General features: G+C 41.8%; 1 protein-coding gene across 1 annotated transcript; it reads left to right on the top strand.

The window, feature by feature from the left end:
- Positions 1-19,443: 19,443 nt before the first annotated feature.
- Positions 19,444-50,653, top strand: LOC126417083 (peritrophin-1-like; the record flags this gene model as incomplete). Its single annotated transcript, XM_050084977.1, has 3 exons — positions 19,444-19,589; positions 32,157-32,342; positions 50,395-50,653. Coding segments are annotated over 3 exons (591 nt in total), but the record flags the coding sequence as incomplete, so codon positions are not given.
- Positions 50,654-72,089: the final 21,436 nt, after the last annotated feature.

The raw sequence follows: 72,089 nt of genomic DNA, 5'->3' as shown, positions 1-72,089 counted from the left end.
TTGGTGGGCCACCAGAGGTGCAGACGCACTGCAGTCCTTGTAGAAATAATGGTATTGGTGGGCTACCAGAGATGCAGACCCACTGTAGTCCTTGTAGAAATAATGGTATTGGTGAGTAATAAAAGGTGTAGACCCACTGTAGTCGTTGTAGAGATGGATAGCAGCCATCCGTTGCGACTGTGCAGGTGCACAATCACCATCGAAGAGTCTTGTGGACAATATAGCAAGTCCATGAACCACCACTTGTGCACTCACAAAAATTTTTTTTGAAATGTCCTTAGAACCAGCAATGCTGTTATCCAGTCCCTTGCTGAATTATTAACACACGTGCAAACACTAACAGTCCCAACGTCTCACATACTGTGCATATATTATGACCAACAGAAACGTGTGCAGTGAAATGGTACTTAATTTGGAGCACTGGTGTCTATACAATTATAAATTTACACTATAAGAATACAATTACAAAAGTACAAAATACATCATTAAATAACATAACAGTACAGATAACATTTGTAGTAACACAGGCTTTACAAAAGAATAGAAATATACATATACATCAGTGTTACAGGAATTATGACATAAGTACATACATAAAAGATCAGAATAATTTTTGAAACATCAACTTCACACATGAGCATTAAAACAGAACAGAATAAATAATGTCTAAACATCTTTACAAAGAAAATAACATATTATCAGAAAAATTCTACAACATAACTCTTATTAGCTACACACATTAAGACAGGAAAAACACAAATATACAAGAGTACACAAACACATAGCAGAATAACACAGGAGGAAAGGAAAGGGTTTGTTTTCAGTGTAAAATTTGATACTGCAGTGCAACCCAAAACTTCATTCCATAGTCTTTCGTCTTATTTCAACATTTGTTTCCACCAAAAAAATCCTATCCAAGCATGCTTTCTGTATTTATATGTTCACATATTTCTTACCTCATTCATTTATTTTCCATTATCTTACCTATTATTTATTTCCAAGAAAATCCTACCTAAACCTGTTGTCCCTAAACCCTACTTTTTTGGTTCATATCCTCTTTCAAAATACTTTTTTGGCCAAACCATTTTCTTATAGCTTCTCAATGCATTTCTTCCAATTCATCACAACTTGTTCTCTTATATGGCCTACCCCATCTTAAGCTAACTTAATCTACTGAGCTCAGATGCTAAACTAAGGAACGAGGCAATGCAGCAGCACAAAACAATTAACACAAACAGCAATGATATAAAATACAAATGGCAAAGCAATTGAAATATTAAAACTAATATAAGGCACTGTGCAGCAAACAAGAAAAATAAATCCGTAGTAAAACTGGCTTAACAGAGTAATACAAAGTCAAATTCAGTAACACTATGCCTGGCAAACAGCAGCAGCAAATGAAATAACTTATACCTAAAAATGACAAAGCTCAAGCTAGTACACTAAAGACAACAATGCATATAAGGGAAACGTCTATTCACATCTTAATGTCTATGTAATTAAAGTAGTGCACCACAAGAAGTTATTCTACCAAAAAAATTACCAAGTACTTGAAAAGAAAATTCCGTATGCAATTCCTGTGAAGGGAAATGTCTTTTTATGCTCCTTCATTTCTTTGAATAGATCATAAAATTATTTACTGGATCTGTAGGCATAAAATATTTATATTAGTCCATCTATTAAATTTTATTTTAACCAATGCTGCAGTGCAGCTAGAAACTAGATATTAAACAAAATGAGTAAATAAATACATAAAGCAAGCCATAAGGCATTTCTCTCAACTAGCAAGACAATAGCCGAGAAATGTTTCTCATCGTTTCATTAGGCATTTTAGTAAATATCATAAATTAAGAGCTCCACAGTATAATCATATGTTTTCAAGTTTGAGCATGTCGTATTTGCGATGCTTTCTACAGAGGAATGTCAATAGCGAGGATAATGGCCTCTTTTTTTTTTTTCTCCACCTGTGCCTCTGAAAGGCCCACACTAATGGCTTTTTTTCAGGCGACTATCGGGCAGCTGGGTGGCCACGACTCATTACATGAAGGTGGTCACTTAACTTTCTTACTGAAATATTTACGACACCAGTTTGCATTACAGTGACAGTCTCATACAAAAAATTTCACAGGTCGAGAATTTGCATTGCAAATGTGTAGAAACAAAATCCTATGAATATAAGTGTTCAAAAAGTTTTCGTCAGCATTGTGATACATTCACGTATATACACACATTTCATAACTCTTAAAATACGATTCTTGGTTTCCGACATCCTTTTTCACAAGTCAGAGTCCCTAACCACTACTCATTATTCCTTACCTTATTACACATATACATATTCGTCGACACTTCTTCAATATTTCATCATAGTAAATACATAGCATAATCAAATTCCTCATATAGCATCAGCTTATTGATCATAAACATACCGTAACAGCATAATACACATAGTCATCATAATAATAATATCATAACACCTCAGTCAAATCTCAAAAATGTCGTAGCTTTCTGAAATAACGTCAAAACCTAAATAAAAAACCTCTGCTCATTTCAACAGTGTCATCTACCTCCAACGTACTTTAAAAATCATGATCCCATACCAAATACATTATTCAGAGCTCTCATAGTATCACAATGGTTCCGAAAAAATATGAACAGTTCACAAAGTACAGACGAAATACAATTTCATAAGTTTGAAGTTATCCATCTGTGTAACTGCGTAAACATGTGTCACTGATGTAGTAAAAAAATGTTTGTTTCTCTGTTAAATAATCGGATAGCTGTGTAATTTATGTGTTAGAGAAATATGGTACCGATGTGTAAAGTTGTATAAGCAAATACCATATTAGCTAGGGCTCCTTGTGCTTGCCAAACACATGGTACACAAAGTAGACGTGTACCCCCTGAGGATTAATGTAATTATACCCTCAGGTGTTACAGATTACAGCAACGGAATGAAATGTACCACGGAAAACCTTTGTATCATTGTACTTCAAATATCTTTAAAAATAAATGATTTAAGTGCAAAATTAATCACTCAAATACGTGTACTGTAGCGCTAAATTTGCGTCTTGCTGTGAGATAATCTCTGTGGAAGTGTCGTAGTTATTGTCCTCCGAAAGCTAAGTTCTGCAGAAGCCAATGTACTCACCTCATGATAAACAAATGTGAAATGCTTTGCGTATAGATATCTTAGTTATTACGCTTATTGCCATGATGAAGAAAGTACTGTGCTGTAACGTGTTGTTGTGCTACGGAAAAGGCTGTCTTATTGTAGCTATACCACAAAAGTTACTACTAAAACATGTTTTACTTTCCAGAATAATTCAGAAAAACTGTGCAGATATAAAACAGAAACACCGCAAAAGCAACATTGTAAATTGTCATTCGTTAGTAGCGTCGTGTAGCTGTCACATAAACTAACCACTGTGTCATCTGGTATCTCACAGAAAGTACATTAAATCCAGAATGTATTTTCAAGTAAACCAAAATGTTGCATTAAAATTCATTAGCAGTACTGGTAAATGTTCTAAGAATGTGAGCCTTATAGTCATTACGTAATCGTGCAACTAACAAGCAAGAATGTACAAATAACAACATTGTGTCATCTGTTCACTATAACAATGCATTCGTAATTTCTGTTGAAATAAGTTCTCTTGGTTGTTGATTGGATATTTAACTTCAAACATTGTTGCATGGTAATAGTTTCTAAGTCTGACAATCCATACTAGAAATGTGAAGTGAAAAGTTTTATGGAAAAGACAAAGTTAAAAAGCAGATTATCTTTCAATAAACGGTTTTACTTGTGAAATGTGGTGTAAACCTTTACTCTTCCTAGTACGCAGAGTTTCAGCTTCAGTGGAATTATCATGTGGTATATGGTACATCGGTAAAGAATGCTAAAATTTTTCTCAAGGTTAGCGTCTATGTAATTTTTCCCTGAGCCTGCCGGCGCACGCGGCTGCTTGTGGTGCGAGTCATTGTCTGTCTCTTTGTTGGCGCGCATCGTTATTAGGATTAGCAGACCTAACTTCTACAAATTCACCTTGTCGAGAGTGCCCTGCTCTGTTTGAATCCCGCCAGTTCTGATGGAATTCAGGTCTGTCGTTTTGTCGGTAGTTTACATAGTTTCTTGTTTGTCGGTTATGTGGTGGAGAATTTCTCCCGGAATCGTAACTGCGCATTGAACTGTCGCGTCTGAAGTTATTCTGTCTCCCTTGATAATAATTGATTTTGTTCCCATATTGTCTGTTTCTATGGTAATCTCTGTCATATTCATTACTACGGAAATGCGATCTTTCTCTGTAACTGTTATTACTCTGCCAACGGTTGTCATACGGGTGGTGTCTGTTTTGGTCACGATTTGTGTTGTGAGAATAGCCTTGTCGTGTCCAGTTATTATTTCTTTCATCGCGGAATTGCGATGGATGTGACCTGTAATTGTTGTGCTCCTGTTTTCGCGTTCTGCGATTGTCAGTGTCAATTTCCAGTTCTTGTAACAGTCCCTGAAAAGCTTCAATGTCCTCTTTGCAACGTCCTACCAAAATAATATGTTGCAAATGTTCAGGTAATTTGATTAAGCAAATGCAGATGTGTTCTGAGGGGCTGTATGGGTTTGACAGGTACCGATTCTTGTGCAACATGTCTTCAAAATATTTCACAAGACTGGAACATTCAGCTTGTTCAAAGTGTTTCATCATCATGCTGCTGTGTTTTACTCGGTCTTGTGTAGCTTGAGACCAATATGCTGAGAGGAAGGCATGATAAAATTCTCCTTCACTGTGACAATCGTGAGTGACCGATCGCATTCTTACAGCTGGTTCATTCTCTAAGTAGCCACACATAAATTCTAACCTGTGCTCCAGTGACCAGTTGGGAGGAAAACAATGAGAGAATTGATGAAGCCATGCTTGTGGATGAATGTTGTTGCCAGAATTCTTAAATGTTTTGAATTTACGTGTAGTAATGAACAGCTTATAGTCCAAATCATAATGTCGGCGAGTCGCATGTCGGTCATTGTTACGTCGTTTCGGCGGTTCCATCTCAAAATTCGGTGTACCTTGCCAATTTCTTTCATAATTTCCGAAGTGCCCTGAGTTATTATTTTGTGGCTGTTCCGTATTTCTATGTCCCTCTTCCCGTATTGGAGCACGAGTGGCCTCTGAAATACGTAATTCTTGTATTACCTGTATCAGCTGATCTTGTACTTCCCGGATTTCTCTTTTGTACTGTGTATTGATTTGATTTTGTTTGAATTTTCTAATTTGTTCATACTCTTCTGTGTCAGTAAAGGCTACAGGTCTTGTGTCATTCAGATCATCATCTACCTTTGTAGTTAAGTTAGTGAACTGATCCGAAAGTTTGGCTACTTTCTCCGATAGTGAACACATTTCCTCAGTGTGTTTTTCTGAACCAAGTTTCAGAGTGTCCATTTGTGTTGAAATCGAATCTACTGTGTCCTTTAAGTTTTCCTGAGTTTTTGCAAGTTGCATAACCGAATCGGTAGATGCAACTGAGTCAATTTTAGCCCACAAGGCCTCATGATTTTCATGAACAATGGTTTGCAGTTCTTTTATGGCTGCTTCGTGATTCTGTAATGCATTTACATGCCGCGAAAAAATAGGTTGAAAATGCTCACAAATTTGTGTTTTTATGTCATTACAGACTTTTTGACATTTCGATTCAATATTATGTAACTCAGTAGTTCAATCTTCACGTGCTCCATTAAGTTTCGGGAATGCAGCCGCATAAATTCTGCTTCTTCTTCTAATATTTCGGCTGTATACCTTTCAGCCATCTTCAGAGAGAGTCGTACGGCTCTCTCTGAAGATGACTGAAAGGTATACAGCCGAAATATTAGAAGAAGAAGCAGAATTTATGCGGCTGCATTCCCGAAACTTAATGGAGCAGTCTTTGCGCCGCGAAAACCTGAAGATTCACAAATCTTCACGTGTTTGTTCAAGTGTGGTGTCTAACTTCCGAAGATTTTGTTCCATTGTGTCTAACTTTTGAAGATTTTGTTCCATTGCGTCTAACTTTTGAAGCTTTTGCTGTATTTGTCTCTGATTTTGTTCCATTGTGTCTAACTTTTGAAGATTTTGCTGTGTTTGTCTCTGATTTTGTTCCATTTGTTGCATTAATTGCAATAATAATGTATTAGTGTCTAGAATCTGTACCTCTATGCTTTTCGGCAGAGAATTTGCACCGGCAACATTCTTATTTTGACAAGCAGAAAATGTGTCTTGACTTATTTGAGAAAACGGTGAGGACGCAAAACCTGAATCTACAGTATTTGCAAGATTGTGTCCTGTCATTTCAGATTCCTGAGGCGAGCTCTTGCCGACCGAACGATCGATAATGCTTCCCTGTTCACTAATTGTTTCACTGCCTACAGCATTATTTGCAGCCCGCTCTATTTCCCTACGCACAATTACCAAATTACTACTTTGAACATTAGTTAATTCATTACTCGGCGGCGCTGATAAGCTACGCTCGTCGCCACTATTATTTCTCAGTTTACTTTGGAGCCTAGTGTTCGTTTTTCACACGCCATTATTGCCACAATATTTCACACGACAACAGAGAAAAGCACAATTTGAAGAGCAAAATAAGAAAACACATTAACATAGCACTGAAAATAATATCTAGTTAATAGCAAGCGCAGCTGCGTAATACTTGGTGCAAATTTACATGCGTGCCACACCTGTTTTACTGTACAACAATGAAAGACTGCAACTACAAAGGAGATTCTCTCTACAATTACGCGCTAGCAATAAACAAAATCTACACTAATTACACAAACTACAAGAAAAAAATCAGAAGATTCCAGTGAGGTATCCTCGGCTAAGGGTCGACATATGAAACTTCCCCTTAGAAAAATTTATACATGACTGTGTTTAAACTGACACACAATATTTTTAGCGCAACGCAATCTGACTTTCAAAAATCCCTACAAAAGAATGGCCCTGACTAACATTAACCTATACCTTTCACAAATCACTTACCTCACAAAAATCTTCGTTACTCGAACTACTGCAATACAGCGAGCGCCACTAATGCCAGCTAAATAAAAGATTCAAACTACGGAAGGCACTAACTACTGATAGACATAGTTAGCAAATGAAAGATTTTAGCCGGCCGAAGTGGCCGTGCGGTTAAAGGCGCTGCAGTCTGGAACCGCAGGACCGCTACGGTCGCAGGTTCGAATCCTGCCTCGGGCATGGATGTTTGTGATGTCCTTAGGTTAGTTAGGTTTAACTAGTTCTAAGTTCTAGGGGACTAATGACCTCAGCAGTTGAGTCCCATAGTGCTCAGAGCCATTTGAACCATTTTTTGAAAGATTTTAGTAGAGAACAAACAATGTATTTACCTTAACAGTGTTGAAAAACCATAATATACATAGCAGTTCATGACATCCAGTCTTACAAATTTCAAAACTCTGCCATTTCTCTCCCCACATCCACCACTGCTGGCGACTCACCTCCAATTGCGCAACGCTACGCGCTGTTCACATCCAGCTGCCCAACACTACAATGGCAGACAACAATGCAAACTAGCCACAGACTGCACACAGCACAGCCAGTCATTTTTCATACAGAGCGCTACGTGGCGTTACCAATAAGAAAACCTAAACAGCCTACTTACACAGTTTTCGTCTGGCATGCTACCAATACACATTCCTCATTCTCTGATGGATGTCTACCAGTGTTTGTCCTTTGGCAGCCAAGAAGAGAATAACAACACGCTGGTCCGGTTTAGTTGCATTGGTAATAATGCCGCCATAGTTCATGTTTCCACATTTACCACAAGCACCTTGGAAAGACATGAATGCCACACTAATCCCTTGCCAACATGTCGGTGCTGGTATACCTTCATTGGACTCACACTATACTGGAGAAACACTGCAGCAATGCCCTCAAATGGAAACTGTTTGACTGCCCCTTATTCGCAAACATATTCACCTAAAATAAGAAAACAGTTAGGAACAAATGCAAAATTAGCTGCTGCTACACATTTCACATATAATGCATAGCTGCATCTCAGCTAGGGAAAATACAAATGGGATAACAAGGTATGCATCCTTAATCTCGAAGTACCACACTCCCAACTATAAATCTATTCTTACATGAGGCAAGGTAGCTAAAGTTGATGTGGATGCGGATGGGAAGTCCAGCCTCACAGGACACAGTGCCTCTGCCACATGAGGTGATAGTTAATGTGATTTGCGACTGTAGCATTCTCTAGTGGCAGCTGTGAGTTGGATCTGGCTCTCAATCTACCCAGGTAGTTTACTAAAATAGATGTGCATAAAATTCTTATCTTAGCTCTACTAAAACACACAATCCCTCCTTTGTCCATATGCAAGTCATTTTCTATTTGTAGTTTATCTAAATAAATACTTCAATATCCATGAACATGTTGCAAGGCAAAAGGGAATATTACATGTCCAGTCAGTAAGAACATTAGTTTATAGAAATTCACGAAACTAGACAAACTCACTCTTGAGAGAGCATACTTATATTTCCATAACATGAAGTATTACAGACAACATTTCTATAAATTTAACATGAAAACGCAAAGGCAAAACAAGAAAAAAAAATTCATACAGCAAGAGGCGAATATGGTACATTTTTTCATAACTTGGTACCTCTGCCAACTGCATTACACTGAACTTCTAAATCAAACACCGTAGTATTTTAGTTGCAATGTTCTGAAAGTTTTAATCGTTGATACGTTATTAATTGACTTTTATTACTGGTATAACAAATTCTATCAAGAATCACAAGTTTTTGGCGAATCTTCAATGTGCCATTGCCTTAAAATAGCAAACTTTCACAATACACGAGTTGTAACACATTAATAAGTAAATATGAATATTATGTAACCACCAATAACATTTATCGCCATTTAGTTTCAACAAACTGTACCAGTAACAACTGGTTTTTGGGAGATGCTAAGTGTGCTGATGCCTAGAAACAGAATACAATCATAGTGTGTAATCAATAATATAAATCCCACACGATATGCCCTTCAACTTAAAGTAACAAACACAACATGACATCTGACAAGTTCTGCTTGTGACTTAGGTAGCGTTTTTGCTTCTTATTGGTTCAATGCTTTGGAGCACATTGCCGAAATATCACAGGCCTTATTTTGTATTTCACAGGAGACTGCGACTCAACATGAAATAACAGGATGTGACGTCACAAAATTCATGCAGCTCTACGTCAAAGTTAGCTAACTTATCCCGTGTGAATACTACAACTTAACGCAGTTCATATAGCTGCAGGCCGTGTTACCACTTGCTACGTACAAGAAACTTGCCAAGAAGATGCTACTATTGCACACCCTATGTCGGCTCAAAGAATGTAATGCTAGGCAGGTGAGGATTGACTATTGTGCAAATCTATGGAGGCACTTCACGCAAGCAGCTGATTGCCAAAACGACGACGGAATGGAATGAGTGTATTAGTCATATTTTACCAACTGCCTCACTTAAAGCTGGCTGGGATTTGTCCGAAAATATCGCTAAAGACACTAATCTTAAACATCCCAACTTGTCAATTTATACAACGAACTGAGACGTGAAATAAAAAAAAAGTTATTCTCAAACAGAATGTGGTGTTGATTCTGCATGTGTCTTCATTGACTTCACGTGAATTGCATCATAGTGCAATAACTGTACTTTTCTTCTTTATTTATTGTCTTCCCATTACTACTCTTTAATTTTGTGGCCGAAGTGGGTTCACAAGATACATACACTCTGATATTCTCTTGAAAATATAACACTGTTGCATGTAGTATTTACACTGCAAGATGGAGAAAGTTGGTTGATTAGTTCCACTGTAGGTTTATAAGAGTAATTATGTTGTAAGTTGAAAATTTTTTATTGTGTGGTTGCTGGCTACAAGTGAAGTTTTAATACTGTTCTTTGTTCAGGGTCACTAAAAATAACCTGTTAATATATGGTCAGTTATGTGGTTCATTTTACATACACACACACACACACACACAGAGAGAGAGAGAGAGAGAGAGAGAGAGAGAGAGAGAGTCGTCCAGAATGACGAAGTAAATATAAAAATGTACGTGTAATTTCTCTTGTGTGAATGCTTGTAAACAAAGAGCTTGTTTCACCAAATGATGAAATAAGACTTTACACTGCATGACAGTTCGAAAATTGACTGGTTGGTACACTCTGGATTGATGCATGACACAATTTATGTGGTTAACAGCTGTGTTATGCATATATGAAGCTCCTCCTACCTGATGATGTATGTAGATGGTGAGAGATTTTATAGTCGCTGGTCTTACTGTCTTTGTTTAATCGAATATCACAACTCCTTCTTGAATGGCACAACAAACGTTAATGAAATGTTATTGACGCTAAATGGGTTATGGGTCGCTGTAATATAACAATTTCTGGAAATCAAATACTATATATGTAGAACAGTTAAAAGTGAGATGTTAAAATGAACACAGACATCATTGTGATTCATATAAGACCAGAAACCTAGGAAATTAGGCGATGATTTAGTGATTATGGCGGGGTTGTTGGCATATGAGCAGAGATGGAACTGAGACAAATGGGGGGGGGGGGGGGTCATTCAAGAGACTATCCGGGCCGCAAACGGTGAAATAGACTTACGTAAGTGATTTTGTCAGAGAGCAGGCTGTTACGACACGACACCCATGAACGAACATTTTCGAAACGGAGAAAATGGTCGGCTATTCACGTGCTACTGTTGTGAGCATCTATGGAAAATGGTTGAAAGGACAATGAAACAACGAATACGCAGTGAGGTGTTGGCAATCTACGCTTCATCACTGAACATTGAGGTCAGGCTGGCTCACTCTTTAATGCAGAATAAGAGGTCATCTATCGTAGATCTGATGACAGAGTACAATGCTGGTACAGCAAAAATGTTTTGCAGCACACCGTTCAACGCTCATTCTTGAAGATGAGGCTCCATAGAAGACGACACCTATGTTTCCCGGTGTTGACCCAATGCCACCATCAATTATGATTCCAGTTGCCACAGGATCATCAAGATTAGTCTGTGGATCAGTGGAAAAATGGGCTCCTGGTCGGATGAATCACGTTTCTTGTACACCAAATTGATGGGTGTGTCCATATACATTATCACCCAAGTGGAAGACTGCTTGAAACTAATACCTCACACAGCCCAGGGGGCGCAATATTATTTTATTGGGGACATGGAGGACATATGGTAGTCATCAAAGGCAGAGTGATAGCTATGGACTAGGTGGTCATCACTGTGAAGCGCATGCAGCACTTCATGTTTCATATATTCATCGACAGCAATGACACCTTAGCAAAATAATTGTCAGTGTTACAGGACCAGAACCAAACTACAGTGGTTTGACGAGCGTGAAAATTAACACAAGTTGATATGTTTGCCATCAGATTTGCCTGATCTGAACCCCAGGAATGGAACTGGAATGCTATTGTGCATCTGTTCTGCATCCACAATCCCCTGGTCCTTAATTTTCAGGAAATGCGTGATTATGCACAGACATCTGGTGCCACATACCTTCAGAGACCAACCAAGGCCTTCTTTAGTGCATGCTGAGCAGAACTGCTGCTGTATTGCATTCCAAAGGTGGACCAGCATGCTATTAAGCTGGAGGTCCTGATGTCTTGGATCACCAGTGCATTATATTTTCTTTGATAACATGAACTGTATGGGATGATCTTGATAAAAGGGACAAACTGCAAAAAAATAGCAGACAGGATAAGGAGCAACATAAGACTCGCTGTCATTTCACCAGAAATCCATTCCAAGGGAGGTAAAACCACATGGTGGCGGAAATAAAAGATATTTGACAGTGTCCCTAGCATCAGAATCAGGCAGGTGGCCTGCCAGCATGGGGTAAGACAGACGACTATGTGGAACATTCTCCACAACTGCCACAGCCTGTAACACCTAAAACACATGCAGGGCTTGTTATCTTATGGACTTGCCTTCACAGCGGCTGTTTTTGTTGCGTACGATTTCATGCGCAACGGTAAGGAGAGGTAGGCTACAGAGTGGTGCAAGTTGTCTTAGGAAAGCTGGACAGGAGCATGACTGAAAGCAAACAAGTTAACACAACAAACAGAAGATTTCTCAGGGCATACGAAGACTCATTACAAATAATGCAGCAAGAGACAGAGTCCAGCTATCAACGTCAACAATCATGAGACTCTATGTACTAAAGCACGAATGATGGATTCAGAGCCATGACTAGGTGACGTCACATAACATCGTATAGCGAAGAGGCTCCAGCTGTGATTGTGGCTATCTGAACACCACTGGCCAACCTATAGCGCAGAGACAGAGGGCAATCACAGCCAGAACAACTGGAGGTGTGGCTCAGCTGGCACGCACCATAGGGTCCGACAGGTCCCATATGACCGCTATTGGCGTCTGACGTAAACTTGCAACTCCGTTGCCAACTTTGTAACACACGTGTGGTTGTATCGATGTTTGGTACAACAGTTTTGTCACTGGTTCAATGCACAGGCCACCATGCGACTGGGATTCCTATAATTCATCCTCTTCACAGATGAGGGGTGGTATCATCAATCTTCATGACAGCGTACTGTGGGCTATTTAGAATCCTCACAGTATGGTGGCAATGAATTATTAGCACCAGTTCAACCTCAATATGTGGGAGGGCATTATTGGCGACTGCCTCTTGGAACCAGTCTTTCACAATGCCTCATAAGCGAGGCGTATCTGCAATTGCTGTGGTCTTCCTCCCCTGCTGGAAGAGTGCCTTTGCTGATATGTAAGGTAACGTGGTTACTGCATGATGGTATTACAGTTCACAGAACTCTTGAGTGTACACTAGTACAGACAGGACATTCATAGCTATCTGATGTGTTCTCTTGTGTGCTTTCAATCACTGAAACCTGCACTGTCAAAGACCTTTTATTTCCCTTTACGCAATTCTGGGCGTATGACCATATGATCTGTCTTGCTTCTTATGCGATCTGTGATCGTTTCCTGTGGTTTGTCACCCCATTTAGCAAAATCACCCACACAGAGGACCAATCAAATTGTAACTTTGAATAAGTGCACACACACACTACGTAACATTTCCTTTTAAACATCACCATCTACTCTCATTTTACACCGTTTCCCAAAATGAAAAATAATTCTTAATTTTTTTTTACTGTAAGTCTTCAAGCCTCTCAGGCATCGTGTTATAGATCACTCCAACAAAAGTCAGTAAGTACCCTTCTCTCGACTACAGCGTCCTTCAACTGTGCACTGGACATACCACTCATATTACATAAAATAAATATGCACAAAATGTTCTCACATAAAAAATTTAGGTATAACACGTCTCGCAAATAACATTAGTCCATATAAATAAAAATGTAAATGTTCTTTTGTTCAAAATTTTAAATCTACGAAAGAAATTCACAAATTGATTTGAAATTTTTACACAACTTCGCAGTGGAATAGGCATGTGTTTTTATGTAGTTACTGGGGCACCAAATACACTTTATAAATATATATGTAATACACTCCTGGAAATGGAAAAAAGAACACATTGACACCGGTGTGTCAGACCCACCGTACTTGCTCCGGACACTGCGAGAGGGCTGTACAAGCAATGATCACACGCACGGCACAGCGGACACACCAGGAACCGCGGTGTTGGCCGTCGAATGGCGCTAGCTGCGCAGCATTTGTGCACCGCCGCCGTCAGTGTCAGCCAGTTTGCCGTGGCATACGGAGCTCCATCGCAGTCTTTAACACTGGTAGCATGCCGCGACAGCGTGGACGTGAACCGTATGTGCAGTTGACGGACTTTGAGCGAGGGCGAATAGTGGGCATGCGGGAGGCCGGGTGGACGTACCGCCGAATTGCTCAACACGTGGGGCGTGAGGTCTCCACAGTACATCGATGTTGTCGCCAGTGGTCGGCGGAAGGTGCACGTGCCCGTCGACCTGGGACCGGACCGCAGCGACGCACGGATCCACGCCAAGACCGTAGGATCCTACGCAGTGCCGTAGGGGACCGCACCGCCACTTCCCAGCAAATTAGGGACACTGTTGCTCCTGGGGTATCGGCGAGGACCATTCGCAACCGTCTCCATGAAGCTGGGCTACGGTCCCGCACACCGTTAGGCCGTCTTCCGCTCACGCCCCAACATCGTGCAGCCCGCCTCCAGTGGTGTCGCGACAGGCGTGAATGGAGGGACGAATGGAGACGTGTCGTCTTCAGCGATGAGAGTCGCTTCTGCCTTGGTGCCAATGATGGTCGTATGCGTGTTTGGCGCCGTGCAGGTGAGCGCCACAATCAGGACTGCATACGACCGAGGCACACAGGGCCAACACCCGGCATCATGGTGTGGGGAGCGATCTCCTACACTGGCCGTACACCACTGGTGATCGTCGAGGGGACACTGAATAGTGCACGGTACATCCAAACCGTCATCGAACCCATCGTTCTACCATTCCTAGACCGGCAAGGGAACTTGCTGTTCCAACAGGACAATGCACGTCCGCATGTATCCCGTGCCACCCAACGTGCTCTAGAAGGTGTAAGTCAACTACCCTGGCCAGCAAGATCTCCGGATCTGTCCCCCATTGAGCATGTTTGGGACTGGATGAAGCGTCGTCTCACGCGGTCTGCACGTCCAGCACGAACGCCGGTCCAACTGAGGCGCCAGGTGGAAATGGCATGGCAAGCCGTTCCACAGGACTACATCCAGCATCTCTACGATCGTCTCCATGGGAGAATAGCAGCCTGCATTGCTGCGAAAGGTGGATATACACTGTACTAGTGCCGACATTGTGCATGCTCTGTTGCCTGTGTCTATGTGCCTGTGGTTCTGTCAGTGTGATCATGTGATGTATCTGACCCCAGGAATGTGTCAATAAAGTTTCCCCTTCCTGGGACAATGAATTCACGGTGTTCTTATTTCAATTACCAGGAGTGTATTTATGGGGGAAATGTATATCAAAATGTAAATGTCCATTTGTTCAAAGTCTGAAATCTCTGAAAGTTCTTCACTGATTGCTTTCAAACTCTCACACAACATTGCATTCGAATAAACATGTGTTTTATATACCTATTTTCAATATACATATAATATATATAAATAAACATGTAATGTATAAAGGGGAAATTTTATTACCAAAAATATCGAAATTTGCTCTATCAATTTCCTTCAAATTTTTACACAATATTCTAATGGCCATACAGATGGACATAGGCTACGTACTTTTAATATGTATCAAATACAAATATATAAGCAATATTTAAAGAAGAAACATTGTTCCAAAAATCTCAAAATGTACACGAACAATTTACTAAGTATTTATTATTTACTGTATATTTACTATACTTTAATATACATGTGATTCTTATTAATGTTTAAAAACCTCCAAAGTGACGTAGATGATGATGAGATGAATAGTTTAATATAAAATGCAGGGGGCTGCTAATGTTAGGAAATAGACAAAAGCGGATGACAAATGTTGAATATGTGGCGTTACCGGATGATGTGGAGCAGTTGAGCCTGTCAGTCTGTCCCACCTGATCATCCCAACACAAGTCAAGTATTTACGGCGGTTTAGCTCTGGGCTTATGTGTGCGACTCCAGCGCTTTGGACTCAGGTTTCGAATCTTGCGTCTGACAGTAAGTATTTGTTTTTTATTGTATTAGACAGTTATGTGTTTACATTGAGGTACGATTTATTATTTTAATTACCTATCTCGCTGCCTCCACTGGTTTCTTGCGAAGTAGAGTACAACAAAAGCCTACGATATTGGTTCACAAGTAAATTATTATAAGCTTCTGAATTTCGTCTTCGCCAGTGAATGACCTACGTTTTCCTTTCTAAATAGTATCTGTAAACAAAAAAGGGGACGAAACGAAGTAAGAACAACTTTGGTTGGTTACAGCGAGGACAGTAATTTTGTAACTTCTACGTTTACAACAGATCACATCTACAAAAGATGTTCGGAATTTGCACCATTGTTCAGCGGTGTGAAGCCCGGCCTCCCTATAACCACAGGTAGGACTGACAACTCCAACCACTGCATGGGGAGTGAAATATGTCATCTGTTGACGTCTCATGTTCGACGTTTGTCATCCATTTCTGGGGTATTTCCCAACATTTGCGGTGCCATGTCTCTTGTGTCAAATTACTTGTTGCAGTGGCTTCGATGTAGCTTCTGGTGTTTTAAACGTTAATAAGAATCACCCTATATATAATTGGCGAAACAGTTACCAAACATCTCAAAAACTACTTGACTGATTTACTTCAAATTATTATATGTTACTTTCATAAACATTTGGACACATATATAAAAGGGAAACGTTGTTAGCGAACAGGAAAATTTTATTAATTAATTATTGGCCTACAATTAGAATACTATTACAGAACCTGAATTTGCAACGACAATAAACAAGACTCAAGGTCAGAGAGAAGGGCAAAGAGGAGATGGACATGGAGTGGGAAGAAATGGATATAGAAAGTGGTAAGGAACAGATGGACAGAGAGAGGGGGCAGGAGGAGATCGAGAGAGTGAGAGGGAGGAGAAGATGGACAGAGAAAGGAGGGAGGAGGTGATGGGCAGAGAGAAGGTGACAGAGAGCGGCACAAGGGGAGAATGGGGGGAGAAAACGAGCTCAGGGAGGGGGAGGAGATGATGGACAGAGGGGTGAGGGAGGGGCAGGAGGAGGTGGAGAGAGATAGAGAAAGAGGGAGGATAAGATGGATATAGAAAGGAGGGTGGAGGTGATGGGCAGAGAGAGGGGGAGAGAAAGGGACACAAGGAGAGAAAGGGGGAGAAAACGAACTGAGAGAGGGGGAGGAGGTGATGGACAGAGGGGGCAGGTGAGAGAGGGGCAGGAGGAGGTGGACAAAGTGGAGGACAGGAGGAGATAGACAGATCCTAATGGACAATCACAGCAGCTGTGTTGATGTTGACTTCAGTCAGAGCGGAAGCCAAAACACCAGGAGCACATTACTTAACACAAACAAGTCGGCCTTTGTTGAAGTCCTTGAACCATATACACACTATTGCACGAGGTAGTACATCTTCACCATAAGCTTGCTGTCTGCCCCGATAGCTGAGTGGTCAACGCCACGGATTGTCATGCCAAGGGACCCAGGTTCGATTCCCGGCTGGGTCGAAGATTTTCCCAGCTCAGGGACTGGGTGTTGTGTTGTCTTCGTCATCATCATCATCTCATCCCCATGGACGCGCAAGTCGCCGAAGTGGTGTCAACTCAAAAGACTTGTACCAGGCGACCGGTCTACCCGACGGGAGGCCCTAGCCACACGACATTTCCATTTCCATACGTTTGCTGCAGCTTATCGTAACTTTCAGTGGTTGTATGGCTTCAGAGAATACAGAATTTTATTCCACCATACTGATCTTCTCGTGTCACCTCCACTGTTTCATATGTGAAGTACAAAGAGCGTGAACAAAATAGAGCATTACTACCAACCGACCGATACAAAAATACTGCCGCCTATTGACATTGTATATACATTGAAGCGCCAAAGAAACTGGTTTAGGGATGCATTTTCAAATACAGATACGTAAACAGGCAGAGTATGGTGCTGCAGTTAGCAACGCCTATATAACACAAGTGTCTGGCGCCGTTGTTAGATAGATTACTGCTGCTACAATGGCAGGATATCAAGATTTAAGTGACTGTGAATGTGATATTACAGTCATAGCACGAGTGATGGGACACAGCATCTCTGAGGCAGCGATGAAGTAGGGACTTTCCCGTACGACCATTTCAAAGTGTACCGTTAATATCAGGAATGCGGTAATCCATCAAATGTCCGACATCTCCGTGGCTGGAAAAAGATCCTCCAGAACGGGACCAATGACGACTGAAGAGAATCGTTCTACGTGACAGAAGTGCAATCTCCCCGCAAATTGCTGCAGATTTCAATGCTGGACCATCAACAAGTGTCAGCGTGAGAACCATTAAACGAAACATTATCGATATGGGCTTTCGGAACCGAAGCCCACTCGTGTACCCTTCATGACTGCACGACACAAAGCTTTACGTCTCGCCTGGGCCCGTCAACACCAACATTGGACTCTTGATGACTGGAAACATGTTGTCTCATCGGACGAGTCTCGTTTCAAATCGTATGGAGCGGATGGACGTGCTCGGGTATGGAGATAACCTCATGAATCCGTGGACCCTGCATGTCAGCAGCGGACTGTTTGAGCTGTTGGAGGCTCTGTAACGGTGTGGGGTGCGTGCAGTTGCAGTGGTATGGGACCTCTGATATGCCTAGATACGACTCTGGCAGGTGACACGTACGTAAGCATCCAGTCTGATCACCTGCATCCTTACGTGTCCATTGTACATTCCAACGGATTGGGCAATTCTAGCAGGACAGTGCGACACCCCACACGTCCAGAGTTGCTACAGAGAGGCTGCAAGAACACTCCTCTGAGCTTAAGCACTCCCACTGGCCACCAGACTCCCCAGACATGAACGCCGGCCGCGGTGGCCGAGCGGTTCTAGGCGTTTCAGTCTGGAACAGCGCGACTGCTAGGGTCGCAGGTTCGAATCCTGCCTCGGGCATGGATGTGTGTGATGTCCTTAGGTTAGTTAGGTTTAAGTAGTTCTAAGTTCTAGGGGACTGTTGACCTCAGAAGTTGAGTCCCATAGTGCTCAGAGCCATTTGAACCCAGACATGAACATTATTGAACATATCTGGGATGCGTTGCAATGTGCTGTCCCCTTCGTACTCTTACGGATTTATGGGCAGCCTTGCAGGATGCATGGCGTCATTTCCCTCCAGCAGTACTTCAGACATTAGTAGAGTCCATGCCATATCGTGTTGCGGCACTTCTGCGTGCTCACGGGGCCGCTACACGATATTAGGCAGGTTTTCCAGTTTATTTGGCTCTTCAGTGTAATGTAAGTATGAGAAAGTTCACAAGCAAACATGCAGACGAAAGCTCTGGACTGAAACTCCGAAACTCCTCTCTGCAGCATGTTTATTCATTTGCTCTCGGGCCAATGTACTGGGTGCATACTCTGTTCCTTAGTACACATCTTTTTTTTTTTATTTTTTTTTAACGTTGTGTTTGGTCGTTGCGGACGTCGCAAGACATCCTGTCATCCTGTTCAAGTTCGGTGGTTGAGCCTTCCACTCAGTTTTTTATTACAGAGCCCAACCGGCTCTCTGAGCGAACACGCTGAGCTACCGTGCCGGCTACATCTAGGCAATGTTTGGCATCAATAGATTCCATTTGGCAAAGGAGGCTTCCTTCAAGTGAAAGGACTTTTTGCTCCGTACAGGTGATCCTCTGCGTGTCAGACGGGCAGGGAGGCTTCCAGGAGGTGCCACAGGAGACTTGCTCCTCGGACACGAGGTGCAGCGCCGAGCAGGGGGCGTGCGTGGAGGGCGCCACGTCCTGTGGCAGCAGCCCGGGCGGCAGCATCTACTGCACCGAGTTCGGCTACTTCCCGGACCCTTACGACTGCACCGTCTACCACATCTGCCTCGCCGCCAACGTCCAGTCCACGCCGTACCAGTGCGCGGACGGCTACGCCTACAATCCTCTCACGAGTGAGTGCAGGTAAGTTTTCGTTGCTGAAGGACTGGTCAGCACCTACCATGTAAAGGCACACAGCTAACCCTGTAATTTTGTCAAATAACGGCACGCGCGTGGTAGGAGAAGTTCAGTACACATCCGTCTAACGATACCTAATCTTCCGACACACGCACACAAAGACAAAGTGTTCTCACAGAGGAGTCTTATCCATCAACTGTACTGTTACGAATAATGCTAGGCTACACGAAAGTAACACAGCATTTCAAACTGCGTATCGAAGTAACTACCCTACAGTCCACCCGGTTAGTCGTGCGATCTAAAGCCATCGGCACACGGACCGTGCATCCGAACGTTGAGGGTGCCGAGCTTCTGACGTCATAGCGTGGAATAGCACGCTCGGGAGTCTTTCCGAACGTGCAATGCATTATCTGGCATGTCAGATTGAGCGTGCGTCTGAGCGTTGACCAATCAGAGGGCACAACGCCACCTACGTCACAAGCACGTCGTCTCCCTTCAGTACAGGGTTATGAGGCGCCATATTGGCATTCATTTCAAGCCTATACATATATATGCCGTTTCTGAACACCAGCAAACTGAGAATCACTGGAAAACCCGTTGTTAACTGTGTGATTCGTTCCAATAAAATAATGAGAAACATCATATTCGTGGCAAAAGAATTATTGTAACTTGCGTATTATGAGAGTAGGCTATTTGAAGGCAGCGACACACTGAAGATGCACCCAAAACGTATTGTTCTTGGTACAATTTGTTATAATTAAATTTCAGTTAGTAACATATCTACGATTAAGGTTTTCAGCACGGGCAACACAATATGATTAGATGAAAAGAGTCTGCTGTTGGTTTAGCGTAATGAGTAGCGTCACTGTCTTGTACAGGGTTGTGAATTGGTTCGGTGGTTCGCCCCTTGACACAACCAAACTTTTTTCCTAACATTCCCGTTTTTATTAGGTTCTGATACTTTATTATTAGATTAATATAAATATATACTATAATATTTGATGTTATGTAAATATAAGTTCACCTTTTTTGAGGGGTGACTGTTTGATTGGTTTAACCTACAGGATAGCTTGCGCTACTTCAAAAAATGGTTCAAATGGCTCTGAGCACTATGGGACTCAACTGCTGTGGTCATAAGTCCCCTAGAACTTAGAACTACTTAAACCTAACTAACCTAAGGACATCACACACATCCATGCCCGAGGCAGGATTCGTACCTGCGACCGTCGCGGTCGTGCGGTTCCAGACTGTAGCGCCTTTAACCGCTCGGCCACTCCGGCCGGCTCTGGCGCTACTTCTATAAATATATTTTGCTCCTTTTTCTTTTACGCTTCGTAATTCACATGTTGCAAAGATTCTGCTACTGGGTACCAACAGTGATCAAGTAAGACTGACCTTGAGCTTTTACTAAAATGTGGGAATGATGAAATAATGTTTATCTGATGCGGAGAAGTATTCCAAATTTGTAATGCACTGTTTGTAATGGAACTTTTATAAGCCTGTGTCCTTACTGACTGGACATGGTACTTTCTTTTTCGTAGACGACGGAGTAAATGTGGGTTTTAATAGAGCTAGCAAGGGAATTTTAGGCGCGCCGGTTGAGTAAACAGTGTGATTTACGAACTAGAAGCATCCTTCAACTGCCGTTGGAGTGCGTTGCGATCGCGAATACCACGTTGGGGCCCACGAACCGTATGCACAATTCGCATCGTTCTTGAGCGTTGAGCAACACGTTGAACTAGGCACGCTCAACGTTAACGTTCGACAGCACGGTCCGTGTGCCGACGGCTTAACGCACTGCTTCCTGGGCAGGAAAGCGTGCCAGTCCCCGGCACGAAACCGCGCGGCCGATTAGTGTCGAGGTCCGGTGTGCCGGCCAGTCTGTGTATGGTTTTTAAGGCCTTTTTCCATCTGCCTCGGCGAATGCGAGCTGGTTCCCCTTATTCCGCCTCAGTTACACTATGTCGGCGATTGCTGCGCAAACACCGTTTCCATGTACGCCTGCATCATAATTACTCTCTCACGCAAAACACTGGGATTACACTCGTCTGGTGTGAGACGTTCCCGGGGGAGGAGGCATCCACTGAGGGTCGAACAGCACAATTACCCTGGGTTTGGTATGGGGCGCCGGTGGGGTGAGTGGACTGCTGTAGCCTGTTGTGGGGTTGTGAACCACTAAGGGCTACGGCGGGAGCGACGCCTCTCCGTCGTTTGTAGGTCCCCAGTTCCATGCAATACAACTATCCTGCATTTTATCAGGCTCCCTTTGAAACATCCCCTTAGAAAAATTTATGAATTACTGTGCTGGTAAACCTCTTGCGTTATTTGATTTTCAAGCAGCTGAGCAAAACTGAACGTACTCAGACATATCTCTCTTTGCTTATTCTGATCGTCACTAAACTGACACACAATATTTTTAGCGCAACGCAATCTCACTTTCAATAGTCCCTACAAAAGAATGGCCGTGACTGGCAATAACCTATACCTTTCATGACTTACCTCACAAAAATCTTCGTTACTCGAACTACTGCAATACAGCAAGCGCCAATATGGCCACCTAAATAAATGTTATGTGGACATGTGTCCGGAAACGCTTAATTTCCATGTTAGAGCTCATTTTAGTTTCGTCAGTATGTACTGTACTTCCTCGATTCACCGCCAGTTGGCCCAATGAAGGAAGGTAATGTTGACTTCGGTGCTTGTGTTGACATGCGACTCATTGCTCTACAGTACTAGCATCAAGCACGTCAGTACGTAGCACCAACAGGTTAGTGTTCATCACAAACAGATTCGGTGACCGATGGAGGCGGACCAATTCCATGGCCTCCACGCTCTCTTGACCTCAACCCTCTTGACTTCCATTTATGGGGGCATTTGAAAGCTCTTGTCTACGCAACCCCGGTACCAAACGTGGAGACTCTTCGTGCTCGTATTGTGGACGGCTGTGATACAATACGCCATTCTCCAGCGCTGCATCAGCGCATCAGGGATTCCATGCGACGGAGGGTGGATGCATGTATCCTCGCTAACGGAGGACATTTTGAACATTTCCTGTAACAAAGTGTTTGAAGTCACGCTGGTACGTCCTGTTGCTGTGTGTTTCCATTCCATGATTACTGTGATTTGAAGAGAAGTAATAAAATGAGCTCCAACATGGAAAGTAAGCGTTTCCGGACACATGTCCACATAACATATTTTCTTTCTTTGTGTGTGAGAAATGTTTCCTCAAAGTTTGGCCTTACCTTTTTGTAACACCCTGTATATATCAGTTCATGACATCCAGTCTTACTAATTTCCTTTTTCTGGTGGACACATGTCAAGATCGTCCGCTTATAGCAACCTCTCAAAACTCCGCCATCTCTCTCCCCACATCCACCACTGCTGGCGGCTCACCTCGAACTGTGCAACGCTACGCGCTGTTCACATCCAACTGCTCAACACTACAATAGCAAATATTCCAACAATGCAAATCAGCCACAGACTGCACACAGCACAGTCAGTCATTTTCATACAGAGCGCTACGTGGCGTTACCAACATAAAAACCTAAACAGCCTACTTACACCTTGAGGTTTTGAGCTAGATACGAAAACAAAACTCTCCATTTCCCTTGCCGCCAGTCAGTTAAATTTTTACGGAACAGATCGTGTGGAGCTGAACTTTGAATTTTTCGTAATTGGGGATTTATTTTTTAATTACGAAAATGATAAGTGTGAACTAATTTTTACTAACTACTTTTTGTTGCAGCAGTGTTTCGGTACTACAGAGAATCGAACTATTGACATCTGGAACCCACAGTCCATGTTCCTGGCTGCTGCGTACAGACTGTTTCTGTGCCCATGGCTCATCTGTGGGCGTGTTGCCACAGGAAACTACCGTTCGCGACACACATTATTTCCACGAACACTATCGCTTTTGCTCACTCAGTTGAAAACTGGCGTTTATTCCGCACTTTACGAACGCTTTATTTAAGGCAGTTCAAATGTTGTTAATACTTTCTACCATGTGGAGATAACTCGAATTTACTTCATTGTTAAGTCAATCAAGAAGTATTACTGACTGCTTTCCAGAGCAGGATGAGGAATAGGTGTCTAATTTACAGTTCTGGTACACACATAAATGACACTTCACTGCCAATTTCTTACAACATGGTTTTATCCTAAACACAGCAGTATGTAGTGTGAGGACTCGAAGAAAACTGGTACCGTATGACAGTCACTCTGTAAAAAATGTTATTCACCAAAGATATCGGCTGCCAGATCTCAAGGAGCGTTTTAACTTTAGCGTTTCAAGAACAACGTTACTTTTACTGAAATGAAGTTAATTATCTCTTGGCAAACTGACTTTTACTTAGAGAGAAAATGGATGCAAAGTGCGATAGTAATACGTAGCACAATGATTACCATCATTAAAAGTTTTGAAATACATTGTTACTGAAATTAATTACTTCAAAACTGTGAAGTTATTTTAAAATATAGTTAATCATCAACAAGTTTTCAAAGCGCCCACAACATTTAATTGAAGCAGTAATAGCTCTTTAAGCCATAACAGAGTTATATTTAAACTGAACTAGAATTTATGGCAGACATTATTTGTCCAAAACTTGGATTCTGATAAGAGGTTTTTGATCGTATAAATTAACCCAGAAACCTGAACAAAATTCAGTATCAGGAAACAAGATTAAGTAAGTGACACTAGGAGAATGAATTTAAGAAGCTTTTTAATGCCTGCTTCCATTCAAAAGTTGCACAATATTAAAAGACAATAATATTCTGAACAGTTCTAAGCACAGTTAAATTTACGAAAACGTCCTTCCCTTAGTTGTTAGAGGGGTTGTACTGCCGTCGCAAATGTTGGGTGCCTGGTAATTTGTCAAACTCTGCGCATCTTAAAGCTGATATAATATGTGGTGAACCGCGTTGCCTATACGAGCCATTGTTCTTGAAATCGCCATAGCTCTAGATTATGATCGGAAAACCTTGCATGCACGACCCATAATTCTGAGAGACGACTTTACACCATAAAAACAACAACCACACAAAATCTCATTTCAGTCGGCTTAGTATTGGCGCTATCAGAATTTCGCCTCTCCACACATGACACAGTCCCACGTTCGCACACACTGCTAACCGGTCTTCGACTCCCCACCTTTCTACTCCTGCTTGCCACGACAGGTGCTCCAAGGTTATTCAAAGAAACGGATGTAAAACCACTAATGGATCCCAGCCTTGTGATTATTGCTTTCCAAAATGCTAATACATAATTATTGCCCGTAGAATATTACAGTCATGTTTCCTACACTGAAGCCGTACATTCAACTAAATACCTAGGTATTACCATTACGAACAATTTAAATTGGAAGGAACACATAGACAATGTTGAGGCGAAGGGAAACCAAAGACTGCGTTGTATTGGCAGGACACTTAGAAAATGTAATAGACCTACTAAGGAGACTGCCTACACTACGCTTGTTCGTCCTCTTTTAGAATACTGCTGCACGGTGTGGGATCCTTGCCAGATAGGACTGACGAAGTACATTGAAAAAGTTCAAAGAAGGGCAGCACGTTTTTTATTATCGTGAATAGTGAAAAGGGTGTCACTGAAATGATACAGGATTTGGGCTGGACATCATTAAAAGTAAGGCGTTTTTCGTAGCGGCGGGATCTTCTCACGAAATTCCAATCACCAACTTTCTCCTCCGAATACGAAAAATTTTGTTGACACCGACCTACATAGGAATGATCACCACGATAAAATAAGGGAAATCAGAGCTCGTACGGAAAGATATAGGTGTTCATTCTTTACGCGCCCTATACGAGATTGGAATCACAAAGAATTGTGAAGGTGGTTCGATGAACCCTCTGCCAGGCACTTAAATGTGATTTGCCGAGTATCCATGTAGATGTAGATATAGATGTATATGTAGATGAACGTTCATGATAATCATATACTGTAGCTCAAATAAAAAAAAAAAGACGCACCACAAAGGAATTATCCGAAGGGGACGGAAATTTGTAAATGTTATATACATGTACGGATAAACAAATGATTACAATTTCAGAAAAACTGGATGAATTATTCAAAAGAAAGAACTCTATAAATTGAGCAAGTCAGTAACACACTGATCCACCTCTGGCCCTTATTCCGGCAGTTAGTCGACTTGGCACTAATTGATAGAGTTGTTAGAGTTATGAGGGATATCGTGTCACATTCTGCCTAATCGGTGCGTTAGATTGCCAAAATTCTGAGATGGTTGGAGGGCCCTGATCACAATGCACCCAACGTTCTCAATCGAGGAGAGATCTGGCGACCTTCTTGGCTAAGGTAGTACGAAGACGGGCAGTAGAAACTACCGGCGCGTACAGGCGGGCATCATCTTGCTGAAATTTAAGCCTAGGATCGCTTGTCATGAAGGGCAGCAAAAAAGGACATAGAATATCGTCGATGTATCGCTGTAATCTAAAGGTGCCACGTATTACAACCAAGAGGTCCTCCTACGGAAAGAAATGGCAGCCCAGACCATCAATCCTGGTTGTCGGACCGTATGGCGGGCGGCTGTCAGGCTGGCACCCCACCGCTGTCTGGGGCGTTTCCAGACACATCTTCGGCTGGGAATGTAATTCACTGGGGTAGAATTGTCTTCAGTGAGGAGTCTCGCTTCGAACTGAGACCCGATACTAGCAATGACGTGTCTGGAGAGAATCTTGACAGTGGTGGGATACCACCCTGGTTGGTTCAAATGGCTCTGAGAAGTATGGGACTTAACTTCTGAGGTCATCAGTCCCCTAGAACTTAGAACTACTTAAACCTAACTAACCTAAGGACATCACACACATCCATGCCCGAGGCAGTATTCGAACCTAGTGGCCGAGCGGTTCTAGGCGCTGCAGTCTGAAACCGCGCGACCGCTACGGTCGCAGGTTCGAATCCTGCCTCGGGCATGGATGTGTGTGATGTCCTTAGGTTAGTTAGGTTTAAGTAGTTCTAAGTTCTAGGGGACTGATGACCTCAGAAGTTAAGTCCCATAGTGCTCAGAGCCATTTGAACCATTTGATTCGAACCAGCGAACGTAGTAGTCGCGCAGTTCCGGACTGAAACGCCTAGAACCGCTCGGCCACTCTGGCCGGCGACACCATCCTGACTGTCGGCCGCCAGCAGTGGTGGTCTTGGGTGCCATTTCTCTTCATAGGCACCCTTACAATACAGCGATACATCGACGATATTCTGCGGCCCATTTTGCTGCCCTTCGTGACATGCGATCCTGGGCTTACATTTCCGCAAAATAATGTCTACTTACACATGGCGAGAATTTCTTCTGCCTTGTCTACATGTCCGCCAAACCACACCTTGACCAGCGGATTTCTCCCCAATTGAGAACGTTTGGAGCATTATGGGCAGCACCCTATAACCACCTCGAGATTTTGACAATCTAACGCACCAGTTGGGCAGAATTTGGCACGATATCCTTCGCGAGGATATCCAACAACTCCATCAATCAGTGCCAAGACGAATAACTGCTTGCATGAGGGCCAGAGGTGGACCAACGCCGTATTGACTAGCTCAATTTGCGAAGCTCTTTTTCCTGAATAAATCATCGAATTTTTCTGAAACTGTAATCATTTGTTTTGCTGTATATTTACATCACATCTATCGATTTCCGTCCTATTCGGACAATTCCTTCGTCGTGCGTCGTTTTATTGGTCTCAGAGTGTAGCTATTAACAAAAATTCATTTATTTGCCCTCATTTAGAGGTAACCTATCAGACAACAGAAAGCTGTCCATTTGGTCTACATTTCTGTATTAATTTTTGTGGTTAGAGATAAATTTCAAAAGTTCTTTTAAAATTTTGGGTTCAATTTAAACTAATACATTGTTGTTGTTGTTGTGGTCTTCAGTCCAGAGACTGGCTTGATGCAGCTCTCCATGCTACTTCATCTCCCAATACCTACTGCAACCTACATCCTTCTAAATCTGTTTAGTGTACTCATCTCTTGGTCTCCCTCTACGATTTTTACCCTCCACGCTGCCCTCCAATAATAAATTGGTAATCCCTTGATGCCTCAGAACATGTCCTACCAACCGATCCCTTCTTCTAGTCAAGTTGTGCTACAGATTTCTCTTCTCCCCAATTCTGTTCAATACCTCCTCATTAGTTATGTGATCTACCCATCTAATCTTCAGCTTTCTTCTGTCGCACCACATTTCGAAAGCTTCTATTCTCTTCTTGTGCAAACTATTTGAAGTCCACGTTTCACTTCCATACATGGCTACACTCCATACAAATACTTTCAGAAACGACTTCCTACACTTAACTCTATACTCGATGTTAACAAATTGCTCTTCTTCAGAAACGCTTTGCTTGCCATTACCAGTCTACATTTTATATCCTCTCTGTTTCGATCATCACAAGTTATTTTGCTCACCAAATAGCAAAACTCATTTACTACTTTAAGCGTCTCATTTCCTAAACTAATTCCCCCAGCATCACCCGATTTAATTCGACTACATTCCATTATCCTCGTTTTGCTTTTGTTGATGTTCATCTTATATCCTCCTTTCAAGACACAGACCATTCCGTTCAGCTGCTCTTCCAGGTCCTTTACTGTCTCTGACAGAATTACAATGTCATCGGCGAACCTCAAAGTTTTTCTTCTTCTCCATGGATTTTAATTCCTACTCCGAATTTTTCTTCTGTTTCCTTTACTGCTTGCTCAATATACAGATTGAACAACATCGGGGATAGGCTTCACCCCTGTCTCACTCCCTTCCCAACCACTGCTTCCCTCTCGTGCCCCTCAACTCTTATAACGGCCATCTGGTTTCTGTACAAATTGTAAATAGCCTTTCGCCCCCTGTATTTTACACCTGCCACCTTCAGACATTACAATATCAAAACACTAGCTATTGACCATAGACGATCGAATGTATGATACGATTAGGTTCAGACTACTAAAAAGGAACCCCGCAAGTTTATAAGAAGAAAATACCCTTATTTTAAAATAAAAGTGAAACGACTGCTTGTACCATCCTAGAGCATGCGATCATTCTGAGAGTACTAAAAGGGAACCCCAGAAGTCTATGACATGAAAATATCCTTATTTTAAAAATAAAAGTGAAACTACAGAGTATAATTTTGTTTAAAAGAGAAACAGTGTTTACAAACTATCGGTAAACCAACTATCACAATATGCGCTAATGGTCAGATGAAAATTCATGCTTGCTCAAAAAATGGATAAAAACAACACTCTTCGTCTATCAACGTTTATCGCATGTTTTTCAAGATCCGCATTGTTGGTTCCTGTTCAGTTGATGGGAATCTAAACACCAACAAGTATCTCGAGTTCCTAAGATATGGTGCTGACGCAGTTACTGGAAGACATCCCACTGGGCACAAGGCAATCGTTGTGCTAGCAACATGACGGACGTCCCTGCCGTACGACATACGTAATGGCAGACCCTATTAAGTTTAAAAATGGTTCAAATGGCTCTAAGCACTATGGGACTTAACATCTGAGGTCATCAGCCCCTAGACTGAGAACTACTTATACCTAACTAACCTAAGGACATCACACACATCCATGCCCGAGGCAGGATTCGAACCTGCGACCGTAGCAGCAGCGCGGTTCCGGACTAAATGCCTAGAACCTCTCGGCCACACCGGCCGGCCCCTATTAAGTGAACTTATGGAGAGCACTGGAACAGTTGGTCAGGAAACACCAAATGGTCTGTACACTCACCAAACTCAGCATTTCTGTAGATTTATCTCTGGTGAAAATTGAAATGAGAGATCTGTTAGGAAACACCGGCCTGGGCTGCTGTTAACTCCAGATGAAGTTCAAGGTGTCCACCCAGTCATGTCACGAATGACGAATGTACACCGTTAGGAGATTGGGATAGTACCTTTTGCAGAACGGTGCTCCTTCTTGTCTGCTCTGCGACTCTGGCTCTCCCGAGTTTCTTGCAGTAGATGCTGTGTATGGGACTGTTGCATTCCTTACCGGTGGTGCCCCCTTGGTGCGACAGTTTCGCAATATGCTGTGAAAATAGCAAACTCGACAAAGCTGCCGGCGGTCTGCAGCATCTGCTCTCAGAACAGCATCCAGCTCTTCTCCATTCGTATTCTCCTAGAGAGTCACTCATACTCATTGCTGCCTTCTATAGTTTCTTTTAAGACTCACGCCGTGTTATAAGGCTGCGACTGGTACGTCACTGCTCATAGACACAATGGATAGTCCATGTTGATACATCAACAAATCGGACACTTTCGTTCGCAGTGTGATTATCGCCACGTCCATCTTCAGTAGTTGATTTTTGCTGCACTGTACCACTTCGACGGTGACCCATCTCGAAATGGTGATGATGCCCATCCGACTGTCACACTCATCCCACTGACACATACATACGCCGCTATGACTTACCTCAGTATAAATCTTACTTTTGTTGTTAGAGGCTGTGTTTTATCTATTTGACAAACTGGTAAGCTAGATATTTTCTGTGAAATGTATGGAATGTCATACCAATGTATCAGTAAGCGATTCATTATTTCAAATTGGAAATTTCGAGTATTAAGTAAATTTATATATTTCAGCATTTTTTAAAATTATCTTTTTACTTTTATCCACATTTTTCAGTTACTGCTTATACGAGGGCTCATCAATAGAGACTGAGACCGATGTTTTTCACAGATGGTCATTATTCAATTACAGTGTTTATATGATCTTTTTCAAAGTAATCCCCTTCTACTCGAATTTGCTTTTTATAGCGTCCCTGTCAGTCCTCAAACACATGGTGCAGGCCATAATTTGATAGGTCCTTGACAATCGCCTCACTTTTCTCGAACACTGCTTGACAGTTCTCAAATCGAATGCCCCGAAGCTTTGCCTTTAGTGATGGGAATAAAAAAGATCATGGGTTGTAAGATCGGATCTACAAGGCTGATGCAGTACACAGGTGGTATTGAAGTGTGCCAGAAATGGCATGACTTGATTTGCGATTTGAGGCTGCGCATTATCATCATGAAGACACCATCTAGTCCGAGAAAGTTCTGGTCGTTTCCTTGCAATGTGCTCCCTGTTCCGTGACAGTAAAAAAATGTGATCACCATAACTTTCCCTGCATATAGAACAGCGTTCACCTGTTTTAGTGATAGAGAACCGAGTAATTTCCACACTGTGCTGGCTCGTTCTCCTAGACGATCATAATGCAGCCATGACTCATCAATGATGACAATAGATTCCAGAAACGCATCCCCTCCGTCAGCAAAGAGGACGCGGGTATATGGAAATGACCATGTATAATCGTGAATGCACTTGCCTTATGAAATTCTCAACACTTCACTTAGATTGCGTAATGTTATCCACCGATCCTCATGCACAGTCAACAGGATCTCTGTCGATATTGACTTCAGCCACAGCAGGAGCCAAAAACCAGGCCCACCTTGCTTAACACAGACAAGTTGGCCTTTGTTGAAGTCCTTGAACCATCTAAACACTGTTTGCACGAGGGAATGCATCTTCACTGTACGCCTGCTGCAGCTTTTTGGAAGTTTCAGTGGCTGTTTGGCTTAAATGAACAGAGAAAGTTATTGCACCATACTGCTCCTCCATTGTTTCGTATGTGAAGTGCAAAGAGCATGTACAAAATATATCATTCAACCAACCTACCGATACTTGAGTGCTGCTGCCTATGGAAATTAGACATACGCGGTATCAGATATCGATACCACCCTATCGACATCTTACAGTTGGCAATGGATTTGCAAACTTTAGTCAGACGCCAATGGCGGTCGCCCTGGATCTGGTGCAGTCAATGGAGCACGCCTGTGTAGCCACACCTCCAATGGCTCGGTATCGCGAGCACCTTCTGCCGCCGCAATATAAGGCGGCCGGCGGCAGGCATCCAACCCACTACGTAGGAGCTGCCTAGATGCGCCTCCAACTCCATCAGTCGTACTTCAGTACAGAGTATCTAATCCTTGTCGACATTATGAGCCGCACTCTACTCTTTCTGCATTATTTGTAATGAATCTTTGTACACTTGGAGAAATAAAAGTTAAGTAAATCTTCTGTTTACTGTGTTGACCTGTATGCTGATCATTTCTGTCCTGTCCAGCTTTCCTCCAATGACAACTGCTGCACCAGTCTGCAGCCCACCTCTTCTCACCACTGTGTACAAAGTCATACACAGCAACGTAAAAGGCCACTGCAAGAAAAAAGTCAGTCCCAGTCTTAGTTGATCAGCCCTTGTACATCCAGTACATTAAAATTATCAACTCGTCATTTGAATAGTGAACTACTGTTACCATTTGAAAGTGTTGGGTGAACTTTGACTACAATAAGTCTACTGAAACTAATAAAAATTAATCCACAGGTTGCTGTGTAGTTTAGGGACTATATACGTGATCACACATATGACACACATGTAATGCTATGTGGGAACAGAACTCCCGGTCTATATCTCCTTGGAGCATATTGACGAACGATCAGTACAGCCTCTTTCTGAACGACTAAATACCGCCATGCCACGAGTGATTCTAGGCAGCGTTCTCCACAGGCTGGTACGCATTCTGTTTCAGCTTCCGGACGACGGACTCCGTCTGCACGGATGGCCCCGTCCCTGCCTGCATAAGTGCGGGTCAGACTGGAGCACTGGACACCGATCCTAGCATGTACTACGTCTGCACGGCAGATGCTAACGGAGTACTCACTCCCCTGCTCTACAAGTGCCACAACGGAAAGGTTTATGACCCTGAAACTTATAGGTAAGTTAGTAGCAGAACGACTAACAATAGTCAATGCAAAGGCAAGATGAAAAGTTTTAGTTTTATCGTTACACATTAACGCATGTCAAGAATCAACTTCGCAACAAATTTTCCGTGGCAGCAACCGTGTGAAAATTTCAGTTCGCATCACATTTGAGCAGAAAATCCGGCTTTCAGATATTAGCACCATTTTCATCTCCTGAGTTGTCCCATAGGTAACATCTCTAAGGACTATTATTGTTATTATTATTATTATTACTATATTGTTACATCGTTTCAGTCCATTGAGCAGCCTAATTATCGCAACATCTAGATACAAGATAAACAGAGCTAAAATGAGAATGGGAAAGGGTAGCAGAAAGAGCCTATCGATTTGTTGATTACCAGAACTTGTACAGACACTGCAGCAGAAAAAGTAAAGACTGTCCTTACTTAGGAAGCAGAAAGTCCTAAGCAAACGTGACGTCAGAAGAAAGTCAGTGAAGCCAAACAACGCTTTATTCAACAAAGAAATTCTACTGGTAACCAACATGGACATGGACTGCAGGAAAACCTGCAAAAATATTACAGCTGGAACACAGTGTAGTATGGAAATGAAACTTGAACTGAGCAAAGACAAAATTTTTAATTTCGTTGCACAGAACAAAACGAAGAAAGTTACATACGAAGTTAACAGATGTTGTAAAGAACAGAGAAAGAAAAAAATCTCTTTGAAGACCTTACCAGAAAGAAGGCTAGCTGATGGTAGCATTCTAGGTCGCCCAGTAAGGAATCTGTAGCGGTTGACATGTGAAATGTAATTCAACACGGAAAAGATCTTTGCGTCAATAAAAGCAGACTAAAAGAACTAACTTTTTTCTGTAATATAATGGAAAAAAATGAATCAACATGTTTTTGAAGATGCTGAAACAAAAATGGTCGTTAAAATGTCAGTTTTCCTGTGGCGTTTTAGTTGTTCTTTCTTTTCAGAATTACCCTTTAAGGCATGTACCCTTATGCACCTAATTGTTTTTTTAGGAAGAATTATTAGTCTAGGCGTAACCACTTTACGTGTCGCTTGTGGAGCTTCTTTGATGAAAGTCCCTCAATAATAAGTCAATGCCGATTCACTTTACTTTCCTCTGTCTTGGAAAGTTTTTGGTGGATTGTCGCTTAGACCAGAGCAGTTTTTAGGAAAAAAACCAAAGATATAGAGATGAGCAACTGTAAGGACAGCTTATTTTCCAGTCCTTTATAGTGTAGCACATGTTTCCCACTTAAGCATTGTAATTTCTGCCTATGGACTTTCAAGGGAGCTGATGGACACTTTAACAAAATAAATACATTTTTAAATGAAATCATTCCACTTTTGGCTATTAAAACATTATTTATTGCGATTGCAGTTTCGATATGTGGTCATTTTCAAGCGTTGTGGAATGTTGTAACACAATAACATAAACCTGTGCCGTGTTGTGTATTAGAAGCTGCATGTGGTATCGTGAATTTATCTGCTATTCCACACACCATACATGTTATGAAGTTGGAGAAATAAGGATATAAACACTTAAGTTTAAGCTATACGAAATTTAAAAGCAAGTGTATCTATCATTATATCTCCAGCTTTCTAACGTGTATGGTATGTGGAGCAGCAGTTAAATTCACAATACCACTTGTAGCTGCTCTTACACAACATGGCATAGGTTTATATTATTGAGCGGTTTACATCCCACAGTACTTGAAAATGACTACGTGTCGAAAATGCAATCGCAATAAATAATGTTTTAATAGCCAAAAGTGGAATGATTTCGTTTCAAAATTTCTCAAAGGATGTGGACCCAGTTATCATCAAACTTTTAAAATAAATACAGGCTAACTCCCCTCAACTGTCGAAAAGTTATTGAACTGCTCACCCCCATTTTCTCGTTTTGTCTTTATTGAGAAGTGATAACTAATTATAGATGCAGGAATACCTTCCCACACCTTCAAGGCCTTGAAAGTTCTTCACAAGCTCCAGTTTCACATGTTCAGCACCAGGGAGTAGACAATTATAGGTTTCTTTAACAAGTTATATAATTGCCCCAAGTTGCAGTGATTTTTGCGTAGTCTAATCCTTCTGTTTCTAGTGGTATGATTTAAGCAGGACGTTTCTCTTTTTTTCGACAACTTTGTTAACAAATAAGGAATATATATGCGATAAATGAAAATAAAATGCATAACGTAATTAATTTAAATATGAAAAATATTACAATAAAAGTGTTATTGAGCAGTAGAAATAATTTGTTTATAAACTTAAATGTCTTCTTGTGAGACATAATGTTCTCTTCCTTGTCTTGCTTCAGTCCCCTGGTGTTTTGTGTTACTGACCCTTTTGGTTTGCCAGTAGAACACTTTGATGTAAGTAATGAAGTTGGTACAGACATCATCCCCTCTGAGGCTACTTACGTATTTGACACAATGTCCCAGCAGCCACATTGCAATGTTATTTTTTATGGTAGTATGCAGTTTGGCTGCAGGCTGACGCAGGATGTCTGTCGTATAGTTACTTGGAGTTTGTTGTCAGCAGGGCAAGTCTTTTCCTGATCCCTTTCCAGCTGTGCAAATGAACACAGTAAGTGAAACTGTGAAGAAGGGCATCAACTAATTCACATTTATCAGTGTCATCAAGTATTGCTGCAATGGTATTGTTAAGAAACCTGTACCATGTGGATGTAACGTTAGATTTATGTATTCCGAGGGTTATGTTTGTTCATACAGTTTCCACGGATGCTTCTGTTCTATATTGTTAGGATTCGCCTTTCTCTGTTCACGTTGGAAATATCTTGTTGTCAGGTGGTTCATCCTTACGAGACTAACTTCCTCATTCTCAAAATGCAACAGAATTTAATGTATCCATTTTCAGAGATAATGAATGTGGTAACGATTTTGAGATCACCGGAAATCCGGCACATAAACGTTTACTACTTTAGTTTTGGTAATAAATGATTAATGTTATGATACGTTTCATTCATTAAGGCTGCATGAGCAATTGGAAATGAAGGAAGCAAGCTTGCATCATGTAGGCAGACAGCCATTAGACTTAATATGGTGTCGCCCAGGGACTGTGGTGCTTCACCAAAGTCGGCAATACGAATCGATTCCACAATCATTAGCGAGGGCTCGCTGCTATCTGCAGTGACGTAATAGGAGGCGCTGCTGAAGACCACACCTCTTCCCCAGCAATGCAGCGCCCTCACACTGATGTCAATATAGTGTCAAGCACACAAGAGCTTGACCCGCAGTGGAAGACCTCAGCTACAGCAGTTAGCCCCATAATGTAGGACCAAAGAGTTGGTAGTGTTTCAGATGAACCTGTACTGTTGTAAACGTTGAACATTGTACCTCAAGAGAACAGTATGTTAATTAATTCATCAAGTGATTCATTGCTAGTCCACGACAGCTGTAAATTATCCACTACTCCTATAGCAAAGGAGTGAGACAAAGTTAAGCAAATCTTTTACTCGGTAATGTAGTAAAGTGAAATAATATTTCATATGTTCTAGTTTGATGACGCATCTCCCAGCCTTCTCAAATAACTCACAGTTATGACTGGATGAAAACAGTTTTGTCTGGTCACAGCACTTAATTTTAAGGAAACTGTTAACAGTCTCTAGTTACCAATCAAGTTCTCAGTTCAAAGAGCCAAGTTTTTTCGCTTGTAAAAAATGGTAGGGCAGAGGATGGTGACTGCATAACATATTCGTATGTACAATATGATCAGGACAATTTCGCTGCTGCAAAGCAGGTGCCTGTACCTCTGCCTTGACTTCAGGCAATTCTAGATCTTTTCACTGGTCACTCCCCTCACGCCATGGTGCCTTATGTTTTCGATTAGACTCCCCCCTTGTGCATAGTGATACATCTCTACATCCTGTTCGCTGCTGCAAAGCAGGTGCCTGTACCTCTGCCTTGACTTCAGGCAATTCTAGATCTTTTCACTGGTCACTCCCCTCACGCCATGGTGCCTTATGTTTTCGATTAGACTCCCCCCTTGTGCATAGTGATACATCTCTACATCCTCATCTTTCCAATAAAAAACCACACACACAGTACTCTGGGAAATAAAGCTAATTTCGCAACCGGTATGGTCGACTTAGAAGATAACAACTGGTTTTGTTCAACATGCGTTGTGGTTAGTGTTGTCAACACAGGCTGGGTTTTAGCACATGTGCCTTTCTGTCATATATTACATGGTATGGCCAGGCAGAGGAAAAGTTTGACTTCAAAGTAGTGACTAACACTCTTATTATACTTCTGTATTTGTGTGGATTAAAATTTTCAGGAGTAATTTATAACATGGAAATCTATAATATTTTGAAGTCAATATTAGCCATAATAAGGATGTTTTATCACCAAAGCAGGATGGAATGCAATAATTTTTATTGATCTTTCTTACCTTCTTTCACGAATTCATTACAAGACACAGCTAAAAAAAGTCAGCATGAATCTACATTGGTGGCTAATAACCTATCTCTGCCAGAATTAATTTTCACTTCTGAATTTTACAAAGGAATCAGACATATACAATTTTATTGTCATCAAAAAAACATAATAGAACAAGAAAACAAAAAAAAAGATTAATTACTAGAGCAAAAGGAGTAACACATGTCATGCTAGGTACTATATAAAGTTTAAGTGAAGTACATTACAGCGCCTGAAATAATGCGGTTTATGTCATTTAGATTATATATGCGATTGCAGCCGTTTTCGGCGTATTCCAACGATGAATTCTTCTTGGGTTATCAGCCGAGTGGTGGGGTCGTCTTGTCGCAACGTTTCAATGAGTTTCGTACCCATCATCTTCTGGTACACTTCGCCAGAAGACGATTGGCAACGAAACTCATCGAAACGTTACGACAAGTCGACGCCACCACTCGGCTGATAACCTGAGAAGACTTTGTAATTTAGATTACTTTTGGCAACAGTATTCGCTTTCTGTAATATGGTGTACACAAACCAATACCATATTTCGTATTGTTTTTAGAGTTCTTCTGCACTTTTCTGCGGCACATCGTCTTCCATTTTTCTGTCGCACCAAAGCAACCAGATGATTTTTCTCATTATCACCCCCCCCCCCCCCCCTCCTGAACCGTGAACCCTGCTGTTGGTGGGGAGACTTGCGCGCCTCAGCGATACAGCAACCAAAGCGGATATCCAAAACGGCTATGCCGTGCTGGTACTGCAAACGGCTGAAAACAAGGGGAAACTACAGCTGTAATTTTTCCCGAGGGCATGCAGCTTTAGTGTATGGTTAAATTGATGATGGCGTCCACTTGGGTAAAATATTCCGGAGGTAAAATAGTCCCTCAATCGGATCTCCGACACACACACACACACACACACACACACACACACACTACTCAGTAGGACGTAGGACGTTGTTACCAAGGGAAAGAAAACAAACATTCTACGGATCGGAGCATGGAATGTCAAATCCCTTAATTAGGTAAGTAGGTTGGAAAATTTAAAAAGAGAAATGGACAGGTTAAAGCTAGATATAGTGGGAATTAGTGAAGTTCAGTGGCAGAAAGGTTGGGTTGGGGGTTGGGTTGATTTCGGGAGGAGACCAAACTGCGAGGTCACCAGTCTCATCGAATTAGGGAAGGATGGGGAAGGAAGTCGGCCGTAACCTTTCAAAGAAACCATCCTGGCCTTTGCCTGAAGCGATTTTCGTCCTCCCGAATGCGAGTCCAGTGTGCTAACCCGTGCGCCAACTCGCTCGGTGGTGGCAGGAGGAACAAGACATCTGGTCAGGTAAACACAGGGTTATACATACAAAATCAAATAGAGGTAATGTAGGAGTAGGTTTAATAATGACTAAAGCCATAGGAGCGCGGGTAAGCTACGACGAACAGCATAGTGAACGCATTATTGTAGCCAAGATAGACACGAAGCCCACACCTACCACAGTAGTACAAGTTTAATGCCCACTATCTCCGCAGATGACGAAGAAATTGAAGAAATGTATGATGAGATAAAAGAGATTATTCAGATAGTGAAGGGAGACGAAAATTTAATAGTCATGGGGAACTGGAATTCGATAGTAGGAAACAGAAGAGAAGGAAAATAAGTACGTGAATATGGAATGGGGGTAAGGAATGAAAGAGGAGGCCGCCTCATAGAATTTTGCACAGAGTACAACTTATAACACTTGGTTTAAGAATCATGAAAGAAGTTTGTATACGTGTAAGATGTCTGGAGACACTGGAAGGTTTCAGATTGATTGTATAATGGTAAGACAGAGATTTAGGAACCAGGTTTTAAATTGTAAGATATTTCCAAGGGCAGATGTGGACTATGACCACAATCTATTGGTTATGAACTGTAGATTAAAAGTGAAGAAACTGCAAACAGACGGGAATTTAAGGAGATGGGACCTGGATAAACTGAAAGTAACCGAGGTTGTAGCGAGTTACAGAGAGAGCATTAGGGAAGGATTGACAAGAATGGGGGAAAGAAATACAGTAGAAGAAGAATGGGTAGCGTTGAAAGATGAAATAATGAAGGTAGCAGAGGATCAAGCAGGGGTGGTTAGAGGTCAAATATACGGATGTAGAGGCATATATCACTAGCGATAAGATAGATATTGCCTACAGAAAAATTAAAGAGACCTTTGGAGAAAAGAGTATCACTTTTATGAACATCAAGAGCTCAGATGGAAAACCAGTTCTAAGCAAAGAAGGGAAAGCAGAAAGGTGGAAGGCGTATATAGGACGTCTATACAAGGGCGATGTACTTGAGGGCAATGTTACGGAAATGGAAGAGGACGTAGATGAAGATAAAATGGGAAATATGGTACGGAAAGAAGAATTTGACAGTGCACTGAAAGACCTAAGCCAAAACAAGGCCCCAGGAGTAGACAACATTCTATTAGAACTACTGATAGGCTTGGAACAGCCAGACCTGACAAAACTCTACCATCTGGTGAACAAGATGTATGAGACGGGCGAAATACCCTCAGACTTCAAGAAAAATATAATAATTCCAATCCCAAAGAAAGCAGGTGTTGACAGGTTTGAAAATTACCGAACTATCAGTTTAATAAGTCACGGCTGCAAAATACTAACACGAATTATTTACAGACGAATGGAAAAACTGGTAGAAGCCGACCTCGGGGAAGATCAGTTTGGATTCCGTAGAAATGTTGGAACACGTGAGGCAATACTGACCCTACGACTTATCTTAGAAGATAGATTAAGGAAACGCAAACCTACGTTTCTAGCATTTGTAGGCTTAGAGAAAGCTTTTGACAATGTTGACTGGAATACTCTCTTTCAAATTCTGAAGATGGCAGGGGTGAAATACAGTGAGCGAAAGGCTATTTACAATTTGTACAGAAACCAGATGGCAGTTATAAGAGTCGAGGGACATGAAAGGGAAGCAGTGGTTGGGAAGGGAGTGAGACGGGGTTGTAGCCTCTCCCCGATGTTATTCGATCTGTATATTGAGCAAGCAGTAAACGAAACAAAAGAAAAATTCGCAGTAGGAATTAAAATCCGTGGAGAAGAAATAAAAATTTGAGGTTCGCCGATGACATTGTAATTCTGTCAGAGACAGCAAATGACCTGGAATAGCAGTTGAACGGAATGGACAGTGTCTTCAAAGGAGGATATAAGATGAACATCAACAAACCAAAACGAGGATAATGGAATGTAGTCGAATTAAGTCAGGTGATGCTGAGGGAATTATATTAGGAAATGAGACACTTAAAGTAGTAGATGAGTTTTGCTATTTTGGGAGCAAAATAACTGATGATGGTCGAAGCAGAGAGAATATAAAATGTAGACTTGCAATGGCAAGGAAAGCGTTTCTGAAGAAGAGAAATTTGTTAACATCGAGTATAGATTTAAGTGTCAAGAAGTTGTTTCTGAATGTATTTGTATGGAGTGTAGCCATGTATGGAAGTGAAACATGGGGGATAAATAGTTTGGACAAGAAGAGACTAGAAGCTTTCGAAATGTGGTGCTACAGAAGAATGCTGAAGTTTGGATGGGTAGATCATGTAGCTAATGAGGAGGTACTAAATCGAATTGGGGAGAAGAGGAATTTGTGGCAAAACTTCACTAGAAGAAGGGATCGGTTGGTAGGATATGTTTTGAGGCATCAAGGGGTAACCAGTTTAGTAGTGGAGGGTAGCGTGGAGGGTAAAAATTGTAGAGGGAGACCAAGAGATGAATACACTAAACAGATTCAGAAGAATGTAGGTTGCAGTAGTTACTTGGAGATGAAGAAGCTTGCACAGGATAGAGTAGCATAGTGAGCTGCATCAAACCAGTCTCTGGACTGAAGACCACAACAACAACATTTGATGTCATGCAGGATGACCACGATCTCTACGGATTGTTCGCGTTAGAAGTCAGATATCGTTTCACAGTGTAACGCCTGAACTGCAGCTGCGACGTATTCATATCCATCATTCATTATGTATGGGTACATTCAGTAGCCACGTAAAAACTGGCCACCACCATTTCTTTCCTCTAATATTCAACATTTATAACGCTATGTTTTCCTCTTTTCGTCCATTCGGTCAGTCCCCCACATATTTTTGTTGTATTCTCCAGTAACATATGGTTGAAGTACAACGATACTTTTCTTCTCTTGTCTGGAGTTTCCTTGTCGTTCTCGTAATCAAAATCTTCTCTTCTATTCCATTTGGGCATTATCTTAGACGGTATAAGTGGTCATCCTTTAGGCAAGAGAGTCTCAAGAAGATTGCAGTTAACTATAACCTAGTTCGTTTAAATGAATCAACAATGTGGTGTACACAGGTTGCCAAAATAAAACCTGTAGGACAGATTTTTACTTCTTTCAGAAAGTGAATGGATCATCTGAGCCACAGGTGCAGAATATTTTCCAAATGCTTTCTTGTACACTTTGTTCCTGTCTGGATCAGATCCTTGGTATATTTGAAAACCCACTAGATATCCCATGTTTATGTTTACGTACCATACTTTGTACCTAAATCTGACGGGTTTACCTTTCAGAACATCGTTCCAGCCAAAATACTTTGTCATGTTCTCATCATAACGCATGTCTTTCTGAGGCTGAAACTGGACAGAAAACTTTTCTTAGCGTTTCTATTAATGGACGAAGTTTCCACATTTTTTAATTTGTATTAATTTGTATGTTGCCACATGAGTGAAGGCTTGAGATTTGATGGCCTCCGGGAGGGCTCAGCCAAGGCACACGAAGGGCTCTTAGACGTGGTGACATCAACCTTTCTAGAGGAAATAACCGCGAAGAAAAATTAAACATCTGCAGGCTTAGGTGATTGGCTTACCAAAGACGAGAGGAAGTAAACTTCGATCAAAAATTACTGGCAAGGCATGAGACCAAAAGATGGCAGATCCACCACATGTCTAGCCTGGCTACAGGGTATCATCCCGTACTGGGGACTTTAAATTTACTCATACTTTTCAAAGTAATCATCCAGATGGGTTAAATAAAAGGCGACACAAACAAGAAAAGGAGAAACGATTTGGAATGGTGATGGATATTCCTTATACATTTAGCCACAAGCAATGGACCGAAAAGAACTAATTATTTTTTTAGGGGGAGAGAGACATACATAAATACACTTGGAGCGCGAGGGAACAGAGATCAGTAATAGATTATGTGATGGCAAACAGGAAAATACGCAGGATCTTCGTGTTTTCGGAGGTAGTGACATGAACTCGGATCACCATCTAATAATAGCAAAACTAACTATGCTCGCTAGATGGGAGAAGACAAAAAGAGTTGAGACAAGAAGGGAAGAAGGCTTACAGTTTTCCTATTACAGGAGGAGAGCAAAAAACATCTATACAAAACAGGTCGAATCTTTGGCTAAAAAAGACAGATACAAGCGGTAGTTTAGAAACCTGACGGGGAAATATAAAGCAATGTATAGAACAGGTTGCAAATGAGTCACTAGCAAAAAAGGAATAAGAAAAGAAGTATGAAGGGACTTAGAGTTTTGTAAACATTCGTCACCAATTTAGTAAAGGCCTTGTCGCTACTGCTGTTGTTATGGTAGGCCAAGTTTGTGACTTCGTGAAACGGCTTCTGGTGCAGTACACTGCTAAGACAATTTCTCCCTGCCACAATTACACAGTTATGCCCCCAGGGTTAGGCAACAGGTCAGGAGAACGAAGGTTCTGCAACACTCCACCAAATTAGTAACAGTCACACAAATGTGTTCAAAGATTGACTTATCTTTGTGACTTGTCGAATAACGACGTCTACAACACTGCATGTAATATAACACAAAAAATGCACTCAATGGCTAAGTGCAAATAAGCGTAGGTCAACTTCACATCACATAGCAAATGCAATAAACAACTGTCTGTTCACTTCTGAGTTCGATAAACGACGTCCGTTCTGTAAGTCAGCCCTGGACGATGATCTGTAACCAAGTAGGTAAGAGCTACTATTCTATCTTCCGAGTAGGCTTCTTTCCGTTATCTTCCAGTCATTGCCGGATTGTACTCGGCCGGGAAGTTGCCGAGGCGAAGTCGATATGCTCATCCTCAGCGCCGCCCGTGGCGCTGGTGGGACTCGCGCAAATGGCGAGTCTCTGTGGCAATGGCAGCAGCTCGCATCTTTGCGGCTGTGGTGCTTTTGCTCCGACTGTGTCTTGTTCGGACGACACAGCATACAGTATGGAATGAAGATATCGCAAAAGCAGTTAAGGAAAAGAAACAAGCGTATCGGATATACAGGGTGATTCACGAAAATGTGCAAATATTTTAATGTTATTCTACAAATAAAACTACAGAAAAAAGTTCATATAAACATAGGTCCGCAAATGTTTAGTTAGGGAGTTACGGCTAATAAAACATTTTTCCTGAAATTTAGCAACTTCGCTAACATGAAGCCATCGCAAAACTGTACGAGGTTAACGTAAAGCACGATTTCCATTTATTTCGTTGTTATTGATCAGCTGAATCTGATAAAACATGTCCCAGACGTCGATCTGCAGTAGTTTTCCAGAACATCCAGCCTTGTATGGCTCCCACTGTAATTTCTTTCGCACGCAGATAACGTGGCGTCCACCTTTGTGTTACTCAGTGTGGAGTGACTTCCTGCATTCTGTTTCTTAAATAAGAAAAAAACTCAGCTACATTTTTCACAAAAACTAAATTTCTCTAATACAATATTATGACTGACGTAGTGAAATTCATTCGATAAGTCACAGAAGATCATAAACGATGAAATTTATCATTTAAATATTTTATTACCAACGCGGAAAACGTATAAACAGCTGACTCAGTTACAGTGGCTCTTTTGAAACTGTAATTAGATAAGTACCCCATTACTACATAAGTGGGTGACAAAAATTTTTTAGCAAATTATGTTGTGGCACTGGGTGGTAGTTATTGACATCCTTGGAGTCACCGTTCCTCTTTTTTTTTTTTTTAAGTTCATCAATGGTCTTTGGACACCATCTATAGAGCCAACAATAGAACGATTTTTTTAAATTCAAGTGTGTAACAACCCGAAATCATTAAAAACAACAATTATCAGTTAAATCCATTTAACATGTAACTAAATCACTGATGTAAGAAAATTAAAATACATTCATTATGAAAGGAGGTTTGTGACACACATAGTACTTATTCATTTACTATTTTATAATGTAAAAAAATAAAATATTAAAAGAAATAAAACCATGTAGGTGTTTCTACCCTTTTATGTCTTCTTTTGCTAAAAGAGTTTGAGTGTTCGTTGGGAATGCTTTACCAGAGGACATCAGACGCTGCATTCATTTCGTGGTTTATTGATTTTTCTGTCACAGCTGAGCAAAAAGTTGTTAAAATCTATGTCACTGCCGCATTCACAAGATAGACATATTTTAATTTTTGTGGAAAAACGCGCTGAATTACATAAGTGGCTAAGTATGTGACATATTATAGAGCCACAACCTTTTACTGTGTAGTTACAGATACTGTCCACGAACAGGTCATCAGTGTCCTTAGTGTAACTCAATGTGCCGCGGGGTAGCACATTATTATCTCTGTTGTCACACTGAAAGTGAAGTGACTAATTTTGCGGATGATCCTGCCAGCATAAACTCTGACAGAAATTCACAGAATACCATAACAAAAAGCAAAATGATACTTGAATCTATCACTAGGTGACTTGAAACCGATAGGCTAATTCTCAGTAACGAGGAAGGTAAAACAGTACTGCTCGTGAACAACATCAGAGGAAAAATGGAGGAATCCTCAAAAATACAAGAGCTGGATATAAATGTAATCCAGAACACAGAATTCTTAGAGCTTACCATACATACCTGTTTACTGTGGAAAGACCACACCGCTACCACAACTACAAAACTAATTTCAGCCATATTTGTTCCCTGAAACATTAAACCGCTAGTACCACATGATGCTATGTGAATGGTGAGTTTTTCATACTTTAGTACTAATATGACATCCCGAACGTAAATGTGGGATCAGTCGAATGATGCATTTAAAATCTGCAGACTGCAAAATGTAACAAGCACAATAACGACTAATGCGAAAAGGACAGACGGCTGTAGGCCACTATTCAAACAACTTGAAAATCTAACTTTCTACAACACCTAATAGTATAAAACACCGATATTTGCAAGGTAACGAAAAAACAACTTCAATAAGAATGAAGATGTTCTTATGTATCCTACTTCAGAGTTCCTCAGTAATTTAATGCTTAATGTCGTGTGACTAGGGCCACCCGTCGGGAAGACCGTGCGCAGGGTGCAAGTCTTTCGATTTGACGCCACTCCGGCGACTTGCGCGCCGATGGGGATTAAATGGTGATTAGAACAACACAACACTCAGTCCCTGAGCGGAGAAAATGTCCGACCCAACCGGGAATCGAACCCGGGCCCTTAGGATTGACATTCTGTCGCACTGACCACATTTTTTTTTTAAACCAATCTCTTACCACTTTTTTTCCACTTTGTTCGTTGTTGATCGTTGTGTTTGGTCGTTGCTGACGTCACATGACATCCGTTCAAGTTCGTTTGTTGATCCTTTCACGCAGTTTTTTTTTATTGCAGAGGCCAACTGGCTCTCTGACCGAACACACTGAGCTACCGTGCCGGCTTTAAAAATGTGTGTGAAATCTTATGGGACTTAACTGCTAAGGTCATTAGTCCCTAACCTTATACACTACTTAACCTAAATTATCCTAAGGACAAACACACACACCCATGCCCGAGGGAGGACTCGAACCTCCGCCGGGACCAGCCGCAAAGTCCGTGACTGCAGCGCCTTAGACCGCTTTTTTTTTTTTTTTTAATCTCATTTTGTTCGTTTTCGTTCGTTGTATCTGCTCTGGGCGGACGTCGAAAGACACCCGTTTCAGTTCGTTGTTGATCGATTAACTCAGTTTTTTTTATTACAGAGGGCAGCTGACCCTCTGACCGAATACGCTGAGCTACCGTGACGGCATAGACCGCTCGGCTAATCCCACGCGGCACCATTCAGCTACCGGGGCCGGACAGTTCCCCAGTTTAATACAGCTAAACTTGGAAGAAACACTGCTTTTATGTCAGTAAAACTGTAAAAGTGTTTACCACTTCATTATTTCAAATATCAGCAAGAAATAGAAATTTAAACAAACCACAAAACTAATACCTGTAAAAAAAGTCCTTCCTATTCAGTTGGTGAGTCCATACAAAATAAATAAATAAATAAAATAAAATAAAAAATGGAAACAGGCGTACCATGTGATAGAATTGGAATACACTGACGCAAAACATCGTAACAAAACATAATTATTGTAGATTACGAAATTTCGGGAATATATTTGTCTGGGTAACACAATTAACTGATTAATAATGCAAGATCACAGTTTAATGTAAGTCTGATATAAGGCACTGCAAATGTGAAACGCAGGTACATTAATAAACAGTGTAGCCACCAGAATGTGGGATGTAAGCACGCAAACTTGCATTCATTGTGTTGTACAGGTGTCGGGCCGCTCGGGATTAGCCGAGCGGTTTAAGGCGCTGCAGTCATGGACTGTGCGGCTGTCCCGGTGGTGGTTCGAGTCCTCCCTCGGGCATGGGTGTGTGTGTTTGTCCTTAGGATAATTTAGGTTAAGTAGTGTGTAAGCTTAGGGACTGATGACCTTAGCAGTTAAGTCCCATAAGACTTCACACACATTCGAACATTTGAAAAGGTGCCGGATCTCAGTTTGTGGGATGGAATTCCATGCCTGTAGCACTTCGTCGGCCAGTACAGGGACGGTTAATGCTGTGTGTGGACTACACTGGAGTTGTTGTCCGATGGTGTCCCATAAGTGCTCGATTGGACATATCTGTTGACACATGTTGATTGAGCAGGCCAAGGCAATATGCTACACTCTGTAGAGCATGTTGAGTTGCAACAGCGGTATGTGGGCGAGCGTTATCCTGTTGGAAAACACCCCATGGAATGCTGTTTATTAATGGTAGTACAACACATCGAATCACCAGACTGACGCACAACTTTGCAGTCGGTGTACGTGGAATAACCATGATTGTGTTCCTGCTGTCATACGAAACCTCAGCCCAGACGACAAGTTCATGTCTAGGTCTAATGTGTCTAGCATGTAGAAAGGTTGCTTGCAGGCCCTCGACTGCCTTCCTACTGGCATCGAGGCAGAAACAGCTTTCATCAGAAAATAAAACAGACCTCTACCCAACCCTCCAATGAGCTCTCGCTTGACACCACTGAAGTCCCAAATGTCGGTGGCCTGGATCCAGTGGAAAGCGTGCTACAGGGCATCTGGCTCAGAGCTGTCCTTAAAGTAACCGCTTTGCATCAGTTCTTTGTGCCACTGTGGTACCAGCTGCTGCTAGATTTATCGAGTGAGGTGGCGCAGTGGTTAGTATACTCGACTCGCCTTTGGGGACACGCCAGCAACCGTGTGCAGTGGCTACATTCCTAGCAAGTCTTTCTGCATCATCGCAGAAGGAACATCTAGCTTCTCGTACCCCTATTACACGTCCTCATTCAAACTCAGTGAAGCACTGATAATAGCTTCTTCGTCGCCTTAAAAGGCATTCATCAGTAACTTCACCTCACCACGCCCAATCTCAAAGGTAACTAACCCTCATGACCACTACAGCGTGTATTTAGAGCAAACCAGATTTGCATCGTCGTATTGGTGCTACTAGCCTCACTGTTATGCGTCCTGCACGAAAACTGAATATACATCATCTTTCAGATGTAGGAACATACCTACCAACTTTCTTTTATGTTGCATAATTCCTTCTTGATGTTGCGATTTTTTTCCGTCAGTGTATGTATAGGGGGATGGGCTGTAAATTCAAGAGGTGTACTTTTGTGTAATATAATAGAATTAAAATGTGTATTGGTAGAATGTACAGTAGATACAAAAGTGTAATTATGTATGGTGTTTTGCATTTAAAAATGATATACCCATAATAGTTACAGGGTGTCAATTATTGAATGATATGAAAGAAAAACGTAAATCAGTTACAAACTATGGCATGCACACTCTGTATTCAACATGTAAACGTCACTGCACATATTCAGATTTAGGTTATGACATGTTCGATATGCCTGTCATCTATGGTCACAATCTTTTCTGTTTAACAGATTACCGGTTTCGGCTTTTAATGACCATCATCAGATCTGCAGCAAAAATGGGAAAAATATAAATACACTCGCAAACTGTATACAGCTTAAGAAAAATGCATAGAGCATATTGAAAAGTAGTACTGACAAAATTTACATTTGTGCGCTTTAAATGTGAAGAGGCATACCTGTCTCATAAAACCAAAGTCCTAATGCACTGCAGCCATTGTGGCATGGTCAAATATTAAATGCGGAATCAGCACCAGCATCGTCAAATACATATAAATCACATCGCATGCACCAGTCATGTTGTCAGTAAAACTACTGTTTAATACAAGCTCCCGTACAGTAGCCACAAGATGTCTGTGTAGTAAGTTGACCAGATGTCGCTAATGTCACCATAGACGTAAATTAAAGAAAACTTATTACATATACGGGTCACTGTGTTTTTTCGCGACGATGTCGCAGCTTGTGATGCCTGCCATCATTGGCGATGATGTGTCTCAGTCCAATAGCGAAATTCTGCATGACCCGCTGAAGTGTCGGAACATCAGTGCTGCCGATGATCTTCTGAATGGCTGTTTTCAGCTCAGCAGTGGTTTCGGGGTTATTGCTGTACACTATAAAATAAATAAAATAAAATAAAATAAAATGAAATATTAATTATTTTTATCTGTATGATTGGCTCTCCTATGAGTCGTCAGGTTTTGATTATTCGGTATCAGACGCTTGACAATGGCTTTTTCGTAAAGGCAATGTTACTCGTAGTTGACCGTGAAATAAAACTGAAATAATCGGACTTCGTAATTAAATCGTTTCCAAAGACTGCTGCGGTAGGTGCGGACTCATAAACTAAATCTCAATATTACAATAATTTGCCAGCCATGCCAAAACGTCGTACAGAGGTGATTGTCTACTAAACAAAAAATTACACAGTTAGTCAAATCAGATATATTCAATGAATAAGCCTACAGTTCATAATCCTACTTACTTTTATAAATATAAATTCTTTACAGAAGCGAGTGCCTAGTATGGTTGCAACTCGCAGTAATTTTCTATAACATGAAATATGGCGGTGTGCCAGACAATAAACTAAAATACGTGCTTCTCGCACCACTTCAACCAGGGCTCTTCTTTTTTTCTTAATCCAACATACGACTAACGAAAATGTGCTTTTGTTTTATCAGCGACACAGCGCTGCAGTTGTGTGCCATAGGCTTTATTTTTTTCTCACAGATTAATTATTAAGATTTCGCGTTTCCGAGGAAACTCACGCACGGCATGCAAATGTGCCTTTATAACACCTTGTCTTAAATGTAGCCGCACAAAAAGGAGTCACATGTGTTCGGATCCGGAGAATATGACAGCCAATCGAAGCCCATGCCAGTGGCCTCTGGGTACGCCAGAGGCAGGATGCGGTCCCCAAAGTGCTCCTCCAGGACATCAAACACTCTCCTGCTTCGATGGGCTTGAGCTCCGTTTTGCATGAACCACATATTGTCGAAATCAGGGTCACTTTGGATAATGGGGATGAAATCATATTCCAAAATCTTGACGCTCCGTTCGGTAGTCACTTTGCCATCAAGGAATATCGCACAGATCATTCCGTGACCGGACATTCCACACCGCACAGTCACCTGTTGAGGCTGAAGAGACTTCTTGTGATGTCATCGCCAGACACCACACTTGCTAAGTGGTAGCCTTTTAAATCGGCCGCGGTCTGTTAGTATACGTCGGACCCGCGTGTCGCCTCTATCAGTGATTGCATACCGAGCGCCGCCACACGGCAGGTCTAGAGAGACTTCCTAGCACTCGTCCCAGTTGTACAGCCGACTTTGCTAGCGATGGTTCACTGTCTACAGATGCTCTCATTTGCAGAGGTGACAGTTTAGCATAGCCTTCAGCTACGTCATTTGCTACGACCTAGCAAGGCGCCATATTCAGTTACTATAATTCGGAACAGATAATATTGTGGATCATGTACCGTCAAGAGCGACGTTCATCATTAATGGATTAAAGTTAAGTATCAAACTAATTACGTCCGCTTTCTGAATTCTAATTCCTTGTCATGTTCCAGACCTCACGTCAGTATAGTTCTTCCCTCCTCACGCCAGCCTGCGTGAGATAAAACGCGTGCATTTGGGCCTCCACTAGTCACACGGTGTTGGCTCTTCTGCCAACACAACACTTCTCGATCGCGAAATGCCAGTTTTTCTTATTGACGAACCCATCCAAATGGAAGTGGGCTTCGTCACTAACCTGAACCATACTGCACGTACTAATTCTCATCATGCCACACGGCCAAACCGTGCCGCTTGAACGTCCTAAGGCAAACCGTTCTGGAGTTATGACTATTTTACACCGTGTAGTTCAATGATTGTCACCCTGTACTTAGTGTACGTGTTATTTTGTAAAACTGATAATGCAGATATGTACTTGGATCTGATGTCAAAGCTGCTAAATAAATAAATGTATCGTTTCAGCTGTGTCGACCCCACATCTAGCCCAGGACAGGAGACTACTGCGACCACAAGCACCGGCACGAGCACAGTCACCACCACCACCCCCAGCACGCCCATCCCAGGAACTTTCTGCTCGCCGCCGCTGGCCAGGCTCCCCGACCCGGACGACTGCACGCGCTACTACGAGTGCAGCGAGCACTGGACGTGGGTGCACGGCGCCTGCACGTGGGGCACCTACTACAACCCGGTGCACCAGCAGTGCGAGCTCGGCTTCTGCTGAACGCGTCGCCAGCCTGCTGCGCTAAAGTCAACTGTATCGCTACAGGCCATCTCTAGTTCTTCACAGTTAACAGCAACTTGTCACGAATAAATATGTTGTAAAACTTGTTTACAATTTTCTGTATTATACACGACACACCTTCTTTTCCAAAAGTCACCCACTCTCGTAACAATGATGTTCTTACTCTTATTAAAATACTGTGAAACCCGACATTATCTGGGAATCTACTTATTCCAATCTTCTGTTAGTGCATCTCGTTCCTTCTCCTCCTCTCTCTCTGTCCATTTCTTCTATCTGCTTTTCTCTGTCCATCTCCTCCCGCCCCCTCTCTGTATTCACCTTCTCATTCCCCTCTATCCACCTGTCCTTCCTCCTCTCTCTATCCTCTCCCCCCCCCCCCCTCCAATTCCTGTCCATCACCTTCACTCCTCCTTCTCTCTGTCCATCTCCATGCACCGTCACGCTTCCTGTCCATCTCCTCCACCCCACTTTTTATCCATCTCCCTCTGACCTCCTTCTCATCCTCCTCCTCCTCCTCCTCCTTCTCCTTCTCCTCTCTCTCTCTGTCTGCTCCTCCTCCTGCTGTCCACCTCCTCTCCTCTAATTTCGTCATCTCCTCCCTCTCTCTTTGTCATCTCCTCTTCCTCTGTGTTCGTCTCCTTCTTCCCCTCTCCCTGTACATCTCCTCCCCTTTCCTTTTTGTTTCTATCTCCCACTGTTCTCTCTTTGTCTATCGCCTGCTCTTCCCTTTCTCTGTCCATTTCGTCCTTCCCCTCTGTTCGTCCTGCTCCCCTATATCACTGCCTGTCTCTTCCTCCCCATGTCTCTGTCCATCTCCTCTTGCCCCCTTCTCTCTCCATGTTATCACACTCACTGCAACAGGAGGCTGATGGTGTTTGCCCCCACAGTATTGCTTTCCACAATGTAACCAACATGAGTACCAATTTTGATTGAAGCGATTCCAGGGGTTTAGGATGAGCATTTTTCTCGTGCCTTCGCCCGCATAAGCACATGCAAATATATTTCACTCGTAATTAACATATTTCGTGAATATTGGTTCACACATTTTCTCTGTATGTCGCCCTGCAGTTTTATTTTCTTGCAGTTTAATGTTTATGACGTAGTGTCTCCTGAACTATGTACGGAACAATGAAATAATTTTGCAGGTACATCCAGTAGTTTATGTCCTTACTGTCTCAGAAATGTGTTGTGAGGAAAGTACGTGTTTCGACCGTTTATTTAGTACTACCCATCTATACGGCCTACAACTTGTAACTGTAACACAGGTCGCCTTCAAACGGCAATCGATTCTAACGTTATACCTCTGCAAGGAATTTTTGAAAGTTGTGACCGTCAGATAAACTAATGGAAACAGAACAATCAAACTGGGATTCGTTTCCGAAACACTCCAGCAAAGTATGACCAACAGTAAACGGTGGGGCGGGACAGACGTTCTCCCAGCACAAAAGTAAGCTGTAACATTACATATTAAAACCGGTCGCCAGCCTAATTAGACATTCTTACGTCAAGCAAAATGATAAACCAGAAGGCAGTGCTAAGGCTAACCTAACCTTCCTTGACACACACACTAAACTCTTTCCTTACGTCTGTTCCTACTATAACACAGTAACCTAACCTTGCAGATAAATGTGCTACTAACGAACAAATGGTCAATGACATAATATGCCTCTCAATAACACGTACCTTAAATGAACTAGGTATAAGAGTTCAGATACACATGAAACTAGTAGCAATGCTGAACAGGGAAAAGCTTGAAATCATTCTGAATTTAAATCAGGGAGTCTGCTAATTATCATAATCTACAGGGTGAAAAGTATTTAAACCGACAAACTCTGGGAGGTTGCAGGGGACGTCAAAACAAATATTTTTCCGTAATGTCATTTTTTCCTATGAGGATTATTTAAACCGGTGGAGGCCGTATTACGCTCTTCAGATGTTAGAGGGCGTATTACGCTTTTCAGTTGCAGGCAACTGCTGTCCACCAGTGTAGTAGTGCACTGTCTCTGTTTACTAATGGAGCGTTGCTCCTGGAGTGAGTACACTGATATGGTTGGTGCGTACTACGTAGCGCACCACAACGGACGAGCTGCACAGCGGGTTTATCAACAACAATATCCTAATCGCCGTATCCCGCATCATACGACCTTTGCTGCTGTGTACCAACGTCTGCGTGAGACCGGGTCATTATACAGATTACCTGGACAGGGACGCCGTCGCACGGTAAGAGCGCTGCAATTTGAGGAAGCTGTCTTGCAACATGTGGAACGGGATCCTTCAATCAGCACTCGTGCAATTCCACGTAATATGGGGACGAATCAGACGAATGTGACGAATGTAAGAACAGTTCTTCGAGAGCAATTGTTACGTCCATTTCACTTACAGCGTGTCCACAACTGGAACGAGTTGATTATCCACCCAGAGCACAGTTTTCGCAGTGGTACCTGGAACAGTGTGAAATGCATCCTTCATTTCCATTCTCTGTTTTTTTTACCGATGAACCAACGTTCGGGCACGATGGAGTCTTCAACATGCACAATTCGCAGGTTTGGAGTGAGGATAACCCACATGCCACACTTACTAGCGCTCATCAAGCGCGGTTCTTCGTTAATGTGTGGGTCGGTGTTGTTGGGAACTGTTTAATTGGGGAGTATCTGCTACCTAGGCCATTAAAAGGCATGCACTATTTCAATTTTCTCGCCAGAGCATTGCCAGAATTGCTGGAAGACGTCTCGCTCCCTAAAAGACAACGCATGTAGTTCCAAGATTACGGGGCGCCGGCACATTTCAGTTGTCGTGTGCGTCGGTTCCTGGACCGACGGTTGCCAGAAATGTGGATTGACGGAGGTGGTCCTGTACCATGGCCTGCTCGATCCCTAGATATGTCCCCTCTGGACTTTTTTGTGTGGGGAGAGATGGAGAGATGCGCAACCTTGTTTACGCAACTCCTGTAGCATCAGAAGAGGATCTCGTTGCCCGGACAGTAGCAGCAGCAGGAACAATTCAGGATACTCCTGGGATTTTTGCCGGTGTCAGACAGAACATGATCCGACGGTGTAACCTTTGTTTACGTGTCAATGGAGGCATTTTTGAAAATATACTGCAATGGAAATTGGGTTGTGTTATTGTGTTGTTTCTGGGTCATAAAAAAATGGAAAAGTGTTTGTTGGTTTAATTAATTTGCCGCCAGAGAAATCTTCCTCTACCGGCTTAAATACTCCTCACAGGAAAAATGACATTTGGGAAAAATATTTGTTTTGATGTCCCCTACAACCTCCCAGAGTTTGTCGGTTTAAATACTTTTCACCCTGTATAATTTCATTGCTTAGTACAGGGTCGCTATGCCTGTGCATTAACCAACTTGCGTTATAATAGATAATACAGCAAATAGTTCTTTCTTAAATTTGGTTTGAAGCAACTAAATAGAACGCAAATCTAACTACACTGGCTCGGAAGGAACTTTCGCATTCTTTCATTAACTAATTAGCCTAGTACATGAGGACCATTAAACTTTCATGGTTTTAAGAATAATGCTCATTAACAAAACTACACCAGTATGTATGAAAAATGGTAAGTATTCTTATCATTCATCATTAATTAAGTAAAGCACAACAACTATAAATCTTTAAATAACAAATGTGCATTCATAAGCAGAATTTGACCTACTCAAAAGTATAACTGCCAGTGCAAATGACAACACAACAGTAAATTCAAGATCAACCACTATCTCATAATAAATTAGGACAATCGGATTTAAATTCACTAGGGTGGGATTCCTGTCCAGGTTTTTGATTTGGGATAATCACGGGTGTAAGACAGAGTTTTTAGCAACACCACAATTATTGTTATGGCTCTGAGCACTATGGGACTTAACATCTATGGTCATCAGTCCCCTAGAACTTGGAACTACTTAAACCTAACTAACCTAAGGACATCACACAACACCCAGTCATCACGAGGCAGAGAAAATTATTGTTATAAAGTCGACCAAATTTCACAAACACTTGGTCCATTTACTGAGTGCAAAATATAAACAATTTAGTGGAAGGCTGGTGACACTGGTGGCGCAATTTGCAGTGGCTGTTAACCTGGCGGCGATGCAGTCATAGCAGTACCGTTGGCCCCGCCCTGTTACATATCTTCTTGGCATCGACATTATATTTTTATAGGGCCAAATACCTTGCCATGATAATGGTGTCACCAAATGCAGCTTCCGACGCCCATAAATACTGCCCTTAAGCTCTTCTGACCTCAACACTCCAGGAATGTGAGCCACAATCACAGCACTACTCAGTCCAGACTCCTTACTCATCACAAAGGACGAGTTGCCACTCGCGCGCCGACCACACGTTTTCCACCCCACCAGCCTACTTCCGTAGCTATGTGGCTCCCCCACATCCTTTACATTCAACACTACGTCCACTAACTACGGACCAAGTCATTCACAGTACATTATATAACAATCATTTCAGTAGTTATTTAAACATCGTTCAAAAGTTTCACATAACTGAAACATGTGTACATAGTCAAAGAATTTCCATGGAAGACACAACATTTTATATAACCAACACTACAAAATGACATAGAAATGTCGATACAGATACATACTAGGTCGAAAATAGGAGTGGCAAACTACACAGTATCCTATAAAGTCTTGCTTTTTCAGCGTTCTGTGAGCTTGACTTTAGGTCTCCTGTATGTTTCCGTGGGTTTGCAGATTACAGCACCATTCAGTTTCACCAAGATTTTTCCTTTGCGGCCAGTAATGTCTATGATGAACGGCAGGAAAATCTTGGGTTCCGGTAACGCCTATGTACCACTAAGGTCTTTTCGCTGTTATCTTAACGGTCTTTTTATCTCAGAGGACGAATGAGCAACATTCAGCTACACACAGGTGAGATATTTCAATTACTCGTCGAGCAGTACCGGTTTACAGGTGTTCCTCGCTCTGCCATCCAACGTTTTCATAATATCTCGCTTTTATCGCGTGTGCTATGTTTTGAATCTCAGTGAAGAAAACGACCTATTTGCATGAATTTTCTGGTGTACCCCGCTGGCCCAAGCTACCATCTTCTTTCTTTCAGACAACCACATCAAGGACGTGTAGTCTGTTGTCTTCCTCTTCCTCCTCCATATTAAGCTGACTCTTCGGATTGAACTCACTGAGATGTGCTCGAAAACGAACTTCTTCCTCTCTGCCATGCCTGTATCACACAACAGTATCATGAACGCAACGGAACAGTGTATTCAATTTTTTGTTGGCTGGCAGTTAAAAAACAAACGAATAAATGGTTCAGTTCGCCTTGTAAATAACCCTGATCGCAAATTTAAACACTGTGTCCACTAAGGTTCTAATGACGCCTGTACACCCAAAGTCCCGTCCGCTCATTTGATTACTGGTACATTCAGAAAATACCGTTGTTTCTCCATCGTAAACTGGATTTATATGAATTTTAATTGACTTTAATCATGCAAGCTGTAAACCGCGACGAACTGTGGTGCCCCCAATACAGCGCTATAAACTCACGGACCTCCGAAGATGCCTCTCGCAGTCAGAGACGAAACCTCAGGGAGTTCTATACACCAGCCACGGCCTCCCAGTCTGGAAGTTTTAACTGAAATTTAACTGAATTAAATACCAGTCGTGAAGGCCTACATTGCATGTCCTTTTACACGTTCGGCGATTTTACAGTGGCTCGACCTGTCAATACCACACTCCTGCCGACAGGAAAGCAATTCTGTCCAGAATGAATTTTCACTTTGCAGAGGAGTGTGCGCTAATTCGAATCTTTCTGGCAGGACAAGGGTGGAGTATCCTTGCATGTTCTGAATGCCACATCATGGCTGTCGCCAGCAGTGCTGGGCTGTAGGCTCGGAAGACGAAGAGCAAGTTCGCGCTGTCGATATGAACAAAAACTGCGAAAAATAATACGTCTGGTTGCAACCGTAGAGAGATGGATTCATCGCCAGATCTGGAGAGTGCAGTGCATACGACAAGTAATCACGTAAGAGCTTTCAGATCCAGAACATCAAAATCAATGTACCAAAGTAAGTTATTATGAGAGTACTTTTATTTTCCCTATGTTAGCCTTCGATCACTGTAGAATCTCATCTAAAATGCCATGAGTAAAATGTAGATGCCATTGTTGCTCAATATCTGGATTCCCAACCAAGGAATTAGCTCAATGTTGCGGATCAGGAATGTCCAACACTATGTAACGTTGTCTTATTCTGACATTCCCCTATCATAAAATTAGGAATCACAGCGATACTACTATTTTTCACTCACATAATCTTTACCTTTTCATGTCGTCCGTTCAATCGTCATTACCACCATCCACTTCCTGTTTGAATTCGTATCATCACTTTGTGTCTCGTAATCTGCATCAATATCATTGTCGTCAAAAAGTTCATTGATCATTCCTCCCAAAGGCGTTTCCATTTTTGGTTCATTTAGCGTCAAAACTCGTTGAGAACGAGATGGACGTTTTGAGGCCCACTATTGTGCAAATTAATTACGAGACACTTTCAATAGTGACCATAATATATTACAGCACAATTATCGCAACAAACAAGTGGAAGGAACCACAGCTGTCATAAATATGCACTGAGGTGACAATAGCAATGGGATACCTCCGAATATCGTCTCGGACCTCCTTTCGCACGGTTTAGTGGAGCACTTCGACGCGGCACGGACTCAAAAAGTCGTCGGAAGCCGCTGTAGAAATATTGAGCCATGCTGCCTCTGTAACCGTCCATAGCAGCGAAAGTGTTGACTGGTTAGTATTTTGTGCATGAACTGACCTCTCGATTATGTCCCATAAAGTTTCGATGGGATTCATGTCAGCCGATCTGGGTGGTTCAATCGTTTGACTGTATTGATCAAAATGTTCTTCAAACCAATCACGAACAGTTGTGGCCGGTGACGTGTTTAGGAACAGGAAATCCATGAGTGGATGCAAATGATCTCCAAGTGGCCGAACACAACCATTTTCAGCCAATGATCGGTTCAGCTGGACCAGAAGACCCAATCCACTCCACGTAAACACAGCCCACGCCATTATGGAGCCACCACCAGCTCGCACAGTGCCTTGTTGACAACCTGGATCCATGACTTCATGGGGTCTGCGCCACACTCGAACCATACCATCAGCTTTTAGCAATTGAAATCGGGCCTCATCCGACCAGGCCAAAGTTTTCCAATCGTCTAGCGTCCAACCGATATAGTCAAGAGCCCTGGAGAAGTGCTGCTAGGAAAGGCACTTGCGTCAGTCGTCTGCTGCCACAGCCCATTAACGCCAGATTTCCCCTCACTGTCATAACGGATACGTTCGTTGTACGTCCCACATTGGTTTCTGCGCTTATTTCATGCAGTGTTGCTTGTCTGTCAGCACTGACATTTCTATGCAATTCCCTGTATTTTTGGTCGTTAAGTGAAGGCCATCGACCACTTCATTGTCCATGGTGAGAGATAATGCCTGAAATTTGGTATTCTCGGCAAACGCTTGGCACTGTGGGTTTCAGAATATTGAATTCCCTAACGATTTGTGAAATGAAATGTCCCATGTGCTTAGCCACAACTACAATTCCACATTCAAAGTCTGGTCATTCCCGTCGTGCGGCCGTAGTCACGTTGGACATCTTTTCACATGAATCAACTGAGCACAAATGACAGCTCTTCCAACGCACTTCCCTTTTGTACTTTGTACACTCGATACTACCACCATCTGTCTATCCCATGACTTGTCAGCTCAGTCTGTGCCACGATGGTAGTAAGTAAATGTTTTGGAATCAGCAAAGCACTCCAAACACGAAAGGGAGAATAATCGCTACTGTGATCCAGGAAGAAAATCGTTACGCAAATTAAAACTGTGACTGGGACCAACGCTCGTACTTAGAAGACTGACTTTCGTGGGCAGCCCTCTGCCGACCAAGCTGTTCCAACGTGACTCACAGCTTCGCTGCCGCCAGAACTTCTGTCTGCTTCACACAAGTTCCTTTGAATACTCTCCTCATCCCAGTTGGGTGATGGACTGACTGCTTTACTATCGCCACGCTTTGTTTGCTGTAAGAGATGTATCGTACGAGTCATTTGGCAGAATTTCCTGCGACGCAACAATATTATAATTTATTTAAAAGGTCGTAAGGATTTACGCACTCAAGCATGACATATTACAAAATTGTAGCTGACTAACTTGGGTATTCATTTTGCAGTAGACTTGGTGTGAGATGATCCCAGACAGTTCCAGTACACTGTTCACAGATGTTTCTTGTGTCTACAGCTCCATTTTGTACACGTCTCTATGGCAACACTTCTTCATAGCTCTACAGATGGATATTGTTTTCGCCTACAGCCATTCGATCATCACAGTTGATAGTTGTTAACCCTCTATCAGGTGCAATCCTAGGACTCCTGTATTCGGGCGCAAACTAGCCCGAAAGGCACAGTTTTGAAATCACCTGTTACCTCATATTTTCAACTTTAATACCCTAAACGAAATCAGCGGCTATCATGGGAATGTGTTGGAAAGGAACATATGAAAATGGATGGCAAACAGAAACATTTATTAAACACAAAAGAAACAAAATATGAAGGACCGAAATATTGAAACCACCACTGAACAGTTAACGTTTTCAGTACATAAATTTTATTAAGCAGTAAACTTATGCACAAAACTCCAATTTTAAGTCACTATTTTGATACTGGTGTCTTTCACGCTCACGCAGAATTATCAGAAGAAACACATTGGCGCACACAGAAGCCAAGTTGGCAGACCATACTTGCTTTGGATAAGCAGATCATGTTACAGCAGATTTTACATTTGTAGTCTGACGTCCTTCTGCTGCCCATTTCTGTAGTGCAGGTGATGGATCTATATCTTTTGAGATGTGGGAGAGGCGGCAATTTCTCCCTGTCTTCTGTGGGGGCAAATCTTTTGAGTCGGCTTTGCAAGCTGGAGCGGATTCCAATATTGTTCATCCTTCTCCTCTACAGCTCTACAAGAACAAGTTGAGGTGCCGTCGATTTTAGGTACACTCTTCTACACAGTTTCTTCAGTTGGTTTCCAAGATGAAAAGCCTGGGAGTTGATGCCAGCGCTTTGTGTTTTGGTCACATTTGATCTGCTCTATCAGTGCCACCTTTTGTTGGACTGTAGAAAGTGACAATCTGTTGTTTATTTTTCTCTCCAGATTCGGCATCAATGGCATTGTCATTATAAAAGGAAGGTACGAGAATCACATTTTCGTTCTTGTGTGGTATGTAGGAAACGAAAACCTTCCCATCATTAAAGCTGAACATACTGCTGTATTGTTTCTCCCTTAAAAGGAAGAGTCTGTTTAACAACCCATCAGCATTGAAATAAGTAAAGACGGAGCACAAGGTCGGATTGTGTAAAAAATGGGGAAGGAAGTCTGTTGTGCCCTTTCAAAGGAAGCATCCCAGCATTTTCCTGGAGTGATGCAGAGAAATCACTGGAAACCAAACTGTGGATTGCTGGGCGTGGGTTTGAACCATGGTCCTTCTGAATGCTTCTCCCTTTTTACATCAACAAAATCTCATGGCAGTTGTCTTATTTTTTCTGACAGTTCCAACATATGACAGCCTTCTTGTCTCAAATAGTCGATGGGGTCGGAATCAGAAACCAGTCATCAGCAATGATACTGCAATATTGCGACCCGGTCGAAATACAGGCTTAGACATCCTCCTGACAACTTCAGTTGGTTTGTTGCTGGCACAAGAAAGGATCTGCAGGCTGCAGTACAACATATATTTTTGTGTACATCATTTTAAATCAACAAGAGCAAAATGTTTTGTTCCATATTTGTTTGGTTTTGAGGCTATAGAGGAAAACACATCTACCGCCGTTTCGTCCACTGTGACGCTATCCCAAGCACATTAGCTCTTTTGACCATTTTCTACGAACTTTTCGAAAACTTCACAAATAGGAGCTAGCCAGTCTAATTCTTTCCATTGGGCTCTCGCAATACTGTCATCAAAAATAAGGCAATGTATTATACTCATAAAACATTTGAGATTCATCACGAGACTTAATTTTTCAACACCATCGACTTCAGTCCGCTGAAGTTCCTCCAGACTTTGACGATTCCCTCTGTGTGGATCTGCTGGGTACAACAAGCAGATAAAAGCTCTTAATTCAATTACATCTGTGGAAGTGGAAATGATGTCTCTCTCTCTGTCTCTGTCTCTCTCTCTCTCTCTCTCTCTCTCTCTCTGGAGAACCGATCCTTGATAGTGTCAATGAACTGGTTGGTATATTTGATGATTGTGTTAAGGATGTCGTCAATGTATCAACTATCCCAACATTCAATTGCACTTTTAGCATTCTTAGCATTTCCTATGACTCCAGGAAGATGTGTGATGATGTTATGATATCCCATGCGATATCCCTTCCCAGGTGACTTTTCAGCCCACATTGTCTTCTTATCTCTTCCCAAACAGTAGTTTCTAGTTTTATTGTCTCTTCCTTCTTCATCTTCAGCAGTATCTGATGTGTTGGTAAATGTGCCAACACCTTGTAGATATAGGAGGCCGAAATGGAAGCTATCTAACGCAGACGGGGGTGAATTCTGGAACAGGATAAGTAGTGAATGGTAGCAAGAAAAGTACGTAGCTGCTATACTTAACTTTTATATCTTCATTGGTTTACAACGTTCTTGTAGAGACATGCTTTATACGGTAAGTATCAAACTATGTAAGGCTAATGGCGCCTTGCTAGGTCGTAGCCATGGACTTAGCTGAAGGCTATTCTAACTGTCTCTCGGCAAATGAGAGAAAGGCTTCGTCAGTGTAGTCGCTAGCAAAGTCGTCGTACATCTGGGGCGAGTGCTATCCCGTATCTCGAGACCTGCCTTGTGGTGGCGCTCGGTCTGCGATCACACAGTGGCGACACGCGGGTCCGACATGTACTAAATGAACAGCGGCCGATTTAAGCTACCACCTAGCAAGTGTGGTGTCTGGCGGTGACACCACAGTATCCTCACCATCTTGCTCTATTACAGAATCGCTTTCACCTTTTTCCATCTCATCATGTGAATCAGTGTCACTCTCATCACTAAGATCCTCAGACAGCATTGGGTCTTCCTCAACACTGCACAGCAGCAAATCCTGTATTTCTTTGAGATGGTGTGGATTAGACAAACTCCGAGCCATATCTGTGGAGAATCTGGAATGTAAAAGAGAGAACACGATGATAATTACGCGTTCAGGTGCTATGTGACTGAAAGACCAAACTCGGTATACTATGTATTTATTTTCAGAAAATATACGCAAAATTCACATTACACATCACTAAGTGAGCAATATAACAACTGTGGTGAAAACGAACCAAAAATACAAACCTCTGTCAGTGAGAAGTAATGGGGCACAATGTGCTTGAGAGGCCACTAACTCCACATCCACTCTCCACGAAGGTCACGCTAAAAGTATAAAAGTAATGGAGGGAGTTGTAATTTTATAGGTAGGCACTAATGGTGGGGGAACCCCATGTCGCATTATTGGACAGAGGGGAACAAAAACATGCCAGCTGCACCTGTCAGGCTGACTACTCCAGACGGAGGTCTAAAAGAGCTGCCAGCTGTCAGGGATTTCCGTAGGCTGACTCGACTGCAGTAGCGTCTTAGTAGTAAAGAATATATCTATTAGAAGTTTATACATGATGTGGCATTTTTTCACGCATCTATGTCAACATCTACACTCTGCTAACCACCGCGAAGTTCATGACAGAGCATACGTCCCATTGTGCCAGTAATTATACTTTCTTCCCGTTCCATTCACGTATGTCTGAATGTCGCAGTGCATGACGTAATTATTCTAATCATATCCTCACGATCCCTGTGTGAGAGATACGTGGATACGTAGGGGGTTGCAATATACTCCTTGAGTCATGATTTAATGCTAGTTCTTCAAACTTTGTTAGTAGACTCTCTCGTGCCAGTTTCCGTCTGTTTTCAAGAGTCTGCCAGTACATTCTTCAGTATCTCTGTGACACTCTCCCACAGATCAAACAAACCTGTGAGCATTCGTGCTGCTGTTCTCTGCATATGTTCATTATGCCTTGTTAGTCCTATTTGCTGCAGGTCCCATACACTTGAGCAGTATTCTAGGACAAACAACCTCCTTTGTATACTGACTGCGTTTCCCTACTGTTCTACCAATAAACCAAGATTGTTATCTGCTTTATCCATGATCGAGCCTATCTTTATATTAGATTAGATTAATACTAGTTCCATGGATCATGAATACGATATTTCGTAATGATGTGGAATGTGTCAAATTTTCCAATACATGACATAATTAAGTTAATTTAACAACATAATTAAGTTAATATAACAACTTTTTATTTTTTTGCTTTTTTAATTTTTTATATTTTTTTGTTTGGTTTTTTTCTTTTTTTCTTAATTTATATCTATAAATTCCTCTATGGAGTAGAAGGAGTTGTCATTCAGAAATTCTTTTAATTTCTTCTTAAATACTTATTGGTTATCTGTCAGACTTTTGATACTATTTGGTAAGTGACCAAAGACTTTAGTGGCAGTATAATTCACCCCTTTCTGTGCCAAAGTTAGATTTAATCTTGAATAGTGAAGATCATCTTTTCTCCTAGTATTGTAGTTATGCACACTGCTATTACTTTTGAATTGGTTTTGGTTGTTAATAACAAATTTCATAAGAGAGTATATATACTGAGAAGCTACTGTGAATATCCCTAGATCCTTAAATAAATGTCTGCAGGGTGATCTTGGGTGGACTCCAGCTATTATTCTGATTACACGCTTTTGTGCAATAAATACTTTATTCCTCAGTGATGAATTACCCCAAAATATGATGCCATACACAAGCAATGAGTGAAAATAGGCGAAGTAAGCTAATTTACTAAGACGTTTATCACCAAAATTTGCAATGACCCTTAATGCATAAGTAGCTGAACTCAAACGTTTCAGCAGATCATCACTGTGTTTCTTACAATTTAATCTCTCATCAATGGACACACCTAAAAATTTTGAATATTCTACCTTAGCTATATGCTTCTGATTAAGGTCTATATTTATTAATGGCATCATACCATTTACTGTACGGAACTGTATGTACTGTATCTTATCAAAATTCAGTGAGAGTCCGTTTACAAGGAACCACTTAGTAATTTTCTGAAAGACATTATTGATAATTTCATCAGTTAATTCTTGTTTGTCAGGTGTGATTACTATACTTGTATCATCAGCAAAGAGAACTAACTTTGCCTCTTCATGAATATAGAATGGAAGTCATTAATATATATTAAGAACAACAAAGGACCCAAGACCAACCCTTGTGGAACCCCATTCTTGATAGTTCCCCAGTTTGAGGAATGTGCTGATCTTTGCATATTATGAGAACTGCTTATTTCAACTTTCTGCACTCTTCCAGTTAAATACGAATTAAACCATTTGTGCACTGTCCCACTCATGCCACAATACTTGAGCTTGTCTAGCAGAATTTCATGATTTACACAATCAAAAGCCTTTGAGAGATCACAAAAAATCCCAGTGGGTGGTGTTCGGTTATTCAGATCATTCAAAATTTGATTGGTGAAAGCGTATATGGCATTTTCTGTTGAAAAACCTTTCTGGAAACCAAACTGACATTTTGTTAGATATGTGAAGCTACTCTTAAATACATTACTTTCTCAATAATATTGGATACAGCTGTTAAAAGGGAGATTGGACGGTAATTGATGACATCAGATCTATCCCCTTTTTTATTCGACGGTATAACAATAGCATATTTCAGTCTAACAGGGAAAATTCCCTGTTCCAGAGAGCTATTACACAGGTGGCTGAGAATCTTACTTATCTGTTGAGAACAAGCTTTTAGTATTTTGCTGGAAATGCCATCAATTCCATGTGAGTTTTTGCTTTTGAGCATGTTTATTATTTTCCTAATTTCAGAGGGAGAAGTGGGTGAGATTTCAATTGTATCAAGTTGCATAGGTATGGCCTCTTCCATTAACAGCCTAGCATCTTCTAATGAACACCTGGATCCTACTACATCCACAACATTTAGAAAATGATGATTAAAAATATTTTCAACTTCTGACTTTTTGTTCATAAAGTTTTCATTCAATTTGATGGTAATACTGTCTTCCTGTGCTCTTGGTTGACCTGTTTCTCTTTTAATAATATTCCAAATTGTTTTAATTTTATTATCAGAGTTGCTGATTTCAGACTTGATACACATACTTCTGGATTTTTTAATAACTTTTCTTAATATAGCACAGTAGTTTTTATAATGTTTGATAGTTTCTGGGTCACTACTCTTTTGCTGTCAGATACATTTCCCTTTTCCAGTTACAAGATATTTTTATACCCTTAGTAAGCCATGGTTTGTTACATGGATTCTTACGAGTATATTTAACTATTTTCTTGGGGAAGCAGTTTTCAAATGCATTTACAAAAGTGTAATGAAATAAATTATATTTTAAATTGCCATCAGGTTCACGGTACAACTCATCCCAGTCTAACTGCTGTAGGCTTTCCCTGAAATCTGCAATTGTTAAATCGTTGACTGAACGTACTACTTTGGAGGACTGTTTAGTACTGCTGAATGGAGCTATGTCATATATTGTAACTAGCTGTGCACCATGATCAGAAAGACCATTCTCAACATGCTGAGCATTTATCTGGTTAAACTTATCTTGGTCTATAAAGAAGTTATCTATCAGTGAGCTGCTATCCTTTACCACCTGAGTAGGAAAATCAATGACGGGTGTCAAATTGAAAGAACCGTGTAATACTTCAAGGTCATTTTTCCTATTACCTTCTTTCAGAGAATCTACATTGAAGTCCCCACAAATAATAATTTGCTTCCCCCTGTTTGACAGATAGCACAACAAGGAGTCCAAATTTTTCAGCAATAGATGAAAATTTCCCGATGGGGACCTATATACAGTTACAATTATAAATGTGCCTTTATTTAATTTAAGCTCACAGGCACATGCTTCTATATGTTTCTCTACACAAAACTTTTTTGTTTCTATACTTTTTGCACAATGATAACTTTTGACATATATGGCAACTCCTCCTTTCTCCATATTTTCTCTAATTACATGTGCAGAGAGCTTATATCCACTTACATTTACCTTATCCATATCAGTAACAATGTGATTCTCAGACAGGCATAGTATATCTATTTCATCCTCAGCTTCTAAATCTTCTAAACAAACCAGAAACTCATCTATTTTATTCTTTAAACTCCCAATATTTTGATGAAATATACTTACATTATTTTTAATTATACTTTTATGAGAACCTTTCCTTATTCTAACATTTGCAGTACTCTCCTGTCTCAGTTTCTCATTGTGCTTAGGCCTAGTTCCTATACCCGTGGTCACATGGTGTTCAGAGAGGCAGATTATGTCAACTGGGTTGGGTGACTTTAATTCATCAATGCAATTACACTCCTGGAAATTGAAATAAGAACACCGTGAATTCATTGTCCCAGGAAGGGGAAACTTTATTGACACATTCCTGGGGTCAGATACATCACATGATCACACTGACAGAACCACAGGCACATAGACACAGGCAACAGAGCATGCACAATGTCGGCACTAGTACAGTGTATATCCACCTTTCGCAGCAATGCAGGCTGCTATTCTCCCATGGAGACGATCGTAGAGATGCTGGATGTAGTCCTGTGGAACGGCTTGCCATGCCATTTCCACCTGGCGCCTCAGTTGGACCAGCGTTCGTGCTGGATGTGCAGACCGCGTGAGACGATGCTTCATCCAGTCCCAAACATGCTCAATGGGGGACAGATCCGGAGATCTTGCTGGCCAGGGTAGTTGACTTACACCTTCTAGAGCACGTTGGGTGGCACGGGATACATGCGAACGTGCATTGTCCTGTTGGAACAGCAAGTTCCCTTGCCGGTCTAGGAATGGTAGAACGATGGGTTCGATGACGGTTTGGATGTACTGTGCACTATTCAGTGTCCCCTCGACGATCACCAGTGGTGTACGGCCAGTGTAGGAGATCGCTCCCCACACCATGATGCCGGGTGGTGGCCCTGTGTGCCTCAGTCGTATGCAGTCCTGATTGTGGCGCTCACCTGCACGGCGCCAAACACGCATACGACCATCATTGGCACCAAGGCAGAAGCGACTCTCATCGCTGAAGACGACACGTCTCCATTCGTCCCTCCATTCACGCCTGTCGCGACACCACTGGAGGCGGGCTGCACGATGTTGGGGCGTGAGCGGAAGACGGCCTAACGGTGTGCGGGACCGTAGCCCAGCTTCATGGAGACGGTTGCGAATGGTCCTCGCCGATACCCCAGGAGCAACAGTGTCCCTAATATGCTGGGAAGTGGCGGTGTGGTCCCCTACGGCACTGCGTAGGATCCTACGGTCTTGGCGTGCATCCGTGCGTCGCTGCGGTCCGGTCCCAGGTCGACGGGCACGTGCACCTTCCGCCGACCACTGGCGACAACATCGATGTACTGTGGAGACCTCACGTCCCACGTGTTGAGCAATTCGGCGGTACGTCCACCCGGCCTCCCGCATGCCCACTATACGCCCTCGCTCAAAGTCCGTCAACTGCACATACGGTTCACGTCCACGCTGTCGCGGGATGCTACCAGTGTTAAAGACTGCAATGGAGCTCCGTATGCCACGGCAAACTGGCTGACACTGACGGCGGCGGTGCACAAATGCTGCGCAGCTAGCGCCATTCGACGGCCAACACCGCGGTTCCTGGTGTGTCCGCTGTGCCGTGCGTGTGATCATTGCTTGTACAGCCCTCTCGCAGTGTCCGGAGCAAGTATGGTGGGTCTGACACACCGGTGTCAATGTGTTCTTTTTTCCATTTCCAGGAGTGTATATAGGACTGAGATACAACTTGGTGGAGATGAAATTTTTGGTGATTGGTGAAAATTTATAATTGACAGCTGTGATTGGTAATCCAATGTGCTAGAATTGTGCTGTTTAATTTCTTTCCTAAACTGAAGATTTGTTTCAATCCTGACCTCTCGTAGAACTAGACATCTTTCTGTCTTACCTATCCTAAAAAAGGTGCTGCTCCAACGCCTGTACCCACTGGTATTTTACCATTCATGGCAGTGCCTCCCCCCCCCTTAAATTTCCTGCTATTACCCCAGCCAGTTTACCCTTTCCTTTCCTGTTGAGATGTAGGCCGTGCCTAGTCCCACCTACTGAGAGAATCAACAGGAACCACACCAATATGAGCCCCCGCACCCAACCGAAGCAGCCGTTCCAACTCCAAATTAACTCTCCCAACAGAAGAGTTCAAATGAGGCCGGTCATGGCGTCTCAGGACAGATACAAATTCAACATTGGTGTGTCTCGATGCCGACGCAATCTTCACCAGGTCACACTCTATACTGTACCCAGGATCTCAGTCGATACTATTCCCTGCCCCTCCCTGGTAAATCCTTTACAGAGTGAACGTAAATCCTCTGTCACCTGATCCAGACTAGCACTTGCTTTGAAAAAAATTGGGACCTGGTATTCTGGTCCTAATTCCTCCTGCAGAAGTTGGCGTACACCTCTGGCATGAGAACTGCCTAACAACAAAACTTTCTTCCTTTTCGATGACTTTCCTACATTCTTTTTCAATTTCCTATTGAAAGTTGGTTGTGTCCTGTCTACACCTACCTCTGCTTGAGGCTCATCAGTTTCTAACTGAAGCAACAGGTCAAACTCATTTTTGACATTCACCACAAAACTGTCAGACTTAGTTCTAGGCCTGTTCCTTCTGTTACCTGTTGCCACTTCCCACCTCTCTTTGCCCTTATCCCTCCTTAACCTGTCCAGATCTTCCCTAGCCTGATCTAGCTCAGCCTGAAGGGCAGCAATTTTCCCTTCCTGTTCCACTGTCTTCCTATCTCTGCTGCAAATCCTACATAACCACTGATGAGCCTGTTCCACTTTCCCGACACCCACGCCACTGCAATCCCCCCAATGAAAAAAACTACTGCATCCATCACACCAAACCCCGGAACTAACAATTCTACGGCAATTCAGGCACTTCTCACTCATGGCAAAAATAATACTTTAGCTAGAATAAATCAATTAAATTACCGAAAATCAAAAAAGACGTTACAAGAATTAAGCCTATTCACAAATGTATATAAGCAAGTTTCTGATTTAAAATTCCGCTGTTTTTCTGAGATCTGTATTAAAACAATGAAGGTATACGCTATTTATTATATATTTCACTCAATGGAATGAAAAAAAGGACAATTAAACGAGATACTTTAAGTTTGATTCTCCATAAACGTTACGAGAAATAGGCCTATAAACAAATGTATATAAGCAAGTTTCCGATATAAAGTTACGCTGTTTTTCTGAAATCTGTATTAAAACAATGAAGTTATACGCTATTTACGGTAGTTTACTTATTTGTTACCGAGAAACTAGTCAAATTACCGTGAAACAAGAAACAAACACGTTTACACAATTTAAGCCTAAACGCGGCTCGCGAAGTTACGATCTTTTCGTGTTTTCTGAAAAAATGCGCAAAGAAAAGTGAAACCTTTAACGGCAAGACTAAACGATACACTAATGCACGTATTTAATTTGTTGTCGGTGTTAAACTAAATTATATTCCTGTCTAAATCACTAAACTTTTTGGAAATAGTTTCTGGCGTCACTTACTCGGCGGCCATCTGATCATTGTATTTTATATACCTGCAAACTGTTGCACCCAGATACATGTATGAGTTGGCCGATTCCTACTGTGACTCATTGATATTACAGTCATACGATACTACAGTTTTTCGTTTGTTGAAGTGCGGTGCACAATTTTACATTTTTGAACATTTGAGCAAGTTGTTTATCTTTGCATCATTTTGAAATCTTATCAAGATCTGACTGAATATTTATCTAGCTTCTTTCAGACAGTGCTTCATTATAGGTAACTGCATCATCGGCATCTCTGTGCTGTGACGCCATATCTCTTGAACTATGTGACGTACAATGCAGTATTTGTGTAGGTACATTCACTGGCATATGTGGATATTGTCTGTGAAATGTATTGCGAATATTGTTAGTTGATCAGAAGTAATAAATTTTAACATAATTTGTGATACGGCAGTTTTTCACGCATCTCATTGTTTATGACGTCATATCTTCTGAACTATGATACGTAGGTGGTTCGTGCAACCAGAGTGATTGTTTGCTGACAGTAAGGGATATGTGTACGAAGTTTGGTTCAAATCAGTCCAGTGGTTCAGGAGAAGTGTGGAGCGTACATACTCACCTACATCCATCTCCTTTTATAATATGTACTGGTACAAGTAGCCTGTATTTTATTTCCTAATGAATTAAGTAGGTTTTCGCTTATGTGTAAACAACCTTATCAATATCCGAATCCAAGGTGTAACTTTCACAATACATCATTTGTTGTAAGATGGATAAGGAGTCGCTTATAAATTACCTTTTCAAAAATATTAGAGATTGTTGGCAGAAGTTTATGTTCCACGTCATCCTATAGAGAACTATTTGAGTTATCGTTAAATTATGATTTTATCGAATTATAGAGAACGATGGTGCATGTAAAACTTCTACAGGCTGCAGGAGATCCTAGTAACGCTACAGCGATAGGTAAACTGAATGGTATTTGCTTACTTAATTGAAAGTCACCTAAGATTTATTTATTCTTTGAGCTGAAATACATTGACAGCTCAAAAGTAACGCATATTGGAATGTTCTGTAGTTGTGTGTTACGACTGTTAGAATAAATTATTTAGCAACTGTGTGGAGAAGAATCTCGTCTAAACACATATCCAATATCTCTATCAGAAAAGTGATTTAGATCCGGTTGACCGTTTACATCATTTGTGCCTGAATTGTCTTCTTGTTTCGGGTTAGTGTTTATAGTTTTTCATAAAGGTAGTTTCCTAAACATTTATTACGACCATCACATCTGATGGCCTGGTCCCCTGTTGTCTACAGCAGGGTGTGTAACACAGGGCTCATGCCAAAATATTTAGCGGAAATTCAGAAAAATATTTGTTTGCCATATAACTGTTACAACTTTTCAAAATAGTCTCAATGAACACTTACACATTTTTCCTATCGTTGAAACCACTTCGGCAATGCGTCTCCATGTTTCTTTATGGAAGTCACCTAGAGCACTGTTGTACTATGCGATGGCCTCTTCACCGGATGAAAAATAATGTTTGCATGACATGCAATTTTGCAGAATCACACTGAATATTTTCGAAAACATTTTGAAAAAACAGCGATCAATTTCGCAATAAACTGTACTGGGGAAAACAGTCTAGATCGCGCAAATCACCTTTGTTGTGACCAGTTTCAGTCCAAAGGCGGACCTCTTCAGACTGTTCTACATAGAGTACTATAAATATAGAGGGACATACAGATAGAATGAACCTGTACCTGTAACGTGTAGTTATTCTGTGTAAAGTGCTGGTGGGTAAAGCTATTTTGTGATCGCATGCAAGTGGATAACATATCTTAATATCTTCTCAAGCCTGGGGTCGTAAACAGACATTCAACATAGCTATTAATTTTGATCCTGTAATACCGCTAATGTTAGGTGCGGATCGTCTCAAATTAATTAGAAATTCTGCTGTGACATAACAAGAATGCACAAATTGATATAAATGAGAGTTTGGGATTATTTTCTAAAATGGCAACAGAACCTCTCCCTTTTTCATTCTACATTTAATTTATCACTGCTTTCAGGGTTCAAGTGATACATAACGAGCAAGTTCAATTACGTTCAACTCTCAACAAAATAATTAACATTTAGACATTAAATTTGTGATTATTAAATTTTTATGCCTATATATGAGAATGTTATAAGTAGCAAAACAATTGAACCTTCATCAGTGAAATTTACATTCATGTTGTCGTAGATGTTCATGTACTCAATGGAGGGTATGTTAGTATTCAACTCTTTAAATGCTTTATTCAAAGCGCATGCAGTTTGGAGTGAGCAAAGTCTCGACTCAACATTTAATGTCGTCTAATATGCATTGGTTCATTACCAATCAGGAACTGCAGTGGCGTTGGCTCTGTGCTGGATATGAAACGCTAATTCCCTACTCTGGCCGTGACTGAATCATTCAGTCTCAACTTTCCTGCATTCTGTAGAATGTTAAATTTTCCCTAGTCGAAATAATGGCTATTGCACACTCGCTAAGGGACGGAGCGACGTGCACAACACTCTGCCCTCAAATATTCCCGCAGGAATATGAACTACCGCTTTGATCTGTCGCCACAATACGTGAAGCGTACCACCCTCACTTTGCAGACGTAAAGGTCTCAACGTCTTCGCTATTTTTCCACACACCGGTTTGGCCCGCTGTGAGACAGGAGAGTTCTGTTAATTTAGTTCTCAAAAATGCTTTAATATGATGTGACTCTCCTCAC

The sequence above is a fragment of the Schistocerca serialis genome, chromosome 8 (genome assembly GCF_023864345.2).
Source record: "Schistocerca serialis cubense isolate TAMUIC-IGC-003099 chromosome 8, iqSchSeri2.2, whole genome shotgun sequence".
NCBI lineage: Eukaryota > Metazoa > Arthropoda > Insecta > Orthoptera > Acrididae > Schistocerca > Schistocerca serialis.
The sequence above is the reverse complement of the archived record's forward strand: the minus strand, read 5'-3'. Positions and strand labels throughout refer to the sequence as shown.